The sequence below is a fragment of the Limanda limanda genome, chromosome 23 (genome assembly GCF_963576545.1).
Source record: "Limanda limanda chromosome 23, fLimLim1.1, whole genome shotgun sequence".
NCBI classification, from domain to species: domain Eukaryota; kingdom Metazoa; phylum Chordata; class Actinopteri; order Pleuronectiformes; family Pleuronectidae; genus Limanda; species Limanda limanda.
Window position 1 is genome coordinate 9,713,118 of NC_083658.1, and position 72,089 is coordinate 9,785,206.

At 39.9% G+C, this 72,089-nt stretch overlaps 1 protein-coding gene across 1 annotated transcript; it reads right to left on the reverse strand.

The window, feature by feature from the left end:
• Positions 1–16,850: 16,850 nt before the first annotated feature.
• On the reverse strand, positions 16,851–48,906 carry pudp (pseudouridine 5'-phosphatase). Its single transcript, XM_061066935.1, has 4 exons — positions 48,807–48,906; positions 47,794–48,012; positions 45,445–45,674; positions 16,851–17,647 (listed from the first exon to the last, which is right to left on the reverse strand). The coding sequence occupies exons 1-4, from the start codon at positions 48,874–48,876 to the stop codon at positions 17,471–17,473; spliced, it is 696 nt and encodes a 231-aa protein (XP_060922918.1). The 5' UTR covers positions 48,877–48,906; the 3' UTR covers positions 16,851–17,470.
• Between the last annotated feature and the right edge of the window lie 23,183 nt (positions 48,907–72,089).

The following is a 72,089-nucleotide window of genomic DNA, read 5'->3' on the forward strand; positions in this document are numbered from 1 at the left end:
TCTATAAATGAACAAACAGTGTTTATAGGCCAGGGCCCCCTGTTGTCAGCATCCTGGTGTCTGTTGCTTTCATGCTGTGTTTGTTGTGCACCTGCTGACACATATAGAGTATACATACACAGGGTTGATTAGCAGCGGTTGCAGTTTACTGTTTTCCTGGACTTCTCCCTGCTTTGGCCACCTCTCTAGCAATACTCCATGCAACCACCTCCTGCCCACGTCTGCTCCCCCTGCATTGAAATAGATTTTACAGAGCACATTTCATATACAGAGGTGGATTCAAGATTTTGAACAGAGACATTAAAACATTGCAAGAACAAAATTTTAGGGAATCAATTTAAAATCAGAATGTACAGTGCAAGCAAAAATAAAGATTTGAAAGAGTAGTATAAAAGGGATGTAAAAGTGATTTGAAGCAGAAAAACATTACAATAAAGTAGATAGAAAGGTGTTAAATAATCAAATAGGAATATGATAAAATGCAATGACCTTTTAGTTAAAGGCACTTGTGAATAAAAGAGTTTTCAATCAGGTTTTAAAACCTGCAATGGATGATGCACACACCATCCCACAGTTAACCCAGTGCTGTGCTGCTTCTCCATGTTTAGAATTTGTCACAGGTACCACTAGCAGCCCACTCACTGGCGAACTCGGAGGTCTCCCAGGGTTATACTATACTAGTATGTCTGTTGTTAGCTCCATGTACTTTGGTCCATATCCCATCGACTAACCTGAAGGAGGCATGTTTTGTGACCTATAAATATGTATATATTTTTGGGAGCTGTCTCGTCCATCTTTGGTTACAGTTTGCTGTGTCTGCAATTCAACCAGATCCAGCAGAGTGAGACATTTTAGTGTTCAGCTTCATGTCCCTGTCAGTGATGATATTCTTAAAACTGAACGTTTTAAGAATTCATCGCATCTCAATAACTTAAAATTGTAGACCAAGATCTTTTTTAAACCATGACTGTCACTATTTGGAACGGGAATCTCATGAAAAAAGGCACGTGAGATTGACTAGTCTTGTACTAGTAGGTTACTTAGGGCCCTGCGCCAATCAATACATAGTCAGTCAGCATGTTTACAACCGTCATGAGAAAAGACAGTTTCTAACATAAATGGAGAAGTGTATCAATATTCTAGTATTTATACAAATAAAATGTCCGACAGAGTAATGGCTAGGAGGCATAGTATCTGTGAGTAGGCATATTGTATATCTAAACGATCTAGTTTCTTGTGATATTGATTTGTGTTAAAGAGTTCAAGTATTATTTTTGTTTTAAATCCTTATCTTATTATATAAAACAGGGTGAAACATTATGATTTACAGTTAAGAGTGACAAATTCGTAATTGGTTGTATCCTTAGATGTAAAAGTGTATATGGCACTCATGATACCTCATTTTCGCAATACAACATTCATAGAATCACTATCTATTACACTTTGACGCTTTATATTGAGCTTTTATTTTGAAAATGTCAAGGTTTTAACTTGTAAGCATGGCAGCTTGGCTGGTGAGCATGAATTTATTGCAACAAAACAAATCAGTAATAAAGTTTCAGGTTGTCAGCGTTACCATTACCGAATCTGAAATGTACAAGGTATAAGTGGTCTCATTTTTATATTGCTGCCTCTGTATGACCTACAACAGCAAAGGAGACATTCAGGGAGAAAATTGGCCTTTTCTATAAACTGTTCATGATGTTGGAGGTCAGGTGGAACTACTGCTGGGTTCAGATGCAACAATTTATAGCAGGGATAGGGTTAGTGTATGAATGCTACTAATAAATATTACAATATAGCCATAGTAGAGTACAGCAACAAAGATACAGTACATAGAGACAAATAATGCCATTCTGCTGGTGTCAAATTTGTAGACAATAAATTGTGTGTGTCAGGATTTAAGAAGTAGTTGTACCTAGGAGCAGAGTATTAACAAAAAGTGTCTTCTTTAATGAAGAAACGTCTTTAACAGAAAAATCAACTAAAGGCACACAGGGGAAAACAATGGAGGCAAAGGAAGAGAAGCAGAGGACAGGAGCTTAGGAGACAAAGCTCAGGAGATCAGGACATCTAGACAGGACATAAGGACGACGATCCAACAAGGACAAAGGTAAGCACAGAGACTTATATACACACACAGGGAAGGCAGGGTCAATTGGACACTGGTGGAACACATGAGGACTGTTGCAGACGATCACAGACAGTAAGTGAAGAAAGAAAACACACGTAACAGAGACTACAAAATAAAACAGGAAACAGAACACGGAGTGTGAAAACATGAGACACAGAAACAACTCAAACAAACATAAACACAGGGATGTACAAGAAACACGAGGAGGTACTAATAAACTGAAAACAATAAACTGAAATCAAAAACTGAAAGAAGTGTAAACTAAACAATGACAGTGTGGGTTTATGACAAATACTGTATTTGGTCCTTGTTTAGACCTGTCACAACTAGGGTTGGGTACCGAGAACCGGTTCCAATATGGAACCGGTTCCAATACAACCGGTACCTACTCGGTGCCTCATTTCGGTGCCTGAGCCAATAGAAGACTGAGGTCTCCGCTCGTCCCGCCTCCTCACACTTCCGCTCCTTCCTTCACGGGAAGCGGCGGCTCCCGCCGGGCCCCAGCGGGCCCCGCTGGACAGACTCCTGTCACCGCGCTGCCCGCGCCCCGCGTGAGTCAGGGCTCCCGTGCAGGTGGTGGTGGGGGGGGGGGTCTCCTCGCGAGACCTCTCCCCGGCGCTGGCTGCCCCCCCCCCCCCCCCCGCCTGGCGCATCTCCTCCGTGGCGTTGCGTCGCGAACGGCTCCGGGACCGGCTCCGGGACCGGCTTGGGGCGGGAGGAACGAAGACCACGCCGAGAAATGTTTCATAAAAGCGACTGCATTTTAGGGGGACGAAGGCGGGGGGGCCGAAGCCCCCCTGCGACAGCCCCATCACTCGGAGACACGGGGGTCTCTGAGTGATGGAAAAGCGACCCTCAGTCTTCATTTGGCTCAGGCACCGAAGTCAGAGTCACAAGTCAGAGCGCGTGTGTTTTGTATTTATTTTTATTTATTTAAGTATAGTGTAAACTTTTGTTAACAGTTCGTATGTTATTCATAGTTTTAAGTTAAAAAGGGTTTTGTATTTATTTATATTTATAATCTACTTTAAACAGTTAATATATTTGGCAATAAAAAAAGCCTTTCTTAGTCAAGCATCGTTTTGTGCACTTTTTTGAAAAAAGTATCGGTTCAGGCACCGTTTAGGCACCGGTATCGTTTTAAAAGTATCGGTTAGGAACCGGTATCGGATAAAAACCAAACGATACCCATCCCTAGTCACAACTCAACGTCTTTTTGTTAGCTGGCGTTGCTAAAAAAGCTGGTGTTGCTTTTCACCGTTTACATCAGTAAAAGTAATACTCATATTCCAATTTATCCACTGATAAAGATGGCATCCCTGAACAAATTGTTGTCATATCCACAGTGGGAAATGTGTCTTCAATTGAGGTCATGTTCTTAGGAATTGATACAAACTGTGTTTACCAATGGAAATGGAAATGCACTAATACAGCCAAGATAACACATGTTTGAAATGGTTTAATCAGTCAAACCAAAGAAAAATTGTAAAGGTTCAAATTGCACTAACTCTCTGCCATGTCTGTGAGCATAGGGTAGGCATGCACAAACACTGAACCTTTTTTGCAATAACAATAAATGTTTTATGAGTTACTCAGTATTCTATTTAATCCAAAGCATCCACAATGTAATCCAGATAAAGCTGTTTTATATATCTTGTTTATTGCTTGTACATTTTCGCAATCCAATCACAAAATAAATCATATTTTACAAATTTGCAGAATTTTAAAGTCTAGATATTTTTTTGGACATGTGTCGTTATTGTAATACAGGCGAACTTCACTCCGCTCTAGGACAGTGACTCAGTTGTGATCTCTTCTACCTTCCAAGATTGAACATTTCAATGTTTGCAACAAAATGCTGCATGTTTTGGATCTTATATGAAATTTTATTTAATGTCCAATTAGATTTAGATCTGATCTTCATATTGTCTTGTGTCTGTGTTAGGGTCTTCTCTTTGGTTTCTAATTAGATGTGTCATAATAGCGAGTAACTATGTTACGTTTTTGGAAATAACATTGAAGTAACAACAGTGTCTAATAAACTGTCCAACATATTTATAGTTTTTGTGTAATTTTAATAGGAACATCACTGAAGATGTGTCCAGATTAGGCATCAGTAGATGTATGTATACAGTAACAACGTACAAATTCTTAGGTCTTATTAATGTAACATAAATTAAAGCGGAAACCATTTTTAAAAGGTCAGAAGAAGATGGGTAAATTATACACCCATAATTAGTGATTCATGATAGATGATACATTTAGGAAACATCTTTAGGTTACCAGGTATATATTCTTCCATGTATATACTAGCAATCAATAAATTCCAGTCACTTCCAGCACTTCGCAGCCTGTGCACACAACTGATTACAAATAAGTATTCAGAAGTCAGAGTATTAGTAACACCTATAGCTAAAAATAAGACAGTATAATGAAGCTCAGCGCAAGTTCAGTGAGGAAGACTTAAGCTGCACACGGTCAGCTGATCTACGGAGCACCTAACCTGCAAAGTGATCAGCTGATCGTGGGCGTTTCTAAATGCCCAATGAAGTCTGGCGCGGGCTTTTCAGCCAATCATCCAGCACCTGGCAAACTTTAAAAATCCCTTCTGTTCTCTTCCGCAGTCAGGCGTCCTTCAGCGACGCGCATAACCCCTCCTCCACCCCAATCTCCTCCAGTCCCCAGCAGGATATTCATCGACCTCAACCGACTACATGCCTAATCTCACATCATGCTGGCAGAGATCATGGACCTTGATGACGGATCCCAAGACTGTCAGCGGATCGTGATTACGGCGGCACCCGATCACGGTGGGAGCTGATCGCGGACTAAAAAGGCAACAACCTGCCGACAATATACCTAGTACTCGTGGCATCCATTGCACTTCTGTCCGTCCTGGAAGAGGGATCCCTCGCATGCGGCTCTTCCTGAGGTTTCTACGTTTTTCCTTTAAGAAGGTTTTGTAGTTTTTCCTTACTCTTGTGAGGGTTAAGGGCAGAGGATGTCACAATTGGCGAAGTCCAATAGGACAATTCTCACGGACATGGGCCATCCAAAACTATCGCTTGACTGATGAACCACCACCAGTGTCTAGACCCCGGGGGGGTGTTCCTGTTCGATGTCCTGCTCCGCCCCCTTCTAACCCTGACATCTCACAGGGGTCTAAATGCCACAGACCGTAAACATTCATATCTTGTGTGTTTACAAAATAAATATTGTAAAGTAAAAACCAAGTCTCTCCTCATTGAAATACAGCAGTCCCGTAAATAAATCCTCCATGAATGTTGTCGTGCTAATTTTGAAGGATTGTTCTGCTGTGTTTGCTGCTGGGATGCATTATACATAATAATTATTTTCTGCTATTTAGCAAACCTTTATTGATACAAATGGGGTGGAAAAAGTAAAAGAAACACCAGCATACAACAACAAATGTCCATGAACTTTATCTGGCACTACAGGAATTCACAGAGCTCGCATAATTAACATCAGAACAAAGAAGTAGAATACGCAGAGACGCAGCTGACAAAGTCTGACCAAACACTATGTTGCCAGGCAACACACTAGTTGATGTCCTTGTCTGTACAGTCACTTACAAAAGAAAATTAACCAACCCCCTTCAACATTTTCAAACACTGAGGTTAAAAAGCTCTGCAATTGGAACCCTTACTGTGGTATCTATATTGAGGCAATGCAAATCATGGCTGCATACACACGGCTGTGGCTCAGGGGGTCGAGTGGGTCTTCCACTTACTAGAGGATATGTGGTTTGATCCCAGTCTCCCCCATACTGTGCTCCAAAGTGTTCTTGGGCAAGATACTCAACCCTAAATTGCCCATGACGTCTGTGCCGGCAGTGGGCGAGTGATGTTTGATAGAGAAAGTGCAGCACAAAGCTTAAAAAAAAAGTTTAAAACTTAAACATCAACATGTATGTCGGAGTGAAATCACTGATTTAATATCAAATACACAGAAAACAACTTAGCTATAGTAAAAATAATAAATGGAAGTATAGTTAGCATGCTTTCTCATGCCTGTGTTGGTTTCCTCCCTCAAAGACATGCAGGTTAACTGGTTATGCTGAAGTGGAAAGGAAACGCTCAGGTACTGCATCATCCTGTTGATGTAATAACAAGCTACCTGCATAATAGGCTTCATCCTCATCATCATCATCTTCATTTATTCATATTCACAATAGGCAGCAGAGCCAGAATGAGGCCACCCAGAGCACTTTAAAGAAAATGCCACTAATGTCACTGGTGCTCCTTTCGATGGCTTTCTGAGCCATGTCAGTGATATGATTGTAGAACAGGCAGGCAGCTGAAATTAGCCGAACTTCTGAGGAGATAAATATGAAATACCCTTTTTAGTCTAAAACAGCAAAAAAACATAAAAATAATGAGTGGAAAATGTTCATTTTCTGCAGAAGGAAGCCTGCCTGTGAGCCCCGGGTGAAGATCAGGCTACTAATTCTCGCAATCTGGTCAGAGCCCTGTATTTTTTGGAGGGCTGTAGACGGAAACTGCAGGAATAAACACCAGTTTTAAAGATTAAAGTGTTCACTCTGCTACTGTGAGATCATGGATTTTTAATGAATATTAGTCACTGGCGCCAAGCTCTGTGTTTGATGTGCCGTTGGAGTTTGAGTCAGCGACAACTGACAGAGGAGCGGATTGGTGCCTTTGAATATAAAACATTAAGCAGGTGTACAGGGTCAGCTTGATCCCATGTGACTGAATAATAATACTGTTGTCAATCCTATTATTGCCGTTTCAATAACAGTTTCAATGTGACTGATCAATAATGGGAGGAAGGAAAAGGATTTGTTTATATTAATATTTGAATCAGAATGAGCACATACATGCTTTTAACTTGTGAAGCAGACAAACAACATGTCATTATTTATCGTTTTAATTTAAATTGTCTTATGTCAACAATATTCAACCCAACGTCTGCTTTGTCATTGCTACAATATAAACAGCAGGTTAAGAATCAACAATCATGGATTAAAGAAACAACACTGACTTGGTTTCATATGAGAAAAAAACATCGGCCTCCCGTGTGAAAGTCCTGTGTTTTGTTGACCCAGACAATTTTGTGGGGGCGGGGATTTGAACCTTAGCCCATTCCCTTTAAACCAATATGACCAAACAACCATTCAGAAGAGCACGGTGAATTCAGCAAGGGATCCCCTGCTGTGCTCACACATCAAACTCTCCTGAATTTCTGTGGACTTAATACTCGGAGGCCAGGCACAGAAAGGCTGCAGTAACTGTGGAGCCTCTAAGTCTGACTTTTGCATTTACACATGCACCAACTCTGGAGAAAATACGGAGTATCTGCAGAGGTCAGTGCATGACTAAAGCAGCTTAAAATGCCAATTCTCACATCCCCTGTCAGCCATTCTCCCGTCCCCCTGTGAGAGTGTGCTGCATCTGCAGATAAAGAACTTGTCTGAACAGATGAGCATCCAATATTTGGTGCTTCAAAATAAATCATGGGATCCACAGTTTATATTTAAAAGTTGAAACTGAATGACATTGGAAACAACAAGGGGACAGCGCTATGGCGTCAGATTGAGGCAGCAGGAGATATTCTGCCAGCATCAGTGGATCAGTGGACGCCATCCATCAATATTTTATTGTCTTCAGCAGGCAGGATTCAGCTTCCATGAAAAAGCTGACAGTTTTATACTGAAGGGATTCTGTCCCTCACACCTAGAACAATGACTGATCAGCTCCAAAAGTTAATAATCTCCGGTAAAAAATGTATTACTGCGCCCATCCGCCCAAAACTCCTCACACGGACCGTGTCACACTTTTTCCCGTGTCACCTGACTTCCTCCCCGGCTTCCATCATAATTACTACGGCCACTAGAGGTCATTTAATAATAAAACCGAACTACGGGTCATAACGAGCTGCTTGCACAGACGACCTGTGGGCTCCGGTTTTTGCAGCACAGTGTTATAATTTCGGAGACTTGGCTGCTTTAGTTCCTGCTGAAATTCGATGGGGTTGTTTCTACCTGTGGCGCTAACTTGGTCTAGACTGTGGAAGCATTATCCCTCCTGCTAGCTGCTGTTCCAATAACTAAAACCATTTCACACTCACAAGATACAATTTGTTCCCAAATCTTTGATAGGTTGTTCAAATTTTCATTCAGTGGTTCCACGTTTTGATTCATTTTTGTGCAGATGTTAAGTCTATATATCCAACACAGCAGAACGGCCTTTCCCTGAGCGAGCTAACACTCAGTTTCGGCGACTTTATTCTGTCATTCTTTTCATTGGTGTGGCAGCATGAAAGTCTGAGGCTACGAAATCTAAATTGAACGACATAAAATACAATTTATCAAGTCGTCTGAGTTGGTGCAGTTAGAACAAGGATGTATAGTTGTCAAAATAAAGTGTAAATCATAAATATGAAATCACAGGGACTTCTGTTGTGGCACAGTACCTGCTGTGCAACACAATTTGTCTTTTGGAAGATGGATTCTACTTTTTTGCTGAGCAGCAAAAGCAGGGTGAAAATATTGAAAGCTTGAGTCAATATGTAACCCCACAGTGAATCTATGGTGCAGTGAGTGAGGTGGTGTGTGCAGCCACCTGCTACATCACAACCTCAACACATCACTGTCAACATTATCCCCAAAATAAATCTTTCCTGTTAATCTTCCAGATCCAAAGTTACATTTTATACAACAAAAATGAAGTAGCTGACCCTGCATCTCAGCAAAGCATTTACAATAATCAGTACGGATGCACCACCAGGCTTTGAGCAGACAGACCGGTGTGTTGTTCTGGCTTAATTAAAACGTGGGAACAAATTAATCAAACCATGGAAATCAATTGCATCTTGTGCAGACACAATCACATTGTAGTAAAATGTGGCTTTTTTGCTTTGGCCAATCTTGGGCTCCGTGATTACCACATTGTAGAAATGGGTTTTCTACCACATCCTCCAGCTGTTTGCAAACATGAAATGAGTTTATTGACATTCTGGAGTAAAACGTAAAGATAAACTGCAAAAAGTATTTTTGTCAAGTGTTGTCATCTCCTGGTCACCTCGCTCATTCTGCAACAACTGTCCTAAAAAAAAAGTCGATGCGAAATATGGATAAAACTGAAGTGCCACCGCTCCTTGAAAGTCATTCCAAAGGGAATTGTAAAACAAACAGCTGGAGTTGTTTATCCTGATGTGTTGCCGTCTTTTACTGCTATTGACATTCTGGCAGTTGACGGCCTGGAAGAGAAACACTTCCATCGACCCGGCTGATGCCCAGAGCGCCGACCTGCCGCTTGGTGCCTTATCAGAGCTGGGCTCCATGACCGACTGACAGAGCTCTGTTGGGCCTTTCCTGGCCACTCAGCAGAACATTGATAGGACCATTCAACTGGAGGAGCAGGGGACATGCCTCACTGTCTGTTAGGACCCTTGGGTCATTAAATGGTATGTAAACCAGGGGTCTAATGGTGGTAAGGAAGGAGGAGTGTTACCCGTGTCTCAAATGACCTGGAATTTATCCTGCTGTAAATATGAGAGCGTCTTCCAGCCTTTAGCATGGTATAATATGTACATTACTGTTTGTTTCATCTCATCAGATGGGATTAAAGACAATTTGTAACGCATTGTTTCTTTGCCCTGTCAATATCATCTCTTCAAGCTAGGGGAAACTATTTTAGAGATGTATCAGGTAAGGCTATCTGTTAACTCGATTGAAAGATGTTTGTTTCCTCTTAAAATGCATTTTTTGTTACGACATTTATGGCTTCTGTCGCTTCTGGCGGTATTCGAATTTGAAAACTAAACTGTGTATGGATGGACAAAAACAGAAATGGACAGGAACAATGCCACGAGGCAAAGCATTGTTAACGCTTGCATTTCCACATCGTCTTTTTGCCTCAATTTGTTGTGCTTGTTAATACGATTTATATTTGCTAAACCACATCTCCTTGGTTTTTGCACCGATGCACAAACACCCTTGGTGCACAAATAGCATGGTAGGATAATCTAGTTTGCAGCACCGCCATCTTGTTGTCAGATCAAATCTCCCCCTTTAGTCTCTCACACTCTCAGATTCTATGACTTTGATGGACTGACTGACACAGGCGTTTGTGTCACCAAGAAGATAAACTTGCCTAAACATGAATAGCAGGCATTCTGAGTCATGGTTCAAGTATTGTGTAAAAGCATTAGAGTGCCTGTTCTGGACCTGTCAGTTTGTTTGGCCTTGGGTAATGCTCTGGGGCTACATCGAAATACTTTCTTGTCATTGTTGAATCCTCCTCAAACACCATTACAATATACTGTCACTTGTTAATGTTTCATTTTACTGTGGGGAGAGCGGGGTGCCCTCTAACCAGAGGGTCGGTGGTTCAATCCCAGTCTTCTCCTTTCTGAATGCCGAACGGAGTTTGGGCAATATACTGAACCTCAAACTGCCAAAGAAAAAGTGTTGCCCATAGTTACACTGTGTGAATGGGTTTGTGAATCGGGGAATGGAAAAATGAAATGTACTGTAAAGTGTTTTGAGTGGTCATCGAGATATGAAAAGGGATATATAAACGCAGAACATTTACCATTTCCTGTTTACGTGGGTGACTTATAAACACGTTTCAATGAATTACTTATTCAAACATTACATATCAGCTATTTCTGAGGTCTGTTGAGCGATTGAAACAATCTTTGGACCAATGAAGAGAAAATAGCTCTGAAATTCAGCTTGATAGAAAGCATTGCAGCAGCAAAATAAACCTTCTGCTTGTCCTTTGAAGACAAATTGTCAAACAGGATGTGATTGTACAGACTTAAAGTACACTGCCTTGCTCCTATGACTGCTATAGTGCGCCGCTTCATTTAAATCTTTATTAATAATAATATAGAATGCATTGCGTGTCCAAATTCCACCAAACTCGGCAGAGCACTTTCTCTGGAAATGCTCAACACACATCCCAAGAGTGAAGCTGATGGTAAATGGTTCAATATGTGATCCACAGATAGACGTTTGTGGCATTTGTAGGTAGATTGTGAGAGGTTAAATCCATTCATAGATCAATTAGCATTGGCAAACATTATATCAGTCGAAAGGGACGTGGTTACATAATTCTAGCAACTTCAGATATACACCAGGTCTCCCATGGCAGAAATCCAAATACAGAAAGTAACAGCTTTGTGTCGCTCAATCGTTTCCCCATCACTTTGGGGTGTCGCACAATCCAGTGTATGATGGAAATGTCGCTCCTCTCACATCAGCCTGATACATAATTCAGAAAATCAAGGGAGAGTAACTCTCCCGAGGCGTTCACCGTGGAGCCTGAGCCACTTTTTGCTGAACCCAGACGACCTTTAATGCATCATTTGCTTTTCTTCAAACCGTGGTATTTTCTCAACTGCATACATTTATATTTCATTTCCCTTTTATTGCAGCCGTTACGGGGAGGCGTCTCCGTAAAGCGGAAGGCTGCAGCTGTCATCTTAATGGCGCTCTGCTGATGTACAGGGACGGAAGAGGCACTTTTGTGGAACACTTGTTCGCAAACATTCGACCGGCTTCGATAGAAGCTCCAAGCCACATAGTGTATGCCTCAAAAGAGAAGAAGATTAACAGAGAGTGATAAAAAGGCAACAGAGAAAAGACCGAAGAGGGGGTAAGGACCGTGGAAATGAGATGCTGATGCACTGTTAGCTCGTTTGTCACTGTTCTTCTTCACAGAAGCCTGTGTAAAGTATTCATGGGCTCCCTTTTGCTTTACATTTTCCTTCCTGCATGAGATCACTATTGACTCTACGATGTGCCTGAGTGTGATATCACAGCCGAGGTGGAAAGTCTGCCGAGGCTTGCCAGGACGCTTATTCCCTTGCCAGATTAACACTGGCTGTGTCAAACCGGTGGAAAGCAAGGTGGAACAGATGAATGTGATATAGATGCGATTAAAAATGTAAAGCAGGAATCAATACCTAACATTAATCATTTAACGGAGCAGTGCACACTCAAATTAAAAGCACACAATGTTATTGTTTGATGGGGTGATCTTGCTAAAAGAATTAGAAAGGCAAATGTGTTTTGCAGGAAACATAATCGTTGGCTGGATTATGATTAGAGGCTATATATTTCCTGAAAGAATGAAGCAGCAGAGACACAGCGAGGTGGTTGTTAGTTTGGGGATTCTTTGTTAGGGCAGAGTAGCTGTTTTGTTTCAAGTTTCAACAGTTATCACCTGTTTAAGTGCTGCTGACAAGGTTCAATTTTGTACCTTTTCTTTTTGTTAGACAGAAGTATGTTTGGTTCTAGTTAGGGACGAGTTTCGGTTTGGCTCTTTCTGAAGCTGTTTTGCTTCTGTTGCTGGCAATAAACAACCTTAAAAATAAACCTGAATCCTGACATCTTTTAATCTGGTATTATTTTACTTCCCCTGTCCCTTAGACCAAGTTGGGGACATAACACTTACTGTAAAGGGTGTTTGGCCTCATTCACCAATACCATCCCAGTCTGCATCCCTTATGTCCTTTGGCAAGATACTGAACCCCAGTGACAGGTGGTCTAATAGAGGAAGTGCTGCACATGGATGCACTGTATGAATGTATGGGTGAATGACAAAAACTGTGCTTTACTTTTAGTGGTCATCGGACTAGAAAAGTGCTGTATAAACAGAGACAATTTGTTTTGTAAGAATATTTCACTTGGGATTTATGACCTGTTCTTAAAAGAATTGCAGAATTCGTCGCACCCATCCAGATTTCTAATATTGATGAATGCCACATCTTTGTGAGAAGAAAGTGTCTGGCAGTTATTGCTAATTAGAATATAGGTCAACAGAAATCACACAAAATGAAAAAGAACATTTAAGAAGCCAAGAATGCCTAAACCCCCCCTCTGTGTGGGGGGCGTGGACACACAGCACTGCAGCTGAGTGTGGTTTCCTGACCCAAGCCCGTTGGGACCAGGCAGAAATGGAACGTTTCGTGAAAGAGGCCCATTTATTAATAACTATATGTGGTAAAAACCGACCCAATGTGCATATATTGTTTTTTCATTATACAGCAAAAAATTGAAGCAACCTAAAAACAGACCTTTCCAGAATAAACCTGGTGATATATCATATCCGGCTACAGCTGGATGACCTCTTCATTCGAGCAATTCATATTTTTTATTGCATTCACTCTCCCTGTCCCTCTTCAGAGCCTCTTTCTGAAATTAGCCACTTCCAACAACCTGAGCGTAGTCCTGCCACAACAGGAGGCTTGACCCAAAGACAGAAGGATTCCCACTCATTTATAATGAGCAAATCCAGGTTGATTGCTTTCTAGGGGCAATTTTGTAATGTTTGATGAGTGGTGAACCTCTGTGTGCCCCCCCGGTGAGGCTCCATCTGGAAAGAGAGAAAAGGATTTCTAAAAAAAGTGTTACATTTATGCGACGTAACTACAATGCCCGAAAACAACAAAAACATCTCGATAAATCCTCATTATTCCTCGGAATCAAATCCCCATGATACCAAAAGATAACAACGATCGTACTGTTTAATTCCTCAAAGCGTTATTGCAAAAGGCGCTAATCTGATATTGTCTGGTCTTAATTGTACATTTAACTCCTCTTTGTGTTCGCAAATCTGCTTGCCAACATTGTCCTCGCCATCACCTGCTCCTGTAATCAAATTTATTCTCTCATCACTCGGAGCTGAATAAAACATAAGGGTCTATTTGCATCACTGAGGAAGCGGCGGGTTTCGGAGCTGGTGGAAGAAGCACAGTGTCTGCATCCTATCTCATAACAGGCAAAGTGCTTCTCGTGGTCAGAGGTCCTCGATATCTTCACCTCCATAAAATCCCCTTTGGTTCACGCCGAGGTTGCACACTTTGGCCAGCAGAATACAAAATGGCATCCAGCAGAACTAGTACCATCAGATCTCAGCCTCCTTCTGCGCTCTACCCTCCTCGGCAATCCAGCCTGTGCTTTGGAGATACGCAGACTTGAGATATGCTTTTTGCTTAGTGTTGAGAATAGAGAAATCTGTCTTAAGTTCTCCCACCTTGCTCGTGGCGTTGCTGAGATATTTGTCTCAGCCAAGTCTTCAAAAGAAAAGGAGGATTTTCTTAATACTATTAACATAAAGAAGTTTGCATACACAGAAAGACTGTTGAGTATTTAAATGCAAACTTTTGGATTATAACCCTTTTTGTCAGACGAATCAATTAAAATACTTAAATCACAGTCGCTTCAGGGGATTTCCTGACTTAGACACAGAAGCCCCTGTGTATTTAATCCCTCATTTTCCTCAGTAAGGTGAGTTCTTGTTTTTCCAAATCCCCCTGAAGAAAGAAAAAAATACAAATATTGCTTCCTTACAGATATGACATTCAGTCTGTATCTTTTGATTCTGCATATCTGGGACAAGATTGAAGGAAATGTTCAGGAAGAGGCCAATCTGCATTATCTGATGGGCTCCCACTCTTCTCTTTCCACATTCCGTTTTTCGAATGTAAAAATTAAAAAGTTTACTGTTTAATATAAGGTCATCTATACAATGTCTCTCCCTGGCGTCCAGTGGTTTTTTTCTTCCAACTTTGCCTGTACAGGAGCTGCTTGTCTGAGTCCTGATAAAACCCGGATATATAAAACCTGACATTGAAGATGGATGTGTCCCGCAGCCACTCTCGCCTATCAGTCGTGAACACAGCCGAGGACAGGGGCCTGGGAAACGTGTCAGGGAGCTATCTCTGCCGCCGCTCCCCTTGCCCTCTTCACTCACAGCCAGAATTAAAGTTGAAAAGGTTTGCGGCGAGGATAAAAGAGAACGGTGACTGGCAGAGATGGGAGAGAATGCAAATTTGTTTTTTTCTCTCTCCCTTTTGGTTGAAAGAATCACACATAGGGGTCGACGCCTCAGGCCCACTTGTATGTTTTTTAAACAGGTATCCGGAGACATCCTGAGATGTGAGGACATCACACGGCTGACCCAGTGAGATTGCCAAAATGTCCCAGAGGTAGCTGTTTATAAAGTATGACAAAAAGCCAGTCTGAAAAAGCCATCAGCTGGAATCCATTATCTTGAAATGGGTCAGAGCGTGCTCAAACGAGAGGAAACGACGCCGAGCTCAACCACTCAACATCACAGGGCGGATTTCAATTTCAAAGAAGACAACATGCTGAAAGGCATAAGTGACGCTGTTGTAGACAAAATGCACTTCCCAAAACTCTTTGTCAATCGAAGCACAGACACTGACCCTTGTGAACATGTTCAATAGCAGCAGTGAAGTCATGGCAAGCAAGGTGAGCAGTGCTAAAAATAGAATAAAAGACAATAGCGAAATGGAAGTACATGACAAGCTACACAACTTATATTACATTATCCCAAAAAATGGTTACATGAACATCAGAAGGTCCACTATGTCTGACAACATCCTTAAATCGGATTAAATCTTTGGAAGACGTTTTAGTCTGGTGTTCTTTTCAGGCAGCCTCCACTTTTAATTTATATTTAAGCACTTGCATTCCTTTTTAACACTTAAACCACAGTGAGATCAGACTGTAAGCCGCATGCATACGCGAATACAGGAACTTCACCTCAGGCAGGAGAGGGTGAATGATACGTATAACTCCAGAGAGATGAGGGTGTGAGCAAGAAAAGAGGGGGAAAAGAGAGAACGAAACAGCTGAGGAGATAAACTCGCTCCGTGAGGATGAAGGGCGAGGAAAGCGTGGGGGGGGGAATCGGATTTCAGCAGCCCCGAGGGAGCGGCGGCACCGGGATCCTCCGGCGGCGGGCCGTTAAAGCCTGCTCAGTGAGAGGAGGGGGTACATGCGATTCGTGGTATGTGCGGAAGGCAGACATGAGCAGAGATGAAAGAGTGGAGGCAACTCGAGGCCTTTGTACTGGATTACACTGTGGGGTGGTGTCAACTCCAAACTGATCCATTGTGTGTGTGTGTGTGTGTGAGTGTGTGTGAGTGTGTGTGTTCCAGGAGCTGATCATTTAAACGGAAACATCCAATCCAAGCAATGAAATTACATGCACAGACGCAAATAAACGTAAATTTCGTGTCATTTGGGAGTTGAAATATTTAAAATAGAGCAAAAAAAAACAGCATGACCCCATTTTGTGTGAAACTCACAATTTCATGAAAGCGACTCTGATAAGCCTCAGGTAGCATTGTATAGGTAGACTGTCAATTTCCTACGTCTCCAGGTGGCCTTGTGGACTCACACTTGATAATGCTGCCTTCTCAGGCATTTCCGTAAATAGGACAATGCAGCAACTGCAGTCAGTAGCTTGAGTAGTGTGAGTTATGGCATTTAACACAAATTATCCTGTGGGGAGAGTAAACGCAGCATAACTGTAGTGTAACACAAAAGCCCTGTACCAGTTTAAGCACACTCATAATTGCGAGGGCAACAATGTACTTGTTCAGCCTGTGACATTTGGAATGGCAGCGACTGAACCTGACGGGTACATCCGGTTAAAGATGTACTGATAATTTTCATGTAATCCACCACTGACCTTAGTGTGTATCTACTTGCGACACATGACACACACTGACCGCAGGCTGGTGGCACAGTCATAGAGAGTAGGAAAAAATGTCATTTGATATTAATTAAACCTGAACTCAACCCAAGCCCGAGGCTTTTGAGCACATCGTGGCCGAAACCCAGCGCAAGCCAACAATGCAACAAAGCTTTTGAGGTAGCAAAACCCTTGAACATATTATGCCAACAAAACAGTTGTTCAAATGCTGTTTATTTCCTTTTTTAATCCTACAAACTAAAATGCTTGTATGCAAATTCAGTTCATGTTTAACCTGAATGTGTCCGACTCAATGGGGAAAAGGCAACGTGCTGAAAGACTAACTAACAATCATGCAAACATTTCGAATGATACCCAACCCCAGCGCCCCTGTTTCTCCGGATATTTGAAGGACCCCCCTGTCAGCTATATACAGTATTACAGCTTGAGTTGTAGTTTTTGTTGTTGAATACATTTGTAATGTTTAAGCAACACACATTAATCCCTATTCACTGTAGCGAAATAGTGGAAGAAGATAAGGACAACAGATATATAAACCTCACCTATCTAAATATCTTCGTAGCCCTACTGCCAAGTGACTCAATATGTGTAATATATCAAGCAAAAGCTTTCAGAAAGGAGTCCTGAAATAGATTGATAATAAACTGACCTGCTTAGAGGTCTTGTTCAGTGACGTTATGTCTCATCTATCGAACGATTGAATGTCATTAGCTTGGAAGAAAAAACTGATAACATCACTTTATACCCAGAGCAGGGTAAGGCATGCAGGAAGGAAGTCAGCTTGTTGTTTCGACTTGACGTCGGTGTGGTTTCTGGCTCAGTCATACGCCGGCAAGCCAAAGAGCTGCGGCCGAAACTCCTCCATGCTCCTGAGTCGCAGCGTGGCCTCCTGGGTAAGGCTGGGGTCTAGGTTGTCATCGGGAATCATCACCACCTGCATCCCCGCCGCCAGCCCTGCCTTCACGCCGTTGGGAGCATCTTCAAACACCAAGCACTGAGCAAGGACAAGAGAGAGAGGAAAACAAAGTGATATTATCCTATAAGCCTATTAGGTCTACAGGATTCCACCCCTGCAAACGCTGCAGAGCTGAGAGCGAAAACAAACACGGGCAAAACGGGGGAGCAGGCCACCATTTCCATTTTCGATGTGATGAACTTGACACTGCTCCGAGCAGTATTGTTTACCCCTGCCAGGTGAAATATCCATTTAATCTACAATTTGAAGAAGGGTGCCCCCTGCATGCCCTGCTTCATTGGTTTTGTTTACAGTTTCAGAAATGCTCTTTGACTCCTGAACTGATACGCGCTGTTGTGCATATCAAGAGGCTGGACACACTTGAGGTTGATAAACAAATTCTTAGTTTTTTTTTACACTGTGAAAGATATGTTTTTTTAGGCTGCAGCCTGTAATTATTTACGCAGTCTATAAAAAAACTAAGATGTATTTACCATTCATCCGGGGAAATGTGTGTGTGGTATATTCCTACCAGTGAATGAAGGGAAGAGTTTAATTTTGTCATTTGTTACTTTACTCTATCACTTCATTATCAAAACTTGCTTTGGTCTGGTGTTTTGATTTCATAATGGAAAAAATAAATAAAAGGAAATTAGTTTTCTCATCCCGGGCACTTTTTAGACAATGGTCTCCAGAGACTCTTCCCACTAAGAAACTTGTTAGTCAAACGTCTAATAAACCGTTGAAATAACTGTTTTATGTTTTAAATCCAGCAAATTAATATAAATCTGTTGCAACTTCATCAAATAAATTCAATGTAAAAGGTCATATTTAATGAAGAGTTACCTATCATGTTGAGTTAGTGAGGGTAAATCAAATACATTCAGAAAGATTTAATTAAATAAGGTTATTTATACATGAAACTTGTGTTTTATCTACATATTTATGAATACATATAATTTTACTTAATCAAATCATTCTGAAGTAATTTGATTTATTCACACCAACTCAATATGATAGAAATACTTTGTTAAACATGACTCTTTATGTTGAACCTGCTGCTTGAGATGGACAAAGAAGGTTTACTGCTCTACAATTGTGTTTCTGTATTTTCACATCTCAGAGGCAACAGTAGGTAAACAAGCAAATAACACCGTCTGTGCTCAATCTTCCCAGTGGAAGATGTGCAGAAAGTTTGAAAAGTCTCAGACAGAACATTAGGACACAAGTGATGCAGCTGCTTTAAGGGATAGTTCAAGAGTGGGTGTTATACAGTGAGGTTGGCATCTGAGTATAAAATTAGCAGTACAGCCATGAGTTACCAGCACAATGTATTGGTATTTTAGGCTGTTTGTTAGATAAATCCTCCAACACCCCTCAGGACCAAAGAAAGTTCCTGCATTCTCACTGCTATCAGATACTTAGGCTAGCAGAACTGCCCTAACATATTCTGGTCTACTGTACAGTTATCTTACCTTAATGGTGGTACAGAGGTGATGCTGCTCATTCTTGAAAATAAGTGTTCAGTGCAGACTTAGTTAAGTAATATTAACCACAATTACGATTAGTTAGTGCCTCAGATATTAATAACAGGTAAATAACAGTTATACAGTTAGGGGTATCACAAACTGTATGTGAGAGGTTTCTTTGTAAAGAAGTTACTGTCACAGTGAATCTAGTCGTTTTAAGTCTTTGGAAATGGATGTTGTCTGTAAGGTGGACCTGTGTCAGGGTGACATGCCAGGCCAAGTGAAAATATGTCAAACACGAGGCTAATTTGCGTCTGAAATACTTTTCTGTGCACATGTTCAACAAGGACATTCCAGCAGCTGCAGTAAATGAATACGGCTGAACCTTCACCAGGAGGTTAATCAGTTTTCAGTATCCGATAATCGCATTCAGAAGTGGGCTGAAAGGAAGAGAGAACACGCCAAGGCAAAGTGTTACAAGGCTTCGTTCATACCAAGTATTTCATAACCCTTAAAGAAGCAAGAACACTCATATTTACCCAAACAGCCACTCAACAACATTAGCTTCAAACTCATTGTTTATAGGCAAAATTGAGATTAATAAAAAAATAATTGTGATGACATTTTCATGTTTTGTATGAACGCCTAATGAAGGTCTGGCCAAAAAGGGTTAGATTACACTCAATGGCGTGCAAATCACGACCAGGGGTCAGATTCAAAAGGAAATGGTGCATTATATTTAATGCTGAATTTAAATTAGAAATTGCCAGTGCAGTATGTGGCATTCAGAATATGGACAGAGCAGGTACTATAGGTCAAATATCTCATTCAAGGGTTTTCACAGTGAAAGTAAAGCCCATATTTTTAATAATATAACACAGAGTTGCAGCCAGATTCAATACAAGTGAAGTAAATGCCGTCCCCTTCAAATATAATTGAATTAATTTCTTGAAACCATAGCAACCACTTGTTCCAAACCTAAAGCTCATTCAGTGGACTGAACGCAATAAAACTATTCTTAACCCAAAATAAGACACACTTTAATCATGTATGTAATAGTCAAGAGAACAAAAATGTCACATTTCAGTTCACCACTGAGTGAGTATCATACTAATATTGTAACTGATATAGGTATACGTATAGCTGCTGAGAAATGAAACTCACTTAATCAGTTGAAAATAAGCAAGTACTGCATATCTATTAAGTTTTGGTATCTGATGTCTTAACTTAAAGGTAGGGTTGGTACGTAGTTTCTGAAGCACTTAATCTTAGCCTGTGAAATCCTCTCCAAATCCTGATGGGCATCAATAAATAAAGGAGCTGTCTCTGGCCCTCACGTGATTGTAATAAACATGATCATTCATTTTGTTGGGACAGAATGAAAGGATTTGCTGGCGTATCCATCTGTCACTAAACAACCCGCCTGCCTCCGTGCCCGTGCTCTCACTGCGCATGGCCGCTGTATCCACAAACCATCCATCCACGCATTAGCTTCAAGGCTTGCTCGTGTGTGAGCTGACTCCAATCCCTAATGACTACGTATACACCCTGGATAAACCTACGTTGTATATATAAAAAGAAATGTGGTGGTCTAAATCTATATATTTCTGTCTTTTCATGCTGTATTTTCATTGGGTTTCTTTGTCCACACAGGTTATAGTTTTGAAGTGGCCAGAAGTGTTTCACAGAGAGGTCTACAGACTATTGTTTCAGCAATAATTAAACTACAAAGTGACTTTAGCATGAAATTGAAATGCCTCTTTGTTTCCTTCTTTATTACCAACATTGGATAGTGAATTCATTGCTGGGTTCAAACAAAGCTTTAACCTTTGTGGTTGAAACGGTACTTCAGTGTGAATAAAGGAAACAGCCGTAAACTGAGTCTAAAGCCCTACAGAAGAAAGCAGGAGCTCAAGGCTGAAAGGCTCAAGGACCTTTGTTCATCCCAACTCTAATACTCAGGTAGAATAAAGGGGGCTCCTCAAGTCTCTTTAAATCCTAATTGACTTCTGTGATGTCACTAAGCCTGAAACTGGATGATGTTGAACAATGCAAGCGGAAACACAGAGTTCACAACAGAGGGCTCGTGCTAATTCCCTTGAATGGGAGCAATTAAAACTAGTAATTACCCGATGAGCTGGCGAAATGACCCTTTAATCTGCCTCCAATGCGCTGTTTCGAAATGGATGGACGCACATTGACAGCTCAGGTGGATTATGAATGGAAGTTACAGAAGCAAGAAAGACATTTTTATAGTTGAATAATGATAGGTCTGTACCAAGTATGTGAACAAACCCAGTCACACATACATTACAAGGACTAGCTAAGACACAGTCTGTGATTCTATATGAAAAGTGAACAACACCTGATAGGGGTACATATAGGGCACATGCAGGGTACCCCCCACCCCATGCTTTTCATTTATGTTCAATATGAGGAGCATGATCCTGTTGCTGGACTGTCACTGAAATCAAACCACTTTCAGCTTTGTTGCTAATCCATAGTTTAAAAATGAAAGTGCTTAAATACAACTTTTCCTTGTCTCTCTTTCTTCCCCTCCCCACATCTCTCTCTTTTATCCCCCTCTTTCAACCCACCTCTTCGCTCTCACCCCAACCTGATCAAGGCAGACGTCCGTCCATCCCGAGTCTCGCTCTGCTAGATGTTCTGTCCTGTTGAAAGGAATTGTGGGTTTTTTTCTCCAACAACGCAAGTGCTTTGTCTTTCTCGGAACTTTTGGGTTTCACTATAATATTCAGGGGGTTTTTGACCTTGCTTTTAGCAGTGGTTTAAGATAATTAATTTGTGAATGTACAAATTTAGAATGTATTGACTTAAATAGTCAAATTAGAGGTGAGCTGTGTCTTTGTAAGGTGGGCCTCCACATTGATTCTCCATTGATGTCATATGTTGATGTACGGACATAGTCTCTCATGGCATTATAACGTGACTGTCCAAAGTCTCTCCGTTTAACTGTTTTTTTCTACCTCTTCCCCCCTCACTACAAATTTTTCGGATTTTCCCTCACTTTAGTTAGTTGCTCTATTGAACCATTAAAATCAGACAACAGTCATAAACTGTCTGAATAATTGATAGGCATCTTCTCTATTCCTCCCAAGAGTAAACACATCAGTAAGATGTAGTCCATAATCTGGGTTAGTATCAAATTAATGCGCTTTTCCACTGAAGAGTCTCAAGAATCCATAACCCGGGACTTCCCGGAACCATTAAAACCATTCTAATGACAGTCGTGGCACTAATGGAGCCAGTAAAAGCCAGTTGGGGGCACCGTCATCAGCAAGCATGAAATAAGCAAGCATAAATAAAGCACAGATTTTTTTTATTTTCAACATTATTTTCAAGCTGTGTTATGTCACTTATTCTGACAGATTCCAGTAGTGTTTTTGCTGCAGTAATGCTTGTTGTTGTCTGCTCCCCCACCAGCACAAGTCCTTAATTAGTCAAGAGCCGGTGGAGAACAGCGGAAACAAAATCAGAACCTCTGCCATTTAATGCACATAACATTCTAAGCCCCTACTGTGGTAAAAGGTGTTAACAGGCTTTCCCTCCTGTGATAATGGTCGCTTGAGTGCCAGCGATATTGAAGAGATTATTTTCAAGCAACCGAAAGACGGTTTAATCATTCATACAGAAGTAACATGCTTTTGTCTGATTCCAGATGAGTGTGTCTAAAGATGTTCATATAAAACTACAGACACAGAGATAATGAAAAGCATCACTCTCTCAGCTCCCATACACACAGAATAACCTCTTTTATTGGAAGGCAAAAAATCTATCTGTGATTGGTCAATACATGTTAGGGTTGGGTGATGAGACGAATATAGTTTATCGGCGACTGGTGCAGGGGCCATTGTTGGTTGTTGTTCTGTTTTATTGGTTAATTGATCAGGAGATATTTATTTAGCTAATATAATGGTCTGCCTCCTAGGGACTTATCCTCTCAACGTATTTTTTGATGGTTCATTTGTTTGTAGCAGCTGCCACAATATCAAGACTGATCACCACACGCTGATTGAGACTTTTATTAAATTGGTGCAAATTCATCATCCGCTTGTTCTTATCACACACACATACTGTAAACTCAGACAGGAAGAAAACAACATAATTTGGTTTTAACAAACACCAATCACGTTTATAAAGACAACAAATTACTTCATTTGGCTCCCTTAGCTTGCCAGTTGCATCCAATTTAAGATAAAAATAAATCCACAACAGGAGAATTTTTACTCTAATTTGCAACAAGCTCTTTTGTGCATTTACATTGTGTCCTTTCCACAATCAAGATGTTCAAATAACTTTCATAAACGTTTTTAGTTGTGATGAGGATATTGTCAACTATAAATTTAATCTGTGTGTTGCACACAGCACAGATGTGACAGAGAAGAAATCAGTTATCAGTTCTGGATTGTCTGTCAGGAGAATAAAAAAGGATGTGTCTCACTGCAAGGTGCGAGGTTGTTTTCTTATTTCCTTTCACAAAGGATGACCCGGTGTTTGCTTTGCTAAAGGAGACAAGTTAGGAAGCATAACACCTCCTTTATTTATAATTAAGAGAATTCTAACAGCTCTTATTATGGTGATGGCTGAAAAACTTCCAGGTCATTTCACTCAGTTAGGAAGGTTCCCAAGCAAGATGGACTATTCGAGCGGAGCCCGAGTCTATTTGGAAAAGAAATGAATCCAATTGTTGATGTGAGTGAACACACTGAAGTACACACATGCCTACCACAACTGACCACATTGCAGTAAGGAACCACAGCGGCATCAGTAGCTGAGCACTGCTGACTATGGCCCAAAACCAGAGGCTGTCACACAAAGAGGTGGTGTTCTGATTGTTAAACAGCCAGCCACAGAGCAACACAGCTTAATATAATGCAAAAAGGTAAATCCACTGAAGCTCACCTTTCCAACAAGGTGGGAGACAAGAGTTGAACTGCCTTTTCATGCCAGCATAAACCCTCATAACCCAAATTCAAAGTACATCAGAAAAAACACATGTATTGACCATTGAAAATTGGGCCAGAAATCGTTATGTATGTTGATTAAAGGGCAGTTTTGAATGTTTATGTTATTTGTTGTTCATTTTAATGTTTATGTCCCTGCTTGTGCTCATGTAAAGCTGCATTGCTTAACTTTAATGTTAAGCAATGGTTCACTGAAACATTGTTAAAATGAATGATAAATAAGAGAATTTGTTTCGGTGAAAAAAAATGATTTAAAAAGCATATATTCATTATTATTCATTACCAGGTGTGAATTATTTGTCAAACTCTATAATAGAGAAAAACTTAAATTCAGACTGTCATTAAGAAACTGTTTCCACAGACAGATTTTTTTCACAATAACTGTTCACCAACTCAGGACAATCTGATGTAGCATTTCAAAGTAGAAGCCCTTGGAAACAGCATATTGTGACTGTTTTGGTTGTAGCAACAGTAAAAGAGATTCTTATGGCATTAGACACTGAAAGGATGGGGCAGTTAGTGACTGGGCCGCCCACTTGTTTACCAGTCTGGTAACCGTTACATCCACAAATAGGGTTAGCCTAACGTTAGAGTTCTGGTGCTTTGTGTGAAAAAGGTGGTCTGGAAAGGAGTCAAATTCCGAGCCTGAAAAATTGACCCAGTCCGTCCCTGCTGTTAACTGAAGATCTTCCAGGTTTGGTCAGACAAATGGAGACATTTGTAGAAGTCACCTTGGGCTTTTCGAAAATGCAACAGTCACTACTTTCCGACCACTTTCAGAGGAAACTATGTATTAACCGAATATAATTTAATTAATTCATGGATCATGATGTTTATTGTTAGTTTTGGCACAGACAACCCATCACACTAGGTGGATAATAACAAAGCACAAGCATTATTTACCATATATATGAGACCCAAACTTAATTCACAGCCTAATCTCATTTTCTTAATCCAATGTAGATTCAGTCGGCGCTCAGAAGCCATCATTCATCATTAAATGTGCATACACCCTCAAATCGATAATACAACTCTCAGGGGGACGGAGTGTTGAATCCAAGATTGCAGCTCTGTGGCGCTGATGGGTAACTGATCAAAACAACACCTCTCCAAAATAAACAATTTTCCACTTTTGAAATTGGACAACAAAACCAAGTGACCTGGATAATCCAAACAAAACAAAAACACCAAGTACCTCCTGAGGCTTCGGGCATTTTTGTCAATTTCATTCGTTATTGTGGAAGCTCATTGCAATATTCAAACACACACCAAGGCCTTTTACGAAGGCATTAAAAGCTAGAAGGTATAGGAAGAAAAAAATGTCTGTATGCAAATAATTTATCTTTCTGTGTGAACAAAAGATACCTGCATCCATATGCAGAGGTATTGTCGAAAGAAATAAGAAGCGCAATAGTTTCAGTTGGGCTTTAAACACCGCTCTTTAATACATCACTCCTTTGTTTGGATTGAAGGAATAAACAGCCTTGTTTCAAATAAAGAAGGGAGGGATATACAAGTTCTGAAGAGTCTTTCAGAAAAACAATATAAGGCCTTTTAAAGTTGGGTCCAGAGCGACCGGTCTCCTTTACTTCCCTCTGTGAGGAGACACAGCACCTGCTGGTCCTCGGCTTTGTAAGGTGCAATAGAGGGTTTGAAACACATCCAAACACATGCAATATTCAGTATAGCCAGCATATGTGGATTCACTGTGGACCTAAAGGTGAATGTGACAAGCCAAAGGGGATGAAGGGTGAGGCAAAAGCCGTAAAATGCGTGTGTTTGGTGTGCACGGATACAAATGCACACCTTGGCTATTGTCTCCAAAAACAACTGGCCCACTAACACAGACACTGTCAACTCCCTAAGGGGAGCTTGTTGTGGCCAGATGACAGCAGCCAGTGCCTGCGTGCTGTGATTTGGAGAGGATCCAGGCCTTGTCTGGCTGCAAACAGTGCTGCTGGCAGTGGAGTTGAATAAGGACGCCTCTACAATGAACGGCTGCCCTGATTGAGCGTCTTCTACATTTTAGCTGAGTTCACAGGCATCAGGAAGATCATGTGTTTATGGGGAAAAGATCTGACATGGGATTTGAACCTGAATGGTCGCATGGTGTTGAATTATGTACTCCAGTTTTGTCAGCAGTCCCTGGTTAACCTATTTCTACATTTCTTTTTAATACTTTTATCCTGTAATATATTATCCTGCTTTCACTTAAAACCTTTAATATTCTCTAAATTCTGATCTGCCGTGTTAAAGTCTAAGTGAAGGAATGGGAACCACTTACCACTCTATTGATTGTATAAAATGAATGATGCAGCCTTGGAAATTACAGAGCTTAAAACTAAATGTAGGGGGGGGGGGGGGGGGGGAGTGGGAGGCCTAGAGTCAAAACAAGATGAGAAGAATTTTCATATTATATTTAAAGGTATTCTATGATTCAGTAATTATATGTACTGATGGAAAATGGAATAAAATCCAAGGGAACGTTTTCTATGCTTAAGAAAATATATAGTTTGCTCAATTTATGTTCAAAATAAGCTGAGGCCCATAGAGAAAATAAAGACCAGGCCTGAAGTAGGAGGTGCATGGTGAGATAGTTGTAAAACCTACTTAACACAGATTTTCTAAAGGAATAAACATATAGCTCTCTCTGTTTGACAAATGTATCTTATTCTGAATCTGCATCATGCCCAAGCCTGATCTAAGTTTGAAAGACTTACAGGTAAGTGCATGGACACAAATCCTTATTTAGCTGTTTGCACATCAACAATCCAGTCTGCTGGACCACTCTTACAACCTGCGAATGAAAAGGAAATGAAGAATTGCAACTTTTACAGACAATGTTGCATCAGTGAGGTTCCCCCTCTTGTGGTTTTGACGCTTGATGCACTGACATCATGTGCACCATTTTGGCATTGGCAAGTTTTCAGGTGACTGTCTGGCATATCTGGCACTAACAATTTGGGGGGGGGCTCATCGTTGCATATTAACAATCTGCTGCAGCGACCAGTGAAGAGGACCCAAGGATAGAAAAATCATTGAGTAGCAGTAACAGTTGGAGAATTGTCAGGACAAAGGCTGGAAGACGGACTTGGAGGCTTTGTAGACACTCGCTCTGCAAAGTCCTCAACTGATTGGGTATTACAGGAGCGGCATTAAATATATGAGCAGAATTGAAGAAAAAGATACTAGGAGATTTCAGATTAAGAGGAAAAATCCACAAGCATTTGTTGCTGAGACACAAGTTGGGCCCCGATGAACCCTATCTGGCTCACCCGGTTAAAGATCCTAGAAGGAACTTAAAATTTCACGTCACATGCCGTAAATTGAGTTAATGATTTAACTTAACCATTGACACAGATATGAGAAATGCATACCTCCTCCTCTCATCTTACTGTGGGCAAATGGAACATCCCACCTGAGACAATCCCAATTCATTCCACGTATAGGGGGGGTTAAAGTTGGCTGGCATATTAAACCATACCATTACACAGAGCTGTTTGCAAGATGCATATCGATGAGGTAATGTATCGTAATTCTCTTTCTGAACTCATCCATCTCGCTGGTCTGTATGGGTTAGCCTTTAGCCTAGCATTTAGCCTAGCGCCTAGCCCCGCTCGCCTGTTCCCTCTCCCTTTGCATAAACATGGGCTTTTGCAGCCTGACTGTCGTAAATCATTGCTCTGACCTCACCGGCAATCTGCTCCGAACTCAGAAATTGAGAATACTTAATGGAAAAAGCCTATTTTCTGATTGTCTCATCTGCTGTTGTAGCAATATTAAAATAAGACAGTTTCATAACCAGATAAAAACTCTTCCCGGTGATTGATGATAAAAGACCAAAAGCACCAGAGTAAACCAGGTCACATAATGGATAATGCATCCCAGAAATTCAGTACCATACGCACACACACACACACACATTGGTCGCAAAGTACCTAAATGTTGTAGTATTAACTAAAGTATTTGCTAAAGTTATTGTCACAATCAAAAGTCCTTCTGACAAATGAAAAATCAGATTCATTCAAATCCAGTAGAAGAAGCTTCCTTGCTATTGGTACTTTGCTCTGCTCCGAGGTCGAATGATTTCCTCTTGGTTACGTTCTTTGAAGATGCATAATGAAAATGCATCACCCACAAACTGGATGAGAATATTCTCTCCAGTTATTGGTCAGACGTGTCCGCGGCATGAGGAAGAAAGCAATTTCAGGAAGAGGGCAACCTTTTTCTTGATGCTAGTAAGAGATAGAACTTGCAAAACATTATCTGATCACTACTACAAAAATACACAAGCTGCTACAGTTTGCCTGATGTGCTGCATCACCGAATAACTACAGGTGTTGTTGACCTTAAACCTGAGAAGGTTGGATCGTGCTTCCACCGAAACCAAACTATTCAAGAGCTTGATTTAGCCATAATCTGGGTGCAACTAGTTTTCACACCTGTCTAACATATCACACTTAGGGTCCAAGTGTGAAAACGCTGCGAGTTCTAACTCATATAACCCTAAATTTAAATCAAATGTATCTATTAATTTAAGCCAACCAGTTATTTATTTAATGCAATAGCTGGGAAATGTGACTGCGGAAGAGTCAATATTCTGTCTCTCTCCGATGTTGTTCTAATAATGGCCTTGGATAGTGTAGTGCTGTGAGCACTGCTCTACCAAGAAGTCCCTGGTGGATTCATCGTTACAGAACTGAGAAAATAATGTCTTTAATAGAATCCCTCCCTTTGAATTACACTATCAACAGACAAATCTGCCGTGCTTCACTCGTGGCTTGTTCAGTTTTGCAGCTTTGTCAGCACGTGGCACTAAGGTGAAGGCAATGTATCAACCACGTGACAGTCTGTCTTCATGACCAGTTAACATGGCTGTAGATTGAACATGTCATCGTGTCCACCAAAGAAACAATTAAAGTATGTGCTGTGTAGTAAACACTACGGACGTCTCATGCTTTTGGAAATGAACACATGTTCAGTGGTGTTTTGAAAGATATTCACAATTTGTACACATTTGTGGCTTTTTATTTAAGCCCAGCTCATTAGAGATGTTTGAAACCAGCTCAGGTCAACTGGGAGAAATCAGGTGAATCATTTGTTGCATAACTAGTTGAAGTGGTTTGCATGAGTTTTACTTGGATATTCAGATCATGAAAACTGATATATGTAAAAGAGACATCACTCACATCTTCTAAGCCATTAAAGACATTTTTAAATAGCTACAGCTGATGCATTCTGTCAGCAATGGTTTAAAGGCAGATTCATAGTTGTGCGTAGCGGTGTGTGTGTGTCGCTCTGTAATTACACCGCAAAACACTAGTGGGCGTGTCAGGGTACGGCATAAGGGTACACTTCTACTCGTAGGCTACCTTGGAGCTTCAAAGCAGGAGGATGAATCAGCATTAAGAAGGAAAACCTGTATATTTTCATTATATTTTAACCTATACCTTTGTATGAATGAAAATAAAGTGCATTGACTTCAGATCAATAAAGTATCTGTCCATCTATCTATTGAGGTAGATACTTCGATGTGCCTTTAGTTGTTTCACAAACACAAAACATAACAGGAGGGAATATTGTCTCTTTTACTTCTGTTCCTTTTCTGATATTAACAGTTACTTGGAAGAATAACATTATTCTATCAAACATATGGTCCCTTAATGACATAGGATGCGTTGTTACACATTGTAAACAAGTCCATCTGCTTCTCATTTCTTCCCGATAATAACCTAGCAACAATATGCAGTGGCATGAAAAACTTTGCACAGTTCTGGTCAAAATTGCTGCCACGGTGAACTTTCTTATAGATGCCATCTGTGTTGGAATTCTATAATTGTTAATTGTTTCTAAATATTTGTACTCATCTTCCTCTTGCAGGAGATTGTACATGTTTGCAAAAGTACAGTATGAATGAGCAATTTGAAAAAGTATGTTTAGAGAAATAGGTGGAGAATCTTTATCAAAACAAAACCTGTAAAACTAAATCACAGGGTTGAAGCGATCCTTTGTTTCAGAGAGTGGCACAACACAAAACCTTCACAAGTGAATCTTGAGATCTTCATCAGAGGTGCTGCAGCTTTTGTTCCCAACAGAGCCGAGAAATTAATACAACAAAAGTTGCAATAAAATATGGCTGTCATTACAGCTGGGATGCATGGCTCATACACGGAGGGGAACGTTACCAAGCTGGCACACTCGTGTGTATGTCCAGAATAACATGTGAACACACGCCAATAAAATTGTGTGTTTGTGAGTCATGCATGTGTTTCTGTCCTACGTGCAGTGGCGAGTGCATAAGCGACAGTGACAGATCGCCCTCCGCATCTTCCAAATGATCCGGGAGCCTGAGGCGGCTTGGGCAAGGGATGTGTAACATTTCATCATCTCTGTTGTGGAGAGCCGAAATGAAACCAGTGTTGATGATAGATGGACCTTAACAGTGGAGGATAAGAACTCAGGAAGCGCAAGTGTGTGTGTCTGTGTGTGTTGGTGCAAGCATCATATGTCAAAAGGTCACACACACAGCCTACATGGTTCAAGGCCTTTGCCTACCTAAGGCCAAATTTTAATGATCGCAACAACAACAACATCAGATTGATGCTGGGAATAAAAAGCTGTAATGTCTGTTATGCAACTCTGCCAATAGTATTTACATGTTGACGACTTATTTATACTTCTCAAAGATGCATTCATCGTAAAAAAAAGTTGGCTGTAATGTGTTCAGGAATCAGGATTCAACAAAAACAGAAGATGTATCTGCCAAAGACAGCTACTAAAAAGCTAAATCATTCATGCTTGTAAAAAGAAAGAACACAACGATAGGAATGAAACATGAGGTATGCATCACAGACAAATATAATGGTTTATGTATTAACCCCTTACTTAGGGAGATGTAGAATTATAAAAGTCCAACATTCAATAGATAGATCAGGCCTACAATATGTTGCTATGACAAGGAAGTGTTTTGCCTCATACAAAAATGAATTTCTTTAATTATTTTGAGAAAATATTTGACTAATTTAAAGGATCAGTACCAGTCTCATGTCTGTCTGTTAAGTGCAACACTGGACTCAGAATGTAGACTGGAAGAAAGGGGATGAGCTAGTCTAACTTACGATCACAAATACACCAAACTTTTTTAAGAAATGTAGATGAAAGAAATAATTCAACAAACTTAATTAGTGAGGTTTAACTGGGAGGCTACATGTTCAATCAATAATTTGATAAAGAACGATTTATCTATAATGGCTCCAAACCTGAAAGAGCCTGAAAAGTTCAAATCAGGGCATCCTAAATGTTTTTCCCAAAACTTTTTTGATCTTTTATGATTGCCCTGAGTTATATAGTTAAGAATTTATATTCCAACGTAGGTTTAAAATGCAAGTTTTCCAAACGGTCAAAAGGAAGACGTGTAAAAGTTCTTGTTGATTATTGAAATATTTTCATTGTCGTATCAATTTGCTATCATTTCAACTTTTTGCATATTGAGTTTAGAAAATAATTATCATGGTCTTTTCTATTTGGACATGGATGAAAATATTTTCTTCATGCATGAAATCCAGCGATTCCCATTGCATTTCTTCAAATCATATTAATGCTCAATTATGGAAATTAATGTTAAGATCATACTTTATTGACTTCTAAAGTGCAAATAAATCAAATCAATTATTAAATCCGCCCGTTGTTTGGGGTTGATTGCTCAAACTTTCTGCTGAAAGGGTTCTTTGTGAAATCGGGGAAAGGGGAAACACAGCCGGACATGTTTACTGACTGACACAAAGTAATCACAACAGAGGCAGCGATTACTGAGCACATTTTCATTAGGAGATAACTTAACACTGTGCTGTTTGTAAAGAGATTGCAATTGCCTCCAAGAAAAGCCAGAAGACAGCCCAAGGACCTAATCAAAAAAAAATCACCATTGAGCCAAAATGAGTGTCTGCAAATCTCCCAGCCAGCCTGCCTCCCTTTGCTTTGCTTGTGATCTGAGGAGGACCCTGCAGCAGGCTTAACCCACACATTTGAAGTCTGCGGCGATAAAGTATCCAGCCAGGAAAATACAAACAGGGAGAAGGGACTGGGCAGCGTATCCGGATGCAAGTCGAGCAACGTATACGCTTGAGTAGATAAGAGGAATACAGAGGGCTGCAGAGTGTGGGCTAAGTGGTTTTAAATCAACTTGGCCATCACTGTATTTTAAACCATTCAGCTACCCATAATAGTTTGTCAGAGTTTATTCCAAAGGCTAACCAAACGGAACCTTTCAGCCTTTGCACTGTTTAAACCCTCTCAGGACTGTTTCTGTGTTCCATGGAAACATTTTAAGAAACCTTGCATCATCCCCAAAGCCTCTCCATTACAACAGATGCGGCTGTTCTGCGAGTGACCCTGGCCATGTTGCACATTCAAGCACCAGACTGGAGACAAATGAGATGGCTAAAATGATAAATTAAGGATTCTGCTGGCTGCAGCTTGGAAACACTGTTTTTGCCTCCTTTTGGATCAGAGTACCTTTACTTTGGAATCTGTATCCTTGTAAAGCCCTGATGACTTCTGGGGGATGAAAGCCAATAAAAGCATGGGGGTGGGGCAGGCCCTGAATTATAGTTGCCATGTTGTTGCAGCATCATTATCTTCACATCCAAAGCTCCTGCTTTCAACAGGGAATTCGCAGACTTTATCCGACCTGTGTGAGATCCTATTCTTTCTTTCTCATTTCTCAGTGCAGGCTTTCTTTATACTGTTCCTGCACCAATACTGTTTGCTTTGAAATGGGCTGGTGATACAACTGTTGTGATAATGAAATGAATATTAAAAAAACTTAATTTAGAAAATGATAATATCATAGTTGAATGAATGTGTTTTAAGTTTCCATCACCCTTTAGTGGACAACATTCTCTTTTGGGGTTCGCTGATTAGTGTCTGGAATGAAATGTTGTATAATCGTCCGACACTTACAAACGACAAGTAGCATTTTGACAGATCTAGTTGTGCAAGTACCATAAGCTTGTTTTGTGTGTATATTTGGTGAAATGGGAAAAAAAAATTATGAAAAAAAATACATATTTCAAATCCCACAAGATGTACACTAATCAAAAAAATCAAGGGAACTCTTAAATGAAAAAAATTGAACTGCAAAAGCTTGTTATGGCAGAGAGGACGGTCAGGAGGAAGAGCGGGTCATCCACTAACCAGCAAGTTGGTGGTCAATTCCCTGGCTTCTACCGTCCATGTCATGCCATGGCAAATACACTAAACCTTAAACATCATGTTGGATATAAAAGCACAGCATATAACAGCACAAGAATATGACTTGAAGTGCAAAGGGATTTGAGTGTTCATTGGGAAAAGCACTATATAAATGCGGTCCATTTACCTAGGTGTGGATGTAAGGGATGCTTCGGCAGCTCCATTACCAGCATTTCATACACCAGTAGCTAGCACCACAGTTGCTTAAGTGCACTTATATCCACACTGCTGTCACTAAAATGAAATGTTCCTGTTAAACACAATCCCAAGGACACATTGTCTCGCTTTCTCATGCATTTTTCATACATCTCACATGTTTTATGGGAACAAGGGTTTTATTTTAAATGTCAATAATAATGATCTGATCAAATTTAATCTCTTATCCTAAAAGAAACACATATGCAGTATATTCACAAAATTCACAGATTTGGAAATCTATGGGCTGGTGTAAATATGGTAAGGTTTGGCAGGATTTTAATGGGCTAATTTAATGTTCAGATAGAAAAGTGCATGTCTTAATTGTACCTGATTTGAATATCTGGATTATTAAGCCTTCCCCTGGTGTAATGCCCTGTATGATTAATGACAGGGGAAGAACGAGTTCTCCCTGCCTCTCTCCCTCCCTATCAGTGTGAGCATGAACTAGCTCACTTTCATGTTTCATTAATCTTATTCAGGCTGCCGAGCACACCTTTGGTAAAATCTCCTGTCTCATCAGCGGTGTTACTGTGGAGTTATGAAAAATGTCTCGGGCTCTCCATGGAAAAGAGAGCAGTGCTTTTTCTTTCACTTTTGGTCAGCTCAGACAGCGGCGGCGACACCACATTACTCACCTGTGGGGCCAGTGAACTGCGGTGTTCACAGTGAGGGACGTGGGGCTTTCGCTGCTCCGCCCCAGGCCTCCCGACTCTCACATTAAATCACATCTTTGTAATATATTTGTTTTGCTGCAGGGAACATTTTCGTAAAAATAATTCTGAATAGGAGACACTACACATTTCTCCACTTGTCCTGTATTGCACCGACACACACAAATATAAGAGGTGTATACCAACGTTTTACTAGCCAATGCTTTTGTATCTGTGCATACTTTTAGGTATTAGTATCAATCAATCCATAACATTCTATTTGTATAACCCATATTCACAAATAACAGTTTGTCTCACAGGTGCGGCATCCTTGCCCTTGACCCTCAGCAAGAGTAAAGAAAAGACTATTAATCCGTAGAAAGAATAAAAAGCGTAGCGACCTCAGAGACAGAAATGCACATCGACAAAATAACAATATTTACAACATTGATGAGAAAAGACGGCGTCAAACATAACCGGAGAAGTTATTCAATGTTTGTGCAAAAGAAAATGTCTGAAAGAGATGGAGCCGTAATGACATTTGTAAAGGTAGAGGTACTGCCAGTAATAGTATTATAAATTAGAAGACATATTTCTATATTCAAATCTAGTTGAAATTATAATCCACAATTCAGCTACCACCAAGATCACGACCCACGACCACCAACACAATATATTAGATATAAATCTGTCCCTTCACTTACGCAAAGAACCATTCTATTCTCTTTCTTTCTGATAGAGATTACCATATTGGAATTGCTGTATGTAATTCATTCTGCTTCAGTGAAACTTTGTTTTCGGACTGACATTTGAGTTGGAGAATCTGCAATTCTCTATTTCCTAAGTAGAGCACGTGTAATTTACCTTCAACCCTGAGCAACAGGAAGCTAACTAGCTCTGGCTTCCATTAGCAAATACAGTAGTTATACTGTTATTTGAGAGGGAAAGACTGAAAAAAGACAGACCACTGATTGGATTACAATAAATTTAAGAACCTGGTACTGCTAGTGCACACAGTGCTTTAAGAAAGTAATAAGATCCTTCACTTTTTGCACACTTTGAATTGAGAGTTTTAACTGCAAATGGATAAAACGACCATTTCCCTCTATCAATCTGTTCAAGTGAACATGTTTTTAAAGTGTTTGCAAATTTAGAAGCATATAGCATTTACAGCTTTGAGTCTCTAAATAATTTCTACGCTGGGATTTGTGCAGTTTATCTCATTCCTCTACACATTCCTTGCTTCCTCACATTGGATGGGAAGCGTCTGTGAACTGCCATCTTCAGGGTCTCTCCACAGATGTTCCCTGTGAGGATTAAATCTGGACTTTGTCCGGTCTACTCAAAGTCAGTGAGGGACCTCAGGTCAGCATCGTGCTGAAAGGTGAACTGCTGCCTCAGTCTCAGGTCACGTCCACCCTGTCCTTGGCTATAATCATCTTTGTGATTAGTCTCCCTGTCCCCTGCAGCTGAGAAGGCCCTTTTGAGCACGACACTGCAATTAGCCTGTATTAGCTGAAAAGATGTGATTTTTGTTTGTGTGAATCTTTCTCCTATCTCTTCATAGCATCTCTGCAGCTCAACTAGAGTGACCATAGATCATTTGAACAGTAGTGGAGGAAGTACTCACACATTTGAGTAAATATTGAATGAAATAGATTTACAATTCTGATTAGAAATGTAAGTGAGAAAAGTCTGAGGTTAAAACCAAAATCAATAAGCCTTTGAGTTGCCTTGTTCAGAATGCTAGATATTAGTATTTTGTGTAAACACAAAGGATGTGGAGTTTGGTGTGTTACAGATATTTCACTAACCTTGACCACACCGCCGTGCACATACATTTTATGATGTGAGCAAAAGAAAAATAAATACATTTGTCATTGAACGTGACCCTGTCTTTTACAGAATCATCCAAAATCAATACAACCCAACATAACCTACTTTACTTTAACTGCTTTCAACTTCATGTATGTCAGTGTCTCGTGGGTCAGACAAAGCTGGAGTGCTGCAGTCTTGCTAGGACCCACAGTAATTAATGAAGGTGCTTCACAGTTCATGAGGGTCTCTTGAAGCATGACCATCGAGATGCCGGCAGCTCAAGTGTTCGTCACACGTTCAGCCCATTAGCCCGTCTCGTCTAACCCAACTAAACCCATAGACGGAAAAACAGTAAAACCACTGCAAATAGGGTGTGCTGTATTTTGAGTTCACTTGTGCTTTTTCTGACCTTAACTCTGTTTTCTAGCCAACAGTGAGTCATAATTTAAACAGTAGCGCTGAGAAACACAGAGAAGCTGGTTACAGAGTCTGTGAATTGTGCAGGAAAATCCTTTGATTACAAAATCTGGGTCTGTCTGAGTGGACTGAACGTGTGACATCTAGCCTCTCTGCCTGTTTCTCACATCTTAGTCACAACAAACAAAAGTGGGTTTTTCATCAGTGGAATAAGGCAGGAGGATTGTGTGCGAGTACGTGTGCGTTATTACCATACAAGTGTTTCTTCTGTTTACCTCCCCCTCCCTGTATGATCTCCTTCCCTCTCCTCGCGCCGAGGCTCCTCTCTGCCCCTCACCCCCTCCTCCACTCCTCTGTCACGGAGCGGGAGCCAGGGAGTGACGCATCATCATTCGTTATTCCACTGAACACTCTGTCGATTCCCCCTCTGAGCCGCAGTTTCATATCTCATCAAGAAAAATGCCAGCCCTAACCGTGGCTGGCTGCAGATTAAAAAATCAGGTGTGCCATGCCACAGGCAGGCCTATTTGCAGCGAATCCTTTAAAGTGAGAGCAGAGGAGTTAGTGAGGATATATCTATTGGGTGCCTCAAATCTCCCTGTTAAATTAGGCTGTAAATGTCCAAATGCCATACAAAAAAAACCCCACCATTGCTCCCTTGTTGAATGATGTCCTTTTCTCGGCCCCCTTTTGTTATGATATGATCCAGAAGCCAATTACCATTGCAGTATTTTGAAGTTAAATTGTGATATACAGTCCCCATCACTTTTTATCGAGGTGAAGGGTTATCACGTCCGGGTTGGCAGGACTGCTGATTGATGAACACTCGATATTACAGTGTGTGGGGGGGGGGGGTAGGAGGAGTTTACACTTGCCACTTACATTCACTCTTAAAACTGGCTTGGACTCCTGAGCTGCAGGATTCAGACAACTATTATTATTATTATTTTTATTATTATTATAATAATCATATGAACTGTTGCTGCTATCATTAATTACATCTTTACGTCCATAATTATAACTCTTATTGTTTTCATTATAACAACTAGTCAGAGCTGATGAACATAATGGTATACAATTGTTCCTGGTCAATCTCTCTCCTCTCTCTTGACCTTCTTGAGATAAGGTATATTCGTAGTAGCCGCCATCTTTGGCTAAGGCACAAGTTGAAAACATTTTCATCTACCTACCTATGGTTTTGATACTCTGCATGTCTGTTGCAAAGGAATTGCAATGCAGAGTTTGGTGTGATTTGGACATGCGATATGTCAACATGAATAAAATCTGAATAAACTGACGACCAGCGCTCTGTAGCAACAGTGTGAAACCTCACCTCAGGTCAGAATCACCGCCAGATCATTTTTGATAACTTGACAGTTTTTATTCACCATATCAGACAAAGAAGGACTGACATGTGATGGGTACTCATCACCTGCACGGAAACAACATTCACAGAATCACTTCCTGTTGGACAATTATAATCAAAGTATAATCACAATGTCGATTTTTGGTTGCTGAAATGCTTTTAACTGAGCGGAATTTTAGAGCTTCTATTTTGAAAACTTGGTTCTAAGTATCGGGTCTATTGCTTAACATACCTCTAAAATAGTCGACATGAAGACGTATTAACAAATGTAATCATTCGAAATTATGTTTAAATCAGTTTCATTTTATGAAAAACATCGATTTGAAAATCTTTATTACAGATAAGCCATGTAGGATGAATACAGTTTATGTTTTCTCACTTCACTCTGGACCATAGACTGTATATAAAAAGCTCTGAGCACGTAAGCAATAAAAAAGGGAACAGTTTATTGTAGATCTGGTTGAGGAGCACAATGTCAAGAAATAAACAAGGAGAGACAAGCATTACCTCAGGCCAAGCAAACAGGCCAGTTTAGAGAGGGCACTGGGCTAGTGGTCTGAATTTGGTCATAAAACCAGTAATTATTTACAGTGTTTGGTCTGACTATCTCTTTTATCGTGGCAGAGTGTGTGGGTAGTAAATGGGGAGTCGATTTGACACCATCTTCCACAGTCGGAGACACGGATTTGTGTCCAACAAGTCTCGTTGTATTTACGGCCACTTGACGACTAAAGTAATTAAATCAGATGTGTCCTGCCATCTACGTGCTTCATTTTTTATGAGAGTCCATCAAAAATAAATGACACCAGCAGAGGATGAGAGTGAGACATGGTGACAAGTCACTCGAGATGCATTTACTCCTTGTTACCCTGATGGTAGCTGGCAGGGATCCATACTACAGGTAACATGATACTTGGCAGCAGGTAAAACCATCTCCAGGACAGATGCAGATTCACTGTATCAGTGTCTTTTTTCAGATTATTTCTGTGTCCACTCCACACATAGACAATTGAAACGCCCAATTTCGTCATTTTAAAGGAGGACGGGAATAAAAAAAGACAGTAATCCTGTTTACTAACACAGACAGACAAACACAACCCCCTTTGCTGGAGCTACTAACTGTGACTACAATATGTTATCCTTGATATTTGTCTTTATCTTTAGTTATAATATAATTTATATTTATTATAACCTATAACTTGAAAGCTAATATTTCTCGCTCTCTCTCTCTGCGAGATTGGCAGAGGTGTTTTACAGAAACAGCTGTTTTACGGCTTGCAGCTCTCTCTCTCTCTCTCCCTCCCTCTATCCATCCATCTCAGTTGGAGTTTGGAGTGAAAGTATTATGTACAACCCCAAGAAACAAAAAGCAAGCAACAACGCTCTGTTTCTGTATCTGCGGGAAACCATTACGCTAACGGTGCAGCCAGAGTGGCTGATTATGTATTCGTGTCTGTTTCATTATCACAAGGTTAGGTTGTATTTGGGAGAAAAAGATGTGAAATTACAGCAGGGACGATGAATTTAAAAATGAATTTTATTCAACTATTATTTAAAAAACTTTATAGAGATATTGTAATAATATTGTCATCATGAATAATTCTGGCCAAGATAATCATAAATGTGGTATAATGACACCATGGACATCATCAAAATGTCCATTGAATTTCCTTTCCACACACTCAAATCCTCTCTCTGGTGATTTCAGCACAACAGCAACGCCACGGTGAATTACCACACACAACTTGATTACCATACACTTGGCAGGAATGGGTCTGTGATATAGACTGTATATATAAAAGGGTATATGACAGTAAAATGTTTTCTATTTGTCTTCCTCTACTGTTATTATATTTCATAAGCAAATAATAAGGCTAAATTTAGCATATAGTTACTACAAATTAATTCAAATGTTAGACTTAAAACACTCACCGTAAAACACAATATCTAGACAATGGTCTGGACAATGAATCAACCAAACATTATTGTAACAGATTTATTGCAGAGCTGTTGTTGCAGAGCTCTTTCTTTTGACAGGGTTCATGTTACCGAGGGCATGTTTCTATTTCAATTGCTGTGCCAAGCTGTCCTCACCCAAAGTGAATACAGATGATGTGATAGCTGAAGGCGATGCTCAGAAAAGGATTTCTAAGACAGAAAAAAATGAATCTGAATCCTCAACTCAAACTGAGCAGTTGATTAAAATATTTAAGAGATATGTTCATCAGCAAACAATGGAGCCTGAATACTAGGGATTATGATTATGGCTATCATAGAAAACAATGTAAGAATTTGTCTGGGGGTGTGAGGGTTTTTCCTTCCCATTACACAGTTATAATTACTGTCACTTGTTCATACAAGATGTCGCATCTCTGCCTATGTATAAGACTTACTATTGTTACATGGCACTCTGCATTAAAAGCACAAAGAGGGACTGCCACCTTTGGCAGGGGTCACCCAGTGGAACCTTAGAGATACATCACCGTTCAGGAGGCGTGGCTGAGAAACTAAACTTTTAAATTAAACGCTAGTTTTAAGCAGAGAAGCATTTTTGTCAGCTGAATATGTACTGTTGAGAAAAGTAGTTTATATGATGAATCTACTAATTCCACAAATTTCTTTTGTCTTCGGATAAACTACAGCAGTGGTCTGCATCTGGGTTAGACTGCATGTTAAAAAGTTGCCGTCAAATCACTTGATTATTTCATTTGGCCATCTCTGACTGACACAGACATTCAGGGATCTTCCGGATGCTGATCTCCGTCATGGCAACTATATTCACAGAATCACTTCCTGATGGCAATTTGTCCTCAAAGTAAAATCATAATCTTTCTTCTGTTGCTGGGATGCTTTCTATCGAGCTGAATTACAGAGCTGTGTTTGAAAAGGTTCTGAACTTGGGTCTGAAGATTGTGGCACACAATGGATGCAAAAAAAAAAAAAAAAAAAAAAGATTAAGGTGAAAGGGTTCTATTGGCAGAAATTAAATATAAAATAATCCTGGGAATGTTTTCAATAGTGTGTACGCATAGAAATTGTCCTAATTGTGGTTTTCTATACCCTAGAATGAGCCCTTGATATTTAAATAATTTATATTTACATCATGTTTGGAACCGGAGGGTGAGATGAGGAGTATTCGACTGGAACAAACAACTTCAATAAATTCTACACACCGAACGTAAGTAAATAAAGTAAAATAAATGAATTTAAGTAAATAAATGAACTATATATGAACCCCACACACGTTTTCCAACTGACTCTGCACCGAATGTTTACAAAAAGCACGGAAACTTCAGCACACAAACAACACAAAGTGACAGTATAATATATAACCGTTTAAGAAAGATTCAGGAATAAGTTTTTATAGGCTCCGGAGAATTAACACAGGCACAAGCAAACAGGTCTTTTTGGAAAGGGCACTGCACAAGCTTATACAATGAACAGCACACAAAATAATAATTTAGTGTACAGAGCCCAACAAAGGGAGATAGAAGAAGGAAAACTATTATTCTGCTCTGTTGCCATTGTTGCCGAAATTTGAAACACAAACGTCGATGACAATCTACAAGACAGACACCATAATTTTGTCTGAAACTGCTAACTATATGTCAGGCAAGACAGCACATATTATAAGAAGTGAATGAGCAAGACAGCTATCAGTATCCATGGTGACTGATGTTTCCTGGCTATGATGAGCTGCCTGCCAGCTGCGCTTCCCATTGCGGGGCAGACCAGAATAAATCCCACCTCATTTATTAGCATGGCTCTGAACCTTTCTATTGCCACCACTGGGGAGATTCAAACGCAACTGTTGCACTGGGGGAGGTGAAATGATTCCACACGAAAAAAAGGATCTTCTCAGTCAAGTGTTATAAAAAAGCTGAAGTCCTTACATCACCCCGATGCTACCTGCTGCTCCACGCGCTCCTGTAACTCAATGCAATCTTCCACTGAGTGTTTATTTCATCAGTCTCTCTGAGGAGGCGAGACATGTTCCTGAGGTTTACCGTCTGTAAATGATGGATGAGACTCCACCGCAGCACTAGCCATTTGAATCTGAACCCTTTTGTGATTTTAATGAAGGTAAACAACGAGTCATTTGTTAAGCTACAAATAAAGCCCCCATGCAGGTTGACGAGAACAGCAGCACTGTGTACTTTTGTCATATCATAGCTACAGGTTTTCTCTTATCATTATTATTATTGACACATTGTCCTTATTTTTACATTTGAGCTGTAATATCGCTGTAATCTAAATCTACCCTATCTTCTGAGTGACGCTGTTAAAGCCAAATCTGATTTACTTTCTACAGCCCATATTCATAAATCAAATTTTACCTATTATTAGGACTTCACAATATGTGAAAACTGCGGCATCTCCAGCCCTTAATCCTCGACTAGGGTAAGGAAAAAGTTACATAAAACGAAATATATATACACCACTACAACACTTTACAATTCACCCTGAGTTTCAAACTGAATAAAGTCATGTAAATCAGTTCTCTAATTGGCACGTCATGCGCTGAGGAACGATTTGTCCAAATTATCAGAACACTACTATTTTTCACATGTGTTCTAGAGTGTGAGTGTTTTCTCCAAAGTAGGTCAGGCCGCCCCGCTGTTATTTGGTGTCTTTTAGTGAGATATTTGGCAGCTAACACTGCCAAAAGCTTCCTGAGTGTCTGAAAATATATCTTAAACAGCCCGTGAACCTTGAAAGCTCAACCACTTTTGATCAAAGTGCCAGGGTAGATGTGTGTGTCAGTCTGACGTCAGGCTCTGCCTCTTAAAACTGAAAATGGAACACATTAGCTTTGAGTGAAAATCCAGTGGCTGACGTACAGGCAGTTGAAGTGGAAATCCAACTGAATAAAGGACATACTGTACATGGTGTTTGACGTACTGCTGACAGGTGGTCCTCTGCCTCCTTTACCTGCTGTAGCTCTCTCAGATCATTGTCAACCCTGTGATTACTCTCCAGTGTGAGTAAAGCTCTCACCATCAGATTGCCCAGGCTAAATGCACGACAGATCAGGCAGACATCAGCCACACACTTCCAGTGTCTCCATCTTTTATGATAGAATCCCTCTTCTGGACAGAGATCCAGAGAGTTCCAGCTTCCCAGCTAGGTCAAGACTGGAACGGTCTGTGAATCGAATACCAACCCATGACCTGACACAAATACAAGCTGCAGGCTGCTGCTGCACAAAAGCTTCGGCAAACACATAAATGACAAAAACAAATGCAAATAAAACAATGAGCAGAATGAGTAAAAAGGCCCATCTGTAAAGTCTAATTCAGTCCTACAGAGCAGCTCAACCATAATTGAATCTCTCCAGAGTTAACAACACTTTGTTCTTCATACTCTAAATGCATGGTCCTTTCTGAGGTGGAAGTTTGCATTGGTGTTGAAGTGGACTGCATTATACTGAGAGGTGTCGCTGTTTACCCACCACATTCACAAACACAAGGAGGTCTGAATATTAGCTACTCATTTCAATTATGTATGTACAATGCAGTCCGGGACAACAATACCGCTCAATATGCAGTAGAGTAAACACTTTAAACAGGAGCAGGCTATTATGAGCTTTTACAAGGTAGAATATGTGGAGGACATGTTGTATCGGAAACACAACATTTTCCCGAAAACACCATCATTTGGAGTGAGCAACAACAAAAACACCTAACTTTACTTTTGTTCTGTTTGTTTAAAGAAACAAGCATTGGGACAAACACTGTTTGTGCCTCAGGGGGTTGAGAGGGTCATCCACTGACCATAAGGTTGTTGGTTTGATCCCCTGCTCCTCCACTCTGCATTCCAAAGTGTCGTTTGGCAAAATGCTGAACCCCAGATTGTCACTGATGGCTGTGCCAACTGTGTAGGAAGGGTGCGTGATAGAAAACATGCTGTATAAACACGAGTGTAACTGCAACTTGTACTGTAAAGTTGTTTGATTGGTCGATAAAACTGGAATGCCGTTATATATTACAAAATAAATTATAGTAAAATGAACGTTTATGAAATTATTTATAGAGGATCTAAACTACATTCCTTTGTTTTCCATTTGATAAATAGCAAACAAAAGTATTTTGAAAGCTTCCAGTGATTTAATCTATTTGCAGAAAATATCTGCAGAAAATGTTGAGTCGTTAATGGGAGTTAAACAGCAATCACAAAAAAAAGGACAGGAGCAGCAGTAGGAAGGTATTCACTTTGTTGTATTACTGACCAGACATTTTTTGGGCTATTTTTTATGACTATACTATGATTCTGAATATGAGCTATAAAGGGTGAATCTACAGCATTTATTGGATTTTAATAGATTATTTTCAGTCATTACTGTGTGTTTCTTTTATCTCAGTTTCATTTTAGAAACGTAACTGGTGAATTAATGCGAGGGTATACAGTGGGGATCGTTATTTCCATCGTAAAACAAGACTAAATTCTGAAGCCAAAAGTGGGAGGGAGAGAGAGGGAGAAGACAACAAAAGTGACAGGAGTTGTCGAGCAGTAACGTTATTGTAGTTGTGTGTGTGTGTGAGCTGTAATTTAGGCGGCAAGGCTGGTGAAGATGACTGACAGCTTGTAGTTCAGAGATCTCGCTGTGTTGCAGTGCATTAGAAAGTCCCGTCTTAAAAAAGCAGTGACATTTGCAAATGCATAAATACCATAAAATAAAGAGCACATCTACCAACGTTTTAAAGGTACTTAAAGAAAATTGGGCAAAATCGGTATATAATGAGCTTGTGACTCACCTTAACAACCTCACTCCTCTACCATCGTTCCCTGCTTAAGTCAAGACAACACCATATATGTTTGTGTCACGTTCTTGCTCGGAAAGACAGGTTGACACAGAGCAGGAGATGCTGCTAATTCATTCAATCAAACCAATCAAATTTGATTCGTATAGCGGATATTCACAAATCATAATGTGTCTATTAGGACTTAACAAGAGCAAGGGATAACTACCAAAAAAAATGATATACAGGGGAAAAACCATGTAGAAACCTCAGAGAGAGCCACATATCAGGGATCCCTCTGCCATTATAATTAATAAACACTTAAATCATTTTAAAAATCAAAATCACATTCGGTTCTTTTGTAATTTTCTATTACATTTTAAATTGTGTAATAAACTACATGTTCCTTTTATAAAATCAGCTATTAATAGAATATACAAAATCTTTAAGATTTGTCCATGCTTCCCAACATTGGCTAAACATTTTTGAGAAGATATAACTACAGGGTGATTTGCTTTATAGCTGCATTTTTTACGTCAAACTATCAAAATTTGCAGATTTATGGTTTAAGAGTTACCAATTTAGAACATTTAACCTGCTGTAGTGGATTTCAACAACTCATTTAATGGAGCCTGAATAGTGACAATGGCCCTCTAATAGTTACACAGATTTATGCTGTTTGTTATAGTGTCCTTTACAATGGCACCACATCATTGAAATGATATTGAAATAAACCTGGATGGTCTGTGATGCTTCATGAAAGTATGAAATCTACATCTACTTACAGCCACTTACTCCATTGACGCCAAATGCATTTGTACATCATTTGAATATCCCTTCACAAACCACGCACAATGTGGATTGACCACAGAGAGAACTTATTTAAATGATCACACATGAATTGAAAATGTGGTGCGTCTGTTGTATTCTGTGGTATTTACCTTCTCTGGGGGAGCTGGAGGGTTGAATCTGCCGGCACAGACCAGGAAGGAGTCCGGCTGAGGTTTGCTGTTCTTCACCTCGGGATCATCACCCACGACAATGTGGTCAAAGAGACCGAAAAAGACTTTGTGTTGGCTCGTCTTCAACTGGAACGTCACATCAGCTGAGCTGGTTGCCACAGCAATGGGGATTGAATGCTTCTGGAGATGGCGCACGAGTTTCTCCACACCTGGTTGTAAAGCATGTTTCAAAGCGAGGCTTACGGTTAGAATAATACTGAATAGCAGCTACACAAGGCCAATGTTTTCAAATAAAAATCCCTATTGATGTGAAGCTCCCTCCCAGACAACATTTTATCCTTGTTTTTAATTTCAATGGTGCCTGGAGAGCAGAGCAGAGTTGTGGGAGGTTTTTTAATCTACAGTTTCAAGGATGAGAGTCTATAAAAACCTGTAATAAAAACTCCCTCAAGGAACACGCACCTTTAACCTGTTAGGTATAGAGAACATGTAGACACTGAATACATCCCTGTGCACCCTGTAAACAATGCTGCTGCCAGACAAGGCTGGCCCGAGGCAGCCAAGAAATGTGTTCTACTTTGTTCAGATTAGGATCAGTCAAAGGTAAATCGATCTCTAAACTTTGACCAATAGAAAGGCCACTGCGAGGCGTGGGCAAAGGAATTCATGCAATAACTGTATTGTTCGTGTTGTTGCCCCGGAGATTGCTGCGTTGCCCTGGTGCACACGCTCAGAAATGAACACTACACATCGGCAAAATGCATTTACAACCCCCGAAATAGGGAGTCAGTATTTTAGCACGTGAAGACAGGACAGCTGAAAAGAAGCAGGAAGTAAAAATTGCCCACAGTGGCCTATATGTGTGTGTTCTTTTAAAGTGCTGGTTTTTGCCACTGACAGGCTCCGATTTGTCTCTGCCTTTCTGTTTTAGAGTAAGATTCCTTACAAGAAAAAGCTGCAGTGTTTAAAGCCACCAGACTCCATTGACAAAAACAGTCAATTTAGTTGCTGGTGTCCCGCTGACTCAAACAGTTCTTTTGTTGGAGTTATTGTGTTCAGTGGTGGGAGAAGTATTCAGAGCCCTTACTTATGTCAAAGTAACTCAAATAAAATAAGCAATTACGGAAGCAGTCAAGGTATAATTACTTTTTTTTTTTTTTTTCAATGGAAGGTGATGGATTTGAACACAGCCATATCATTAACTATATGCCTAACCATAACCTAAGACCAGACCACAACCAAAGAAGGATGATTACTGGAAAAATCATTATAACAGGAGGGGAAACAGACAGGCCCAACAGGGGGGACTGTCTTAGAAATAAGACCCACACTCTTTTATAGTGGAGGTGGGCCGCCTTGGCAGAAGCAATTAGAATGGGAATACTCTCCTATTCAGCAATGAGGAGGCAGACATAACCCTTAGCTTAGTTGAATGTTATTAAAGTGCAATCTGGTTTTATCACATCTGATATATATGTCTGGTGCTGTGGTGGTGATATGATCTGCTTCCCAATTTAGCTTATCAACTAACATGGCCTGGACGTGAGCAGGAAGGTGAAAAAAAAAAACATGTATGGTTTGACAGATTAAATCTTGCCGGTGGAAGAATGATGATTAGCATGATATGAAGATCTGCAGATACAATGTACTGAAAGTAACCCACTAAAACTAAAACGGCCTATTTTAGCTATCACCAAAGAAATCTAATACCCTAACTGAGAAAACAAACTCTAGATGTACCAGCATGCACTCCATGTGAGGCTCAGCTTGGAGAGAGGGTGTGAACAACACTCCCCATGCCTTTTAGGAATGAGTAGAAAAATTAATATCTGCATAATGTTTCTGTTAAGTCGACCCTGACAATCAGCATTCTCTTGTCTTTGTTCGATAGCATAACTGACGTAAATGAAATGCTCTCCATTATAATTTAACAGCGACATGACATTTTAAGGATGAAATCCATGCGTCATTTGATGAATTAAATTATGAGAGACAGCTACGTGCTGAATTGCCGTCATTGTGCAATGCAAATGTACTCAATTATTATAAATGTATTTTTACTCCAGGAGTAATTTCAGATTTCGGTATAGACAGAGACCACAGGTTTTGAGAATCAACTGACCTATGACCTTAGGTTGTCACAGTAAAAACCAACTGTAGCTGGTTATAAGTTGTTATTTTTATCCTTTTTACACGGAAAAAGTTGTTAAATATAGTTGAAGTACTGAATAACACGGGAGAATGCTGCATATTGAATGCACATGCAAGAGGAGCGATCCACCATGTAGGCTTCAAACGCATCAATGAAACTGGCAAAATGGAGAATACCTGGCATGAGTTTGGCGGAGGGAAATATCCTTTCTTGTATTTGTCTGCTCTCGGAGAGGAGCTCCTCTGCTGTCATGGGGAGTTCCAGAGAGTCCCGGATAATCTGGCAGGCATCCAGAGCCTTTTTCCCCATCACCCTGGACTTCAGGTCCCATGTGTACTGCTTTCCAAAGCGATCACATATCTCCTGGAAGGCCACGGTGTAGAGCCGCTCCGTGTCTGAAACGAGGGAAAAACACACAAGGAGAATGAAGAGCTCTTCAAAGAAATTACATTCAGGATTAAAAGATGAATGGAACCTTTGGTGCACAGCTACAAAATGTGGTCGCCTGCAAAGGGGACAGACTCTCACTTTTGGCTGTGACCTCAAACTGCAATTAAAATCCAATGTACTGCTTTGTTTTGTCTTTCCGTTATAAATGTTAAATATGCATAAGATTGTAAACAGAGGTCCCCCATCAAACCTGACAACATTTTTAAAAATAAGGCATTTTGAAGCTGCCAGACTTAAAGGGTTCATATATGATCACCAAGCATGCACTAACCCATTTTAACGGTTCAACAGATTATAATCTTTTATTCGGCAAACACATGATTTATAAAAAGTTCTTACTATGTATAAAACGTAAGTTTAAACGTCTTGCCATCACAGTGGAAACACTAGTGGTACTTGATTCACTGTCAAATCCAAGCTAAGCCACCGTGGACTTCGGTGTATTTTCAGAGAAATTAAGCACGGTCTGATGTTTTAAAAGGAAGCCGAATTAACAAGTAGCAAACAATGTCTCAAACGCACAACACTACAATGTTCGGAGTGATCCGCTCGTGTGGATATGTGCGTAGGAGTCTTGAACTTCCGTATTTGCCTATGGACTGCCGGATGAGAGGATTCGAAGTTTGGCGAATGAGTTGTTTCGCCACAGTTGTGAGACAGCTTTACAAAATATGAAACACACACACACACACACACACACACACACACACACACACACATACACAAAACGTGTAAACACCTAATAATAATCCGTCCATGTCGAAGAGGACATGGCTCACAGGTTTGTAGCAGCTGCTGGACACTGACATGTTCAGACCATAGACTGTATTTAGACCACCGGTTTGCTTCCGCGTTGACTATGACGCGAAGGGGACGAACATAAACTAACACAGAGACGAGTGACGTGTATTAAAAATAGCAAGTAGTACAACAAAAATAACATTTAAAACATTTCTAAGCATTTTATATAAATTTAGTTGAAACAGAATACACTACTAGTGGAATGTGTTGGTTTGAGAAACAGCATCAGAACGCAGGGATAGTTTTTAGTCGGTAATATGCAATGGCTTCTGGGTAATGAAGTCCATACTGAAAGGTTATTATGGTACATATTGTCAAACCTCTCAGCAATCACAGCAGTCCTGATTATTTTTAATGAATAACAATTGAACAAACTTTGACATCTATTTTAGTAATCCAATAACACATTTAGTGTTGTTTTGCAACAAACAATTTTGCATGAAACTAAGATAAAGGGAATATTCAGTGAGTTTTCAGAGATAAAGATGATCCAACCAAAAGAGGCTGAGGAAAATAATCTTGGTCTTAATATAAATCGAAAGAGAACAAACTGTGGTGATGTGCAGGGTCAAGGTTATTTTTTAATGCTGTCTACAAACCCATGAGGCTCTACTTTTTTTCCCGGTGTGTGTGATGTCCAAGTGTGGAAACGTAGGCTTCCGGAATCCACGGAGGCTAACAATTTGCAAGGAAGCCTAACACCCACACACCTGACCGCACTAACAGCCAGCCGTCTCTCTCTCTGTCTCTCCTTCTTCACAAACACACGCGCAAACACACACACACAATTTCATGTAATTTATAGCCAGGCCTGATGCATTATAAATGATTGTCTGGTAGATATGTGAGGAATTAAGGTTAGTTTATAGATCAGTAATGCAACTTATTGACAACCAGGGTAAGGGCACCTGAACTGTGGTGCATATGTGTGACTATAATCACAGCCAATTGAATAATACATTATTTATAAATGCCTGGGTTTGGAGTTGACCTGTGCTGAGAATATAATTATTTCTGAGCAATGTCACGCTGTAGGCACTTTGGGGATTTTATCGACAGGAGCAAACCAAATTCTTTCAGTGTTTCCACAGAAATCTAAAGGGAAGTATTCAATCAAACACAAAAAGTAGCAAGTTGCACACGGTTATACATGTGTAGTGGTCTGCATGTATGGATGATGTAATATGATTGTTTCTGACAATATCTTGTGGCTCCTCTTCAAAAGGATAAATAACACATGTTTTTATTAAGTCAAAATTCTGTGTCTTACATTTCCATTGTCCAGAGTGTGTCACAGAGAGGGGGCACTGCAAATTACTGACAAGAGGCCACTTCCTGTACTGTTACCAGCACTGCCATATTTTTCTGAATAATTGGAAGTCCTGCTTTAACAGAGTTTGTCTTGTTAGTGTGACAGAGATGTCAGAGGGTGGAGAGAACCCTGTAACCTGGACTATCTAATGAGCCTATGGCTTTCAGGTCTAATTGGGTGCCTGCGAGTGTGAAAAGGAGGTTTTGAGTCCCGTTGGGTGTGCTTTGTGCCAAGTTGTGCAGTTTAGGGAATTGGTCAGACAGACTGGGAGCTTTGAACACTAAACAGGAGCAGCAAACTCGAGGAAAGTGCAGTTTATATATATTTATACACATTTAATGTAGAAACTCTGACAAGATAAGTACTTTTGTTTTGCTCAAGAAGGAAATAGCTCAGAAAAAAAAGTAGCCTGATGATGCTTCCAATCCCACAGATCAACGCAGCAACAGAAAGATTACAGTCTGGTGGAGGTAGCAGGAGATGGCTATGAAGCTAGCCCAAAGCGACATTTTGCTGTCTGACAGAAACAGTGTGTCTGTAGATATAAATAGTGGGGTGGTAAAAATCACGGCATAGAAACACAGTTAGTTAGTTTCCCACGACTCTAGCAGAGACACTGCTACAATTAGACTCAGACATGCTTGTTTTCAATGCTTTATCTTTGCTGCCTAATTGATGAAATGCAGACATCAGCAGTCAGTGTGGTCCAAGTTTGCTGTGGTAGATAAGACAGTTTACTGGATTAAATGCAGAACTGATGAAGACACTACTAATTTCATTCTATGCTCTTAAGCTGCACTTATTTCTCATATAACTTTCCTATGTCTGCAATTATGGTGGCATCTGATTGTGATGGTGGATCATGATCGTGGACTATTATTTTTAAAAAGACTGCTTGATATACAATATGCCTACTCACACACTCTACTCTACTCATAACTCCTCAATTTATTTACTTTCCACTATGTTACAAATTGTTTCTTCTCATCAATTTTGTGAATACTCTTATTTTGCTGATGTTCTCCGTTACACGTGGCATCTATTGCACTTATGTCCATCCTGGGACAGGGATCCCTCACATGTGGCTCTCTCTGAGGTTTCTACGTTTTTCCCCTGTTAAAAACGTGAATGATCAATATCAAGTTTGCTCCGTGTTATTACGACACCAGCGGAGCCCCAGCTGATAGATCTACTGTTCTTACAGTGTGACAGGCATCCAAGGATGATCATCCTTTCAGGCCAACGCTATCACACTCACAGATGATACAGTCATTTGTAATTCTCCTCCAGTTTATCCTTTGATTACAGACTGTGACACTTCCACAGGAGGGCCCTAAAGCAATCAATGTACGTACACACACACACACGCCGCTATTTACATTGCGATGATAAGCTCGTTAACTCTCTGTGGCTGATCAGTATCGCCCTCAGCAATTCCCCAGACGGCCATTTGTCCTGGGCGAGATATCAGCAATCACCATTTTAAATGAGGAGAGGTGATATGAAATGCAAATTCAGCAGCTAAAATCGATGCCGTTCACCTCGGGGAACAAAGTAAAGGCAGAGCGCCCTCGTGCAGACAGCTGTCCTCAAGCGCTCTGAGAAAGACGTTACATCTCATTACAAGACACAGAGAAAGCAGCACCATTTCTGACTGAAACATGCGCTACCTAAAAATCACCTTTTTAGCAGCGGCCATGTGACCTTGTCCTAGGATAAAAAGTAAAAGTAGTACGCTGGTATAAAAGTAATGGCCCTCACCTATTGAGGTGATGCATTTCCGGGGGCCTGCTGTTGTTCATGTGGGCACAAGAACATTATTTCGCTAAGCGGACTTATTTGGATTTTCTAATGCAATGGTTATTTCATATCAAATCTTTCCCTATAATTTGCAATCCCTTTTGCAGCTAATTGTGTACTTCAGGAAGCTAAGTGCTCCACTATCTCAATCCTTCTACAAGACAGAGGAGAGCTGGGCTGCCGAGGATCGAGTTGATATATCGCGTGATTTGTTCACTTCCAAAGGGTCTTCACCATAAGTCCACCACTCTGTCAGTCATTCGACCTTAGGTGCAAATTTACTGTGGGTAGTCAAGCTATGCATATTTCATTTTCGATTTTTCCATTTAACCACACTATAATCTTCAGGGTCAATTTGGTCACATTCAATGTTAAAGACTGCTATTTTTTTATTTTCATGTTTAATAACCTCTCTAAATAAAATTAACATAAATATATGTTTTTAATGTCCCCTACACATTAAAAACATACTCTGGCTTCCTCTCACAGTCCAAACGCAGATAAGAGCTCAAGACTCTAGGTGTGAGTGTGAATGTTGTCTTTATGTTGTCCCTGTGTAACACTGGTGATCTGTCCAGGGTGAAGCCAGCCTCTCACCCAATGTCAGCAGGTATTGGCTCCAGCTACCATTAAAGGATATGCGGTATAGATAATGGATGGATGGATATAGCCCTACTATATGCAGCACCTGTTTCCATTACACATCATTTATACATAGTTGACACAGCCGTCAAGGGCAATTTGGGGTTGAGCATCTTGCTGAAGGACACTTCAGCAGGCAGACTGGAAGAGCCGGGGAATCAAACCACTGATGACCCTCAAGTTGATGAGCCTCTCTATGGACAGCCGCCCATTGGATCAGGAAAAGGTAAAAACTTGCAGAGTAGCCTTTTGAATAGCAGCTCTGAAAAGAGTGTCGTCCTATTACGCAGACTGGTTTAGCACAAATGGCATCTCAACTTATTTCTACCTATGCACAAGTTTCCTCATCCTCTGTGTTTCTGATTCCCTGTAAGAAATTTACTTCAAAGTCAAGGCGGCTTCATTCAAATCTTTTAACAAGACTGCTTGTGAAAATTCTCAAACTGGACATGTTTGTTTGAAATGTGAAGCAAGGTGTCCTTATGGTCTCATCAGCCCGCAATTCAGAATCTGAATTATCAGAGGCCTCATTAACCTGATAAACTCGAACCAATGTGTTCATGATAATATGATGGTGGTGGTGATGAGGTTGACAGTGAAGACAGTAAATATAGTGCTGAGCAAAATCCCTCCCATTCTGCTTTTACTGTGAGGATCCAAATTACCCGGAGGGAGGCTGTAAGCACTCGAGACACGAGTGTTTATGAAGAGTCTTCCCCTCGCTGATGATAATGCTCGGCTAATTATGGCACTCATTTACAGGCATCTCCATTTTCAATTAGCAGGTTGATTACAAGAAGACGTGAGTTTATGCGGAGGAGTTTAGTGTTTTGATCTGTGGGATTTTGCATCTATAAGTTACTTTTAAATGTTGTTGTTATGATCTGGTACTTTTAGAGGATTACTGAAAATGACTCTCTGTATATAAAAGCTCACCCAGCGTATAGCAATGGGATTTTTCTTCTTCCCCCTACCAGCCGAATGGATTGTTTCCAGGCTGGATTCAATGCTCTCCTTGGTGTGCATGCCCCGGCTGGAGCAGACAAGCAACCTTTGTCGTCAACAGTTTATTTATAGTGCACCTCCATGCCACAGGACTTTTATTAATTGTGTGTTTCTTTCTTTTGCTGGCCCGGAGTGTTGGGCTTTTAAAGGGCAGCAGGCCACCTCATCCATATGGTAGGGGGTGTTCACCTGTTGTTTTTCTTCACCCCTTACCCATGGTAAGCCAACCTCTGCCCCCTAGAAGTTGCTTTAACTAACAGACCAGTGGGTCGATCGGCTATGGTGCGATTAAATTTGTGTGTCTATCTTTAACATTCACATTTGTAATTGAGATTATTTTTGTAATAATGTTCATTGTCATGGTTTATTTCCGGACCTGTGCCATTCTTGAACATTTTAGTCATTTAACGGATTACTTACCCTTATATTAACCTAAACCAACCCTCCCTCCTGCCACAAGTGCCTTAAGCAAGTACTTTAAAAAAATGCAGGGTGTGATGAATAATGACAGGGAGGATTCTCCTCTGTCTCTCTTAAGCACCCTGTCCAGTTAGTGGCAGCAATTGCTGTATCTGCTCACCATGGCTGAACTGATGCATTCACCAGTTTCATTCAGAGCTGTCAATCTAGCAGAGGGCTGCAATGGTGATTGAGGCGAAACAGAGGGCTACAATAAAGCTCTGGAGTGGCAGCCCAGGCCACAAACCCCAACCCACCCCTGATGCCCACCTTGGACCGGGATGAGGGTTCTTTTGATTAAATCGTGGACAGGCTGGTGCCACTGCCCCCTTAATCAACTCTGATGATGATGAGTGCATAGAAACCAGGAGGCAAATGACTAGTTAAACACAGACATTGAAAGAGCACAGTGGAAAATGCTTTGTCCAGTTAGCACAAATGGCCGTCCACTTCACATACCTTTGCCTGGCTGCTTGACATGACTTTCTTCCAGGATATCCCCATTCAAGCGTATCCAGAAAGTTCCCATTGTCTTTGTTGACAACCTGTTGCTACTTAGCAGATCTTTTGGTGGTTTGGACAACAATCTTGAGCTGAGATAGATCCTCAAACTTGTTTAAAGGTAAACCTGACAAACTGTCAAGGTTATGTTTGGTAGAACCTCTATGAAGTACATGATTATTGATTGTGAAGCTTTCCTTGCTGATATTTGACTTGAGCTAATTTAGAACATGGGAAAAATGTTTATCTTGACACAGAGTGGTCAAATTGTTGATTATTTACAGCAAATGATGTACAGGAAAATCTCACAAAATTAATTAACTATATTTGTTAAATCAAAATGTAAGGATAGGGTTGTGGAGGGGGGTCGACTTTCACCTGCATTTTCAGACCCAGTGCAGCAAATAATTATTCTATGAGTAATCTACAAATTTTGGTATAATCTTTGGTCTAGACCAGACATGGGCAAAGTACGGCCCGTTGGGCTTTTTAATCCGGCCCGCCGAACTTGTCCAAATAAAAAAAAAAAAATAAAAAAAAAAAATTTAAATTTTTTTTTTTTTTTTTGGAAACTAACAATTTTGTAGCACTTAAATGGCACGTACTTTGTAGTTTTGCTTTATTTTTGAAGAAATCATACTTTCTTGATTCTTGTTGTTCTGGGTTTGAACCCTCGGGGTTGAATGCACTTATTGTAAGTTGCTTTGGATAAAAACGTCAGCTAAATTAAATTTGCCAGGGAGTGTGGTGTACAGGGCTTGAAAAGGCACATGATCTCCCTTCACTTTTTCCCTTTGCCCTGTGAGCCCTTCTGTAAAATGAGAAGATCAAGGAAACAAAAAGTGGACAATGAGTGCCGAGTGTTTAACACGGAGTCAACAACAAAATACTTTTTCACTGAAGTCCAATCGAAGGCTGTATGCCTGATATGCCGAGAAACTGTCGCAGTTTTCAGGGACTACAACATCAGCCGTCACTTTGCTACGAAGCATGCTAACTACTCTAGCAAGCAGTCAACGCAAGAACGGGTGGCTGCAGCTCAGAGGTTGGCGACTAATTTACAGACTCAGCAACATTTTTTTTCACAGACAAACTGCGATTAAAGAGTCATCTACCAAGGCATGTTTTTTGGGGGCATTCGAAATAGCAAAGGCTAACAAGCCTTTTTCTGAAGAGCGGGTTATTGTTAAATGGCCTTGAAAATAAGTGCTTTGCTACTTGATAAAGGAAAAATCCTTTCATGTAATGATTTTTCCATGTAATTTATATTAGTTTACAAAAACACTCCATCCATCTGTTCCTGGCCCGGCCCCTCTGTCAAATTTTGGAACCCATTGTGGCCCGCGAGTCAAAAAGTTTGCCCACCCCTGGTCTAGACTGTCTCTACAATCCTCACATTTTCTTCAAACTCACGCAATGTGATATGGTTTGGATTATGTTGTCCAAATTAGCCCGCGCAGTGGCTCGCTTGTGTTTCATTGTTGGAGATTGAATTGAAACATTGATGCATTTCTGCCTTGAGAATGCTAAGTGTGCTGCAGAATATGTTGTGGAACTCAGAGGCACTAAACTGCTAGGCATCTCTGTTACTGCAGCAAATCCTCCACATTTTGATTGTTTCAGTCTGCATAATTTCAACCTTCATTATCTCTGTTGTCTTCAATTTTATATGAGTATCATCAGCAGCTCTACCTCATCTTCTGTCATTTGCACCAGACTATACATAATTAGATTGGGCAAATCTGTGAAATCCTCACTTAGGTTGAGCGAAATGACATTGTGATTCTGTTCAAGTGCTAAACAAATGTAACCTGAGGAGACCCAGTTTTCAGCAGCCTCAAGTTTGGATGCCGAGATCAATTTAGAGACAGAATGCACAAAAGCTTGTCGTGTTTACTGAGAGTACTTTGAAGCTGTGCAGTGAAAGGCTTGTTGTTCCACGGCTGAGAATTCAAAAATGAACATCTGCATATCTGTGTTTTTACTTCACTTCACATTCATCTTTTTAATTGATACACTGTTTAAAGCTACAATATTGAATATCCTTATAAATATGAAATCGGTTTTTTATACTTGATCTTTTCAGTGAGTGATATTTCCAAAAGTTGATCATTTACTTTGTGTTGCATGCTTGTTGTTAACTGTTTTTGCGCACAGTTCACACTTAAGTGTAAGTTATATGTGTTGGACTACAAACAAAAAACGAACGGTTGTTTGTATTATGCTGTGTGTCTAAAATTGCTTCCTCATCTATCTGTTTACTTCCACTCAAATCCACTTGTTTGTGAATTCTGTTTTGTTACTAGAATCAATTTCCTCATTGCAAAGAGGGATCGATTTATGATATTCAAATGTTTTTTTTTAGTGTGCCCAAAGTGGGGACTCAATGCTCTGCCTAATCACATTGTGTGTAAACAAACTGTTTCCATTTCCCATCCTGTTTCTAATTGCCATCTGCCACTTGCACATGTGGCCCAGTTGCATTTTGGGCTGATGATCATCATTATAGCTTATTTATTGGAGAGCCCTTGACGAAAAGCACACACCAGTTTCGGTAAAGTGAACCATGGCCTGCTGTTAGTCACAGAAATGTGTGTCCCCGCAGGTCAATGTAGCACACAATGACATCATGACTGCTCTCCAATGAAAGTGTTGCTCATAAAGCGTCTGGGTAGTAAGGCATCATTTAAGTGTGCTGGTCTTTACAGAATTCTACCTCCTTCAAGTCATATCATGACTGTGAAGATTGTGCTCTGTATTCCACTTTAAACAGTGAAAGTACGACTATGGGCATGTTTGTATTGCTGTTTACTGCACATACTCAAATATAAATAGTGTGCAATTCCATACTATGGACTACACAGTCCCAACATCAAAACCAGTTCAGTCAGGACCACTTTGTCAAGATTTAACCATTTAATGGAGGTTTAGGGTTAGGCTGGATGTTACCCCTTGGGCCTGCAGTTTATGACAATAATTTCAACGTTGACATTATTTTGGTAGCAAGTGTGTGCAATTCATTGTGTAAATAAGGCATACTATAAAGGATGCAAACCACATCACGATTGGTAAAAAAAACATTGCATGTCCTGAAAAGCTCCTCTACCTCCTAATGTATGTTAGATTATTGCACATCACTGAACTAATATGAATATTACATCACCTGTGTTACTGAATATGCAAAATTGGTGAAGTGTTTAACTGGCGCTGATCAAACCAGGAAAACAAAAGTATTGGGAGAGTTTAACAAACTGACAAAGCAGATCGGGGAACACAGATACTATATAGATAAAGGAAACAGTTGCAGAGAATCACAGGACTGGGAATACCAGACAAAGAAAGGACGTAAAGGAGGAGGAAAGAAGCTTCAAAGTAAAATAAGACCGAACAAATCCAAAATGCAAACAGATATAAATCCCAAAATCAAAATCTGAACACAAGTAGACTATTATAACCAGGTCCAATATTAATCCAAGACCAAATATAATCAAAAACATGTCAAAATTTAACAACATAAAAAGTCCAAACAACAGAAGGACAAACCCCAATAAAGAATCTGACAAAAAGGTCCAAGACTTCTCAAAAGATAAAGACAAGGGCACAAGCATTGTGTTCACTTTGTAGCACGGGATGTGTTCATGTTTACTACTGAGTTGTAGTTCACCCACATTTTGGCAGAGTTCAGAGCTAAAAATATAATCACTTAAATACAGGCGGAAAACTGAAGGAAAAACTTGGCGAGTGGAAGTTTCTACTTATGCTCATGAGCGTATACCATCAGCAAAATGTGAACCGGTATGAAGCCTCAGTTGACAGCTGGATTAATATATCTTCTATAGCAAGGCCATTATTCACAGCAGCTTCAAAATGTATTCAATTCAATTATATTTGTATGGCGCCAAATCTCAATCTTCATTATCTCAATGCAAAGAAGATCAGGAACTAACAGAAATGATAGAGAAACCCAACAGTTCCCACATTGAGAACAATTGGCGACTGGAGAGAAAATACTCCCTCATTAACTGGAAGAAACTTTCAGCGAGCCGGACTCAATGTGGGCGGCCGTATGCCTTGACCGGTTGGAGTGAGAAATAAATAAATGTGGGGGCAGAGAGACAGAAAGAAGTGAAGAAGTGTTCAGTGCATGATGGGAATTTCCCCTTCAGCCTGGACTTATAGCGGTATAACTAAGGGATGGTTCAGGACTCTGGGTGAAGTATCTTGCCTAAGGACACTTTGGAACAGGGGAATCAAGCCTTCTGGTAAGTGGACAACCCACTCTATCTCCTGAGCCACAGCCATCCCAGTGTGATGTTTAAATCCATGACAGTTTAACCCAGTGAAACAAAACTTACATACACACGTTTTCCCTTTGTTATTATGGGTTACAGAGTAAAGATTAAAGAGCAAATATATATAATTCAATTTGATTTGTTATCGTGATTGAGCAATTATATGAAATTGAATTAATCAGCTCGTCTCATTGAGATCACGATCTTTTCTGCCTCCTCTTCTCCTCCTGAGGCCAAGCAGTAATAATTAAACAGCAACACAACCAGTATGCCAGAACACAGATGTTAAGCCAAATGACAAACAATCAAGTAATATGCAGAATTAATGAAGTCGAGAAATAGCTATTTTTGAATTTTTCCTCTGGTGATTATTTAAGCCATCACAACATACATAGCACATAATGATTTAATTATCTTTCTAATTGTTTGTAAAGAATTATTTTATTTTTGATAAGTGATTAAAACAAATCTGACAATCTGTGTTGTGAAAACACTTAATTGAACATTAATGTTATGTGATTTTATCATTTGGCCATTGGACATTCTTCAGTAATCTCTTTCTGGGTAACTTCATTTTAGAAAGTAATATCATTGATGTTTGCCTCACAATAATTGGTTCAGAACTTTAGAAAAGAGTAAGAGATCTATATAATATAGATACAGAGCTCTATTTAATGTTATACAAGAAATTAGAAGTGGAAGTGCTTGTGGTCACAAAAAATAAAACAAAAACCTGGTTGTAAAAAAGAGAAAAGGAATAGATGGTTATTAGTATAATAAAGCTGCTCTCAATTCAAGGGTTAGGGTTAGTTAACGTCCTGCCTCGTAGTACCAGTTGAAAATGTTTCCGGTTGTTCGGTTCTTTCATTTTATACATATATTAGTACATAAATATCTTGATAAATGAGTCCTATTATCTGCATTCCTGTTGTGTGTTTGTGTCACCAGCGGAAAGGGTCACAGTTGCTCCGCATTAACAGTCTGCTGCACCTCAGGAACATCTTGCTGCTTGATATGGCGCTTGATTTATGTGGCTGTCATGGCTGACGTGCAGTGACCCCTGAACAGCCCAATAAAATATTCATATCTGTACGGGACACGCCGCAGCCCTTCACATACTCCCTGTTATTTACAGAAACACTGGCCTTCAAAGTAAATGTAAGTGGCGTCCTTTAAAGTGCGTTTGGAGATCACTGTAGCCTCTGGGTTTTTCGGACAGACGATAAACATTTGTGTAAATTGAACCCTGTGGAAATCTGGAAATAATGTGTTTCTAATTAGGTGTGACTAACAAGGCCTCGAGCCAGCGCTTTGCATCGTGTTTACAGCAAGAACCTAACAGGAGAGACCAAGAATGAGATAAGATTGATTTTACAAGAAGACACCACCATAATTTGAGATAAAATCATGTTAGTTTTATTTGGTTTTGCCCCATCTACGTCCATTGAGTACCCGTGGCCACCAAAATCAATTTGTAGTCACCAATGTCCTGCATTGCCATCGCTGCACAAAAAGTAAATCCAAATCTTAACTGTTCTTGATTGTAGTTGACTAATTTTTGAACAAAATACCAAATGCTATCTTAAATAACCTCTTAAAGACTCTTCTCTATTAACACTTCCAACACCCTGATATAACTGGCACTTTCCATGAACTTCTTTACCTGATGTCCTATTGAACAAATTTAGAACTTGTATTGACGTTTTAGTGTTAAGCCTCAACTGCCATTTTGGACAAAAGTGTCTTATAAAGGTAAATGTTGATAAAAAGAATTCCAACATTCCCTTAAAATACCCTTTTCTTCTCCATTTAAGGGTGAGATAATAAAATGGATACTGATCCCATTCCTGCCAATTATTTTAAAGATGTTTTATTAGATGTGCCAGAGCATGCATTTGTCATCGATCTGCAGAAATAATAGGATATTACTAAATTAGCGATATCACTGACATTCCACAGCCATCGTTGTGTCTCCAGATTTGGATTTGAGACCCAAAGTATAACCAACTGACCATTTTAAGGGTGAACTGCAACACTTTGGCTGACTGTTGATAGAAGGACACCATTGGTCAGCCAAACCAGCAAAGCACAGCGGTATTTGATTTATGAATAATGTCAGATATCAATCAGGATTTAAGCTGAACAGCAGCTTGGAAACGTCTATTTTATATGTGTTCCGTTGTCTGAAAACAAGAGAAGAAAAATGATTGATGGCAGCTTCATTGGGAATTTGGCTGTATTGAAAAAGTGTATATATGAGCACATATGTAGGATGAGAAGGGATCCAGATAAAGGGCTGATGCTTATGGTAATGCAAATCAACATACTGTTTTGTCAGTTAAACATCTTTCAACAGCAGCAACTTCAATTTCACACATTGACCACATACGGTCCAACCATAAACTTTGATCTGATCACGTCAGACTAGAGAGCAATTTTATTTCAAAGATTTCTATAACCCTTGATCTCTGGCGTTTCACATATGTTGAAAAAAAAATCATTAACATTATACATCTTCCAATGTGATGAATAGAGCAAATTTGTTCTTCTCAGTTCTTCCGACTTTGATCGACTCTTATTGAAACCCACTGAAATTGAATTGAAGCCCGTTTGGATCCGTAAGACACCAGAAGCCCGTGGCAGTACATGAATACAATTAGACTGCAGAGCCCGACCCCCACGATAAATAATTGTCAGTAATAACACAGCTAATTATCTCAACTTCTTCTATTCAAGGTTCGGGGACAATCGCCACCCACTGAGTACAAAAAAAGGCTTTGCCAGGGAGACACAGCCATAATTATGTAGCGTATGATGTGTGGAGATGCAAGAAGATAAGCATTGGAAAAGCAAATAACTGTGTCAACCATCCCCAGTCGTTACCACCATATTCAACCTCTCCCTCACACAGTGCACTGTACACATCTGCTTCAAAAAGTCCAGCATCATTCCCATTTATCCTAAACCTCCCACCATTCTTCCCAAATGAATACAGCCCAGTAGCGCTCGCACCCGTAGCAATAAAGACTGGTCAAATCCCACGTCTGGAGACAGAGGACGAGGCAGATTGGATCATGGAACAGGACGGAGGTGAGCAGACTTGGAGAGACACAAGTGCAGAGGTTGAGTAATGTCGTCTTTGAATCATTTACGTTGCAAGTTATATTCTTTTAGTCTCATTTTGATTACGTTGCAGTTAGTGATTTGATTTCTCTAAGACAGGGGTCTTCAACGTTTTTCAGGCCAAGGACTCCAAACTGAAAGAGAGATGAAGCAGGGATCCCCTACTATATATATTAGTTTAGTTTAAAAAAAATTGTTTTATATTAAACTGGGCCTAGTGCCATGTATACACCTAGCTACCCTGTTATTGTGCATTCAATACTAAGCTATTCAAATAATACACAGGTTCATATATTCATGTTTTTATTATTGTGTGTCGCTGAATGAAATAACGTTGTCTGCCTCAATTTATCAGTTCGCTACAATATATTGGATTCGTTTATGTGTATTTGAATATATTTAAATATGTCCAAACAAAAATTTAAATTTTAAAAATATAAAATTTAAAAATAACCCAAAATTTTGCGGACCTCCTATTGAAGACTAAGTGGACAAATACATTTTGAACACGACCGAGCCATGCTGGCTGTTTCCCCCTTGTTCCAGTAGTTATGCCAAGCTACTCTTACCATGCCCCTCACCATGAACTTAGCATACACAACACTCGATTGGAATTTTTTACCAAATTTGGAACTTTTCCTTTAATCCATGTTACGGCGTAGGCCCGCTTTCTGGAACTTCTCCACCATAACAAACTGAGTACTTAGTCTGTGTGAACTGTTACTATTTGTCCAAGCCATCACATTCAAATGAGTCTCATCTCATCGCAGCTGGTTAGTGTGAAGCACAAAATTTCCACACATCCCACAAAATCACCTTGGATACTGTGTCTGCCAGCAATGGAACAGCTCCAGAAAGTGTTGCGTGGTGGCAGAGCTCGGTCTTGGCTCCCTTCTGTCTGTGCCTTGGAGCTGGGACTTGTTGATATTTGCAAATTATATCTCCCTTCATGTGAATTTCCATTTGAGTGATAACAGAGCGTTATGTAAAGCAATCTATTCAAACGATGCCAGACAAAGAGAACATTTTTGGGCTGACAATTCTCTGGTTGTCAGTTTGCTGATCGGAGGAGGATACTGTTTATCTGCAGGCATGTAGACAAGGGGCTCATGTTGTTGTGTTTGATTCCCACCGCTTACCAGGATCCTGTAGAGTGATCAACAGTCAAAGTCAGCCTGATGTACATTGGCCTCATTAGCCTTCCCACAGAGGAATGGATCCGTCTTGTAACATTACTACACATATTTACACTCCAGTAATTAGAAATTACAAAGTCAGATCCTCATCGCTGCATCTTTTATCAGTGAGATTAATTGTCTTGTCACAAGTGCATACTATTATTGGTTAAGTGGGTAGGGCCATGATTAAAAATAAAAGAGGCAGAAAAGGTAATTAATTCATCCGAGTCACGCATAGAATTTCAATCATTACAGTCTCACCAGTCTAGCACACACACACACACACACACACACACACATACAAATTACACATATGTTTGTACTGAGGGCAATTAACTCCTTCTTTGTACATTAATTGGACATATCACTAATTCTCCATAAAGAGTTAGATATATATATATAGTCTTTCCTGAGCTCCAATCTAAAATAGGAAAACTTCATAAATACCACTAATGCAATTATACAAGTACAGTCAATACAAATGTTTTCATAAAAGACCAACAAATAGAATACAAATACTGTAAGAGAATAAGTCCATATTTACATACTCAATAACAATAAACAAATATATAGCAAAAAACAATAAATATGTAATACAAGTGAAAGGCTGACTAGGATATTGGACATTGTGAGTGTGTGTGTATGTGTGTTGAATGCAAACATAGTTTGTCCAACTGCACAGGGTTGATTGCACTATTTATTCAAGTCTTACGGCCTGGGGGGAAAAGCTATTCCTCAGTCTGGTGGTGCGAGTCCAGGGAGTCCTGAATCCCCGACCAGAGGCCAGCAGGGAGAGCAGGCTGCTGGGGAGGATGTGATGTGTCCTTTATGACCCTCAGGGACTTCCTGCCACGCCGCTGGGTGTCTCCTTTACCCTGCAGGCTAGGCAACCCGCGCCTGGTGATGTGCTATGATGTGCTGTGCTGTGTGCAGCGGCCCTTCCCAGTGCCTTGCGGTGCATGATGGTGCAGGTGCCATACCAAGTGGTGAAGCATCCAGTCAGAAAACTTGCTGTGGTGCCTCGGCGTGAGTTCTTGAGGATTGAGGGCTTCAGTCCAAAGGTCCTCCGGCCACCAGGTGGAAAAAGTAGGCTTGCATCTGTTGTGACAGTGTTTTCCATTCACTATCTAGACCATGGTAGCCCACCATATTCTAATTTAAGATTTTGGATTTGATGTTTGGAAATATACTGGTCTGACTCTTGCTTTTTCAATTTTTTAAACATCCCTAATCCCTAGCAAAAAAATGCAAGTTGTGTTATATTCACAGACTCACTGCAATCCTGAATGTCATTACAGGAGACATTATAAAACAGACCAGCACAATTGAAAAAAGAAAAGAAAAGAAATGGTATTTACTTTGTTTGTTCCCCTGCAAGTGTATTAACTGCAGAACAAGTCTAGAGCTGATGTTGATGTAATTTAGTGTCTTTTTGTGGTTACTTTCTGTCTTATCATTGTGTAACTCCTCTGTTTAGTGTATTTTTGGTTGTGTTAAAGTTTTTTAGGGGTTTGTGTTGTATAATCTGTAATGTCTGCAGATGTTTATGGTGATTTTGTCTGTTTTTGATCATGTGGTTTATCTTTGCGGCATTTTGCCTTTGCGTCTCTTTTTCATTTTGTCAGTCTTTGATGGACTTTACAACAATTCAATCAAATATACAAGTAGAAAAACATAAAGAAAAAACAAAAAAACAATAAATTATAAACAGCCTTTCAATGAGAAACTTAAATATACATATTATGTCAAAAAATGTGTAGGGAGAAGCAACAATGCCTCGATAATTCAATTCATCACAAAATTAATTATGTGTAATAACGATTCATGTTTTCTTTTTACCTAAGGTGGAGTCACAGATGGATTTGTGCACTTGTCAAAGTCCTGTGCTCTCAAATATTGAGCTGGCGCGTGTTCAGCACAAAAATGATATGCAGCATTCGGAACATAGCACAAAAACCCACAACTGTGGGATAACTATCTATCACACATGCAAGCGGGGTATTGTTTTTGCCCCGGTCAGTATGTTTGTGTGTGTGTGTATGTGTGTGTGTGTGTCTGTATGCAAAATAACATCGATGGATTTTCACTGTATCTCCAGATGATTAACTTTTGGAGCTAATTGAGGTCAAGGTCAACAAAAATGTGAAATTTGTGAATAATACTTATTGCAGAATATCTCTACAATTAACAGTGTTAGGGAAACAACCCAAGGCTTATACAGACCAAATTATTCACACTCAGATGATTTCCTATTATAAGTTATCTTATAAAGAAAATGAAGTGAAAACAACATCATGCAATGTTGAAAAATGCTTTTTTCAAGGTATCTCTGCATCCCACCACCAATAACATTAGATACAGTATCTACTGCTTATATAGTTTAAAGAGTATTCAACACCATATACATGACATCATTATGAAATGTCACTATTACAATCTGAAAAGTTACCCTCACACGGTATATATATATATATATATATATATAAAGCATGCATATAGGTAGGGATGGGAATCGAAAACCGGTTCTTGTTTAGAACCGGTTCCCAGTGAACCAATTCCTTGGAATCGTTGGCGAAATTCTTTAACGATTCTGCTAACGGTTCCCTGTGCCGTTGCGCATGCGCAAACTTTTTCATTCAGACGGCAGCAAACATGTCATGGCGGCAACCCGCAGTAGCTCGCCGGCTACTGCGGCTTCGCTCGGCAGTAACGTCGCAGTAGCTCGGCGGCTACTGCAGCTTCGCTCGGCGGTAACGTCGCAGTCCCTGCAACAACAACAGCTCCCTGAGTCCATGGCCCAGAGAGTGCATCAAGAGGTCCAGCTGTACAGAAGTCTGCCCTCCATCCCCTCTACGAATAACGCCACCCTTTGGTGGTGGGACCAGAGACACACTTTACCCCTGCTGTCAGGTCTAGCTGAGTCCTATCTGTGTGTTCAGGCATCCTCCACCCCATCTGAGAGAGTGTTCTCCACGGCTGGAGACACAATTAGTCCTGAGAGATCCCGTATCCTTCCGGAGAAAGCAGACATGCTTATTTTTCTGCACAAGAATTGTTGATTTTGTTGATTACAATTGCTGGTGCAGACTTGATGGTATTTGCCACTGCTAGTTTAATTTTTGGCAGCTCAGTTTTCATATACCCTTTTTAAAAAAGGAAGGAGCATTGTAGTTTCTAGTAACATGTTTAAATTAAACAGAGTAAGTTTTATTTAAGTTATATAAGTTTTATTTTATCGTAATTTCTACAGAAGAATGTCAGGTTTATCTTTAGTTCAAGAGGAATACGTGAATGTTTTTGGTTATTTAAAAAATGTAAATGTTTATGTATACATACTGTATATGGTGTGCATCATTATAGAAAATTATATAAAAGAAAATTAATGTAAATAAACCCGTTTGTGCTCTTTTTCCCCCCCTGGCCCAAAAAGAATCGATAAGAGAATCGATAAGGAATCGAATCGATAAGCAGTAATCGATAACGAATCGGAATCGTTAAAATCTTATCAATACTCATCCCTACATATAGGATACCCCTTCAATGCTTTTCATTTGTCTTTGTTGCCACCAGTGCACCACTTTTTGAAGAACAATCCATGGCTAGACTCTACGGTTCTCCAGTGTGTTGCATTATACTTACTTACAAATCAGAAGTTATGGCTTTTATCATAAAACCTACTTGAATGTGTTTATTGTCTTGTAGGGGCAACGTGAACAGTAATCTATTGTTGTTTCCAAAATCCATGAAGTGAATTAAACTGCACAAACACGATGCCCACGGATACAATATAGAATGATGACATAATGAATCCTTGATGCATTGTTCTAAATGGGACTCTGGACACTCAAGTAAAATTCTGAGGTCATTAAATGCAAAGCATTAGTGTTGCCTTAATTATACACTGCTGGCTGTACAGCAGGTTCAGGGTGCTCCATGGATTTGTTGATGAGTTGTCAGAGCGTGAAGGATTAACACTTAGATACCACATTAGATTAGTGCTGCAGCAGCCAACCTCATCAAGGAATAAAGTCTCTTCTTTTCAGTATAGTTGTGCAATATAGGACATTAATGACACATGTATTAAAATCAGTTTGTTTGCATGAAAATAAACGAGATATAAACACTGATTAAACCATAAAATCTGCATTAGACAAGAATGAAGTGTTTGGTAGCTAAATGAGTTAGGTCGCCAAATTTCTATCAATGGTTCTCATACCTCATTGTGGCCTGTGTTGTAAGCAGGATTGTTTAAAATAGAAGCATCTCTGTTCCATCAGAGCTCGATGGAAGACTGAGTTCCCAGCTATTCTAGCAGCTCGGCATTGCTGTGCTAATGAGTTGAGTGGAATTGGATAGCACCACACGCTTCCACACACCCTTCAAAACCTTTCGTAGTGTTGCACTTATAGTTGTTCACATGCAATGACAGAACTGTAAAAAAATTTAATGGAGCACCCCAACGCTATGAAGACACATGAAGTGGCTTTGAGGTGCTAATCCAAGATTATAAAATCCCTCTGAAGCATTAGGCACAGCAGTACTTTCAGCTAAATGCTAATATTAACATGGCAGAATTGTCATGATGACAATTAGAGCTTTTTATTGGTGAATAAAGCTCTTTGAGTGGAGGTTGCTGTAGCCACCGGTGTAGGCAAACTACTGGACCGATTTCAAAAGTTGTTAATAGAACCATTCATTTACACACCCATGCTTATAAACAGATGGACCCATGACAAAATATACAGGAATTCTCCTTGAATACCAGGTCTGAGCAAGGTCAAAGGGATTGTGTCTAAAATAATGAACCTACGCGATTAAGGACAAAATCTACAACCACTCATTTAATACAAAATAAGTTCTAAAGTTCAGTTTAAGCTAATGAGGCTTCTTTCAGTTTGTCAAACAGGTCATTACCATCCAAAGTGAGTCTTTTTGGTAGAACATTTCCAATGTTTGAATGGACAATTTAACCTTGCAGTCTGTAATCTGATGTTCAGAGGGACAGATACAGCAACAGTAGCCCTGTCGACTGCCTCATTCAGTCTAGCAGTCTGTATTTTGAAAGCACATTTGTGGGGTCTTATCAAAACAACCCTGATCTGTCATTTCACTTCCTGAAAACTCGGTTTCTCGTTGCAACTAAAATGATCCATAAAAGATAGAGAAAACCATATTCCTGCTCATACTTCAAGAATAGCTGATGGCGGATACGCTTCATAAATGTAATAACCCGCGCTGATAAAATGATCGCTATCAAACCTGGCAGGGGAAGGTTATTGAAGGTAAATGTTATCTTGACACTTGCTTGGAAGTTTGCAAATGTGGGTTCTGTTTTTGTTAATTCTTCCAAAAAATATTTCCACTGGTATACTCCTCAGTTCAGGGTGAGATTCTCCTCTCTGGGCCTGAGTTGCCAGGATACGTCAGTCCCAATAAGCCCACTTGTCATGTGTTACCTCAACTGAGCCCCTCACTGATGAAGGTTATGAGAAGCTGTTGAAGGCTATATTCCCAGAGGTCATGCAAGATATTGTTATTTTCTATATTTCTGTCACTCTCCTCTGTTTAATTTTAATTTTTGTGAAGTGCTTTAAAGTGTTTTGTATCCCTCTGGGTACAGTGTGGTGTGCATAAAGCAAAATCTTAACAAATGCAAAAACATATACAACTAAAAGTTGAACAAAACAAAGAAAATAAGTCCTGAGTAAGAGAAAACTCATGATAATTGACTTTGATTTGAGTCATAAGGTCTTGACTTAGACTAGACCTAGACTATAATTAGTTTTCATTAAATCACTTTTGAGTATGTTCTTGGCAGTGTAGGCCAAAGCATGGTTTCATTTTGAGTTTGAGTCGGGGTAATGGATGTGAGATACAGTTTTAGTCAAGTAAACAACTCTGTGGAGCCACTGGGGTTAAAGACATCGAACTCTTATCTTTTTTTCTGTCTTCCTCTTCGGAGCGACAGTGAAATAGGTGACAAACAAGGGGAAGCTTGTCTCATTACCGCAGTGGGTTGTGCCGCAGCAGGACCTCAACGGTGCAAATGTTACCATGGGCGCTGCATTCAGGGTTTCTCTGGGTCTCTTACTCTCCACTCCACTACTCAACAAACATCGTAGGAAAGTAAATGAGAGGAACTGGCAGTTCAGAAAAGTGATGCTATTGGGTTCGAGTTGAGGACAAATCCTGTGAAGATTGAATGTTTTCTGCCTTCTAGGGGAAACGCAACAATCAACATGTTATCACCTTATTAACCCTTTGATACACAACATGGGTCAAAAGTGACCCGATGGAGTTTTAATTGTAAATATCTTTGCAATAAATGAATTTCATCATTCAGAATTCCAGGAATTCCTCAATTAACTTGTTTTTGATCATTACACACTCTTATTTTTATTTGTCCTTATTTACTTTTTTAATAAAAATCATTTTTGTATCACTACCCCTCTAAGGCACAACATGGGTCAAAAATGACCCGTATTCATTTCACATGTTATTTCCTGCATGGCTGTGCTTCTTTGCTATATCTTTTAAAATCTATTTATTTAATCATTTAATGTTACAAAGTATTAATTAAAATATCTTGTTTTTGATTACCACACATCATTATTTTCATTTTCTCTGTCTTAATTTTTGAACTAAAATGTTTTTTGTATTATGTGTGGTAATCAAAAACAAGATATTTAATGAATACTTTGAATATTAAATGATAAAATAATTAGATTTCCAAAAATATAGCAAAGAAACACTCAGCCTTGCATGAAATAACATTGAAAGTCAATACGGGTCATTTTTGACCCATGTTGTGCCTTAGAGGGGGTTTGCATAGCTTGTGTATCAAAGGGTTAAGTTGTTAAGAGTGTGTTAACAAACAAATGCCAATTTAATGGTGAATTATCAGGAACACTAACACCTGAAATACTGCAAGTCTGCCATTACTGACCATGACTGCCATTCTCAATGTAACAAACAGTCAAATGTATACACTCAGCTCAGGAGGTGGATTTCCATCGGTGCAGAGGATTTTAAAGTGCAAGGAAGGAGGAATCAGACCACCTCTACAATAGATATAAAATGTCTCACACATCATAAATTATTTCTGAAGCAGCATTTGATATTGTGTCTGCATCCGTATCTAGGTGAAAAAAAAATTGTACAACTGGTGTTTCCGTTTGTTTGCCCACATATCTGCACGGTGCACGTGGGAGAAAATAGATTGAATATCCCGAATGTGGGGATGTTATTGGGTTGCATGGTAAATAGAGATTATAATGAGCAATAGCCAGACAGTGTTTGTGTGTGTGACTTCAGTGGAACGGTCAGGATTAGGATGTATTTGCTTTGAAAATATCTAGCATGGAAAACAGCTACCAATTTCGATCTATTTCCCTGAATGCCACCAGCAAAGACAATAGTTTCATACGGAGGGCAGGATGTTACCATCCAAAATGAAGGGAGTGATTGTGAAAAATTATGAGTCAGGTGACACTGATCAGTGAATAGCGTTTTATCACGTGACATTGACTGTTATGGAGTTTGTGCAAACACAGTTGATTTTGGTTGAGCCAGAAACTCGAACAGTTGACAGCTCTGACAGCTCCCAGTCAGACAGAAGTGCAGAGCTGTAGTCACTGCTGTGGGAAGGAAAGACTTTCTCTATCGGTACTCCACTTCCTGTCCAGTCGGTGGCAGAGGGGGTGTTCAGGTTTATCCACGATAACTAACAGTTTGCTTAGTGTCCTCCTCTCCACCCCGACTTCAACGGTCTCTGGCCTGCAGCCCATTAAAGATCTAGCCTTCCTGATTCATTCCTGTTTATACAGTCTGTCGGTGTTGCCAGCTCGGATCCTGCTCCCCCTGCACACTTTTTGCTGAATTGGTTTTGCCATATGAAACTAACTTTGCAATAAATCCATATTACCGATAAACAATTGCCAGAAACTGGACAATTCATCACACAACTCTGGATTACATTCATTGACCTCATTCACTTTACAGCTGACACAAGATTTTTTAAATGATGTCTTTGTTCAATACTGTGTCTGTAGGTTGCACTACTTCCTGCATTGGAAATGAACATTGGCAACTCTCCACATCTCTTCTGCAATAATTACAGTTCCAAATAATATAGCCATGTCCAAGAACTGGCATCGGAATTAAGTTATTTCTCAGATCCTTTCCAAGAAATACATACGTGTTTTATTGCGCAGAGATATTAATCCAGGTGAAGTCCAACTCTGATTTACCATTGAATCTTCTTTTAAAATGGTTTTGATGCCAATGAACCATATGCATTTGTCGTCTGCTATTGATTATTGACTCTTATTTCAGACACATGTATTCTGTATTTTGTGTTGACATTTAAAAAAAAGTTGTCATGATTTATAGGAACAATATACAAGAGTACAGTGGTGTAAAATAATTGTTAACGGTTCAAATTTTTTTAATCTAAAGTGTATAATAAGTGAAAATGAAAAGTTAAATGGAGGTAATGGATAGATAGATGGATGTTCTTTATTGATCCCAATTTAGGAAATTATTGTATCACATTATGTCAAGGGCATTTCACAAAGAGAAAAGAAAAAAGGCTAAATACAAAAGAAAAGAGACAAGCGTGTGCAAAATACAGAACTATTGTCTTATTGACAAATTTGCATTATAATATGAGTCATCTAAAGGGTAGTAGTCAATTCTGTTATTAAAGCAATTCGAGATAAATAATTGTGCCTCTGTGTGCACAAGCTATTAAATCAAGGAAAATGCCAACAAACTTCACAATAAAATCTATCAGAATTTTCTTTTTTAATTTTGGTGTCTTCTACTCACCTTCAAGTGAGAAAGATAACAATACAATAATACCTCTATTGAACTGGCAGCATTACTTTCAACCTCAAACACATAAAGGT

Excerpts from the sequence above, each read along its gene's own strand:
- pudp (XM_061066935.1), bottom strand. The coding sequence starts at position 48,876 with ATGTCAGTGTCCAGCAGCTGCTACAAACCTGTGAGCCATGTCCTCTTC. Across the intron at positions 48,013-48,806 it reads CATGGACGGATTATTATTAG|ACACGGAGCGGCTCTACACC; the intron begins GTGTTTACACGT and ends CCCTCGTTTCAG. Across the intron at positions 45,675-47,793 it reads CTCCGCCAAACTCATGCCAG|GTGTGGAGAAACTCGTGCGC; the intron begins GTATTCTCCATT and ends CTTTACAACCAG.